Source organism: Chanos chanos, chromosome 2, assembly GCF_902362185.1.
Source record: "Chanos chanos chromosome 2, fChaCha1.1, whole genome shotgun sequence".
NCBI classification, from domain to species: domain Eukaryota; kingdom Metazoa; phylum Chordata; class Actinopteri; order Gonorynchiformes; family Chanidae; genus Chanos; species Chanos chanos.
This window is the reverse complement of record NC_044496.1, coordinates 30529229-30601317: the sequence shown is the minus strand read 5'-3', so window position 1 is coordinate 30601317 and position 72089 is coordinate 30529229. Positions and strand designations below refer to the sequence as shown.

Genomic DNA, 72089 nt, shown 5'->3' with positions numbered 1-72089 from the left:
TCAACGCCCAACGTTAATTTAGTTCAAAAATCAGGGAGCAAAGACTGATCATTTCACCTCTCCTGGTATGACAAAGTGAACTGGCTGACTGGAAGTGCTTTGACTCAGAAAATGTACTGTTGGCCATTGAGAGGAAACTAGTCAAGTCTCCGGAGAAGAATCTGACAGGAATGATAGGGTAACAGGCTATTTCCTAGAAAAAGAAAGGAGGGCAGAATCCGCATATAAACAACAACAAATGTAATAATTGACTAATTTTATGACGAAGGCCTAAACTGTGCTTCCCCTATTTCAAAGACCATCAGCCGCCACTGCCGTAGAATCACTTGAGCCAAGCTCCTCTGGGTCACTTAGCAGAAAATCAAGGTGGCGCCTCTTCGCATGCCCCCTCTTTCGAGTGGCCTTCTTTTGGGGGGACCTAACATTTAGCAGTCTTCTGTACAGTTGCCTGTAAACAGTGACCTGTGACAAGACAAAGTGAAATAGATACTTCAAATTTCCCTACTAAAAAAAGACAATCTTGAAACACATAGCCATCAACTGACTGCATTAAAAAAATTTGGACTACTCTGCCGAACAACACCTACCCATGTATTCTTGTTGTTCATATCTCCATCCTGCAGCATGGGGTAGTACTGTACTGTTCTCTTTGCCATAGCAGTAACTTCTGGCTTTGAAGGGTATCTGTCGGATTGTCCATCCCCTGTTGCCCTCAGGATTGAGATCATACTCATCATTGTGTTCCGGATCAGTCTGCGTCACAGATCTTTTGACATTTTGCAGTCTTGCTGTTTGCCTTCTATTGCCAACTCAAAGTACTTGCGGACATGCTCCAGCTCTGTGTCAGTGTAGAGAACATACTCAGGGCAGGATAACTTCACAACTTTTTCAGGGGGTGTGTTCTGCTCAGGACTTCTTCTCACGGGGGTGGATGTCTGAGGCAGGGGTGACACATTTGTGGAAGTAGAACTACTCACAATAGGATCTGTTGGTTTTGAGTCTTCTCGGCCAGATTGCTGTAAAATAAAAGAAAGTAATTAACTTCTGGAGAAGCAACATGACATGTTTACTGTGTTAACACAAACTGTAATACAGCATCAACCACACAGTTCTGCACTAAGTATAACTATAATTTGAAATCACTCATCTTCAATTGAAAATTGAATCTCTTCAACTAACTAAATGCCCATCAATAAGTCTCTAAACCAGTATTTATTTTCTGAAAGAGAAATGACCATTATTCATTACAGCTTTAAACATGTTGAATAATCTTTATAAAAATTCCAGCATCACAAAAGCTAAAGCATGCAATAAAACAGCATGCACACACCCTCTTCATTCATGGGTTATTCATCTCTGTCCCAATGTGAATGATTATATAAGCTACGATAACTGATTACAAGCGTAAAAGTGACGTCAGCAATCACTGGCTACGGTTACATGCGCACTTTTCTTTCTGAATGAATGAATCCATTCCAATTTAACTGTTTATATGTGCCCTAAAATAGGTGGTTCAATCACGCTCTTATTTACATGTACAAAGCAGGTAATCAGAAATAAGTTGTTTTTGACATGAGTAAAAGGATCTCGTTGCTACTGTTACAAATAAAATGACAGACATGCAATCTGTGCTGTAGCCTACACACTATTTGCCCTCGTACTATTTCTTAAAGTTAGGCAGGCTCAGCATGACTCATTCTTCCCACAATTGCTAAGCTAGAGAAGAGCATGGAAGATGAAGTATGCCGCAATCCCAGCATAAAATTACTAACTCTACCCTTGGAACCCATATCTCCCCACTTGAACGAGCATTACGCAGTTCTAATGCTAAGCTAAATCCACACTCTTATGCTAGGCACCATTACGTTATGTCATGGGAAACTGACCTCAGGATGGAATGGTAACCAGATAGATTTTCTTCGTATGAAGTTTTCTGGGCCCGGGAAGAGATTCCTCAAGTCATCTCGAGACAGGGTGCCCAGCATCTGGTCACTGATGTTTGCAGCTGTGGAAAAATTGCAAGACACCCGTGGCATGGCAATTCATGAGTGCCCTATATGACAGCCAAAATTAATGAAACTGATAGATATCGTTGCTTCATTCAAGCTAGCTAGCCTTAGCTAATTTTAATGCATTAATGTACTATTAGTTAAGAATATTCGCATACGCTACCCCTTAAAATGGCGGCAGCCACATCATCCAATTTTTCCATGCTGTGTAGATCTCCATTCAGCTGCTAAAGTGTTCAGAAAGCCACATCACCATTAAAACATGGATGACATTGAAAACATAAGTAATTTCTACCACACAAATGAAATATTGACTATACTTACAGTGAAACAGGGACAGATTTGAAATTCTTGGTCACGGTAGGCAGCTCCAACAGCCAGTATCCAGAAAAAGACCGCAAAATAACTTCCCCTCTCCCAGCTGACCTATGGGTATCTACCATTTCAATAAAAGTGGGTGACGTTTCGTAAATTAATGTATGAGAAAATGTAATATAGTGAATATTTTCGATACTATATATGGGAAATACTGGCTACACTATTGAGGATTGCAGTGAAATAATTTGGAAATACATGACACCCTCAGAGAGAACTTTTATTGCATACTCCCGTATTTAAAAGTGTTGAGCTCAATTTGAGTAGCTGGAATGGCTCACTGTTCGCATTGCCTCACAACGTAATCATAATATTGACCTTTTCCAGGATGATTTGGCATTGTTTTATATGCTATATTTTTGTGGCATCGACTCTGAAAAAACTACTGAGTCACATTAACTCTTTTCACAGTCGCACCCCTGACTTTTGCATGGTGTGTGGGGTTGATGGCTGTCCAAATGAGTACAGGATGTACAACTCTTACTACTATCACATAAAGCGGACACACACTCATCTTCTCCAAGTCGAAGGGCCGGAGGAGGACGGATCAACACTTCGTGGCTCACCAGGAATGTGTGAGAGGACATCCACAGACAACCAAACTAATGTGAATAGCCATGTTACTGAAATTGTCTGTGCAACGCAGGAGCATCCCTCAGAAACTGAAGGTTCAAGCATTGTCACTTTAGCATTATTTTTGCTATTGTTACCTAGCATTTTGAAGACCATTAAGTGAATGGCATTATAGGTGGCGTTCGCTGTTGAGAGTGCAAGTAGCCAGGTAGTGTCAGATTGTCTGGTGGTGCTAACTAGCTGTTTAATGTCAAATCTTACCCTGACATAATAAAGATGTCTGATGTTAATCTGTCTCAGAGTGGACTTCTGGAAGATCGACCTAACCCTAGTAATGCTGGCACTGAAGTTTTCAAACATGCAGCAGCTTTTGTGCTTCAAGCGAGAGAAACTCATCGACTCATACAGATATGCCAACGCTTTCCTATGAAGAGTATTACATTGTTAGTAGAGGGTAATAAATTTAAGTGAAGTATGGCTTTCATTACCATTCAGTGACACATTTTTATTCATTCACGAGGTGTGCTCATAGTAATCAAAAGTCATTTGTTTTTAATATAGCAGCACAGGCCATTATTAATTTGTGAAAGCAGTTACATACTGATAACACACTAATGCAATATCGTACGTTCCTGCCATTGCATTATATATATATAAGATAATGTTTTGCCAAACTGAAATAAACATTGGAACAATGTTGAAATTAACATTCTGTATGATGAATTAAGATGAAATATGTTGGCCTCTTAGATGCATGTCTTAAATGCATTTTTGTATGAGGTACATAATGTGATCTTGTTTTCAATTTTGTTTGTTTTTGTTTGTTTGTGACTACACTCAAATGCTGCTTGAGCATTTCAAAATAGAGTCAAAATACTGTTTTCACCCATTATTGCTCTCAACTCTTGAAAGGCTGAAGCTTTTAATAGAGCACCATTTGAAACATTTCAAACAACTGTTTCCAGATACACATATCATACCTAAACAGCATTACCTTTTGCATCTTCCTTCTCAGATTAAGAGACTTGGTCCAGCAGTGAGGCATATGTGTATGCGCTTTGAGTCAAAGCGTTGCTTTTTCAAGCAGTGGGCTTTGAAAAGTAATTTTAAGAATATCTGTAAATCTCTTGTGAAGCACAATCAACTATATGAATGTAGTCAGACTGTACATGATAAACATCCAATTGTTTCAAATGAGGTAGAAATGGGCCCACTCTCTGAGGTGAAACAATTTAATTATGTAACAGAAAAGATGAAAGCCTTCTTTGGAATAGAGCAAGTTAAATATGCAGTTTCTATACAGTGGATTGTGCTATGTGGAAATAAATATACATGTGGGAAATCACTGATTATTTCTAATGACATCAATAATACACCAGAGTTTGGACTTGTGAAAAAACATTTATATTGTAAATGCATTAGTTTATTGTTTTGAATGCCAGCCTCTCTGTACACTTAAGTGGAAGGATGATTATTTGGCTTATGAGGTAGTGTCAGGCGTGAAGTGGTGCAGGACCCAAGCGCAAGACACAATGATGGTGGCGACAAAAAACTTACGTACTACTTACAAAATGTTGATAAATAAACAGGTGCAAACAGGAACAAAAACTGGATATAAATGGTGCAGCCAAACACAAACAACGATAGACAAGGAACAGGTCAAACACAAGGGCTTAAATACAAGAGGAGAACTAAACAGGACAAACATGATTGGTTCAAATTAACAAGGGGAAAACGAGGTTAATAAATGGAACAAACAGGATCAGGTGAGGGGCGGAGACAGACACAGAACAGGAGCACAAGACATATCAAAACAAAAGTCCAAAATGAGGTGCAGGCTGTGACAGGTAGAAGTTCCCTACCTAGCTCAAGCCACTGTTTTTGTGAATGCTGAAAATCTTGTTGATTATACATCATACTACTATTTGACCTTCAACAATAACAAGTACATGCCGGTGAAGTATGATCTCACAGATATCATTGCATATCACTCACTTCATACAAATATTTGAGTCTGAGTAGAATGTAATATTTTCATATGTAATGTAAAATAATAATGATCTATTGTCATGGTGCCAGAACATAAAAGACTGGGCAGTTAGATTGTGTATGTATGATGAGTTGGATAGAGGTTTTTTTTGTTTGTTGGAATGCATTCGGGGCGGCACAGTTACGCAGTGGGTAGCACTGTCACCTCACAGCAAGAAGGTCTCTGGGTCAATTCCCAGCCAGGCGGCCAGAGTCCTTTCTGTGTGAAGTTTGCATGTTCTCCCTGTGTCTGCATGGGTTTCCTCCAGGAGCTGCGGTTTCCTCCCACAGTCCAAAGACATGCAGGTTAGGCAAACTGGAGACACTAAATTGCCCGTATGAATGTGTGTGTTTGTGTGTCTGCCATGCGATGGACTGGTGACCTGTCCAGGGTGTTTCCCTGCCTTTTGCCCTATGAGCGCTGGGATAAGCTCCAGCACCCCTGCAACCCTAAGCGGCCAAGATAATGTGTCAGTGAGTGAGGAATGTATTCAGGACTTCATCTTATAACTGTTGACCGTTCAATTTTCCATTAAAACTGGTTTATTCCTAAATCAAGCAAATGCCTTTCTTGAAACAAGATGATGAATCTTTTACAAATAACATAGCAGCTTAAAAACTTTCTGACTTGTGAAAAAAGCTTGTTTAAATTGAGATACTACTTAAAATAAGATATTTTTAAGACTCTTTCACCAAACAAGATATTCAAGATGTTCTAAAAACAAGTCCTTGTAGTTCAAGAAAAGTTTGCTTGTTGGGTGACTGTGTCTTACATTAAGTGTAATAAGATTTTTGAATCGAAAAGACAAATGTGCTTAGTGAGATTTGGATATTTGCAGTATGACATGCGTCGTTAAAGACACACATGAGAGAAGGGACATGCAATTGCTATATTAGTGACTAATGACAGTGAAGGTCCATGGGATCCTGCTTGTGCAACTCAATCAGGAAGTTAGCCAGAGAACCGAGTTGGCCTAATGCACGTGGTGGTGTTGACAGGGAGGAAATGGCACAGTGCAGCCAGGTAATCTGAATACAGTAAAATCTGAGAGCTTTCAGCAATCTACCATGCTCTGTATATCGCAGGAGTCATTTTGTGATCACTTTAGTTTATGTGTTCTTACTATCCAGCAACCAATTAAGTGGAGCATTTTTCATCAGATAGTCCCCTCTGTTTTTGATGATATTTCATTGCGTCCTGGTTTTAAAGCGGTGATACTTAATGCTCTGTCCTTCAAGATCGGTTTTCATTGCACTCTATATTGTCCATCACAGTTTGTTCTCTGGTGTCCCCTGGTGTTTCTGACATGTGGAGAGATAAGCTAACTAGCTTTTTTAAGCAGGTTGAATATGTATACAAAATTAAAGCCATGAACTACTTATATTACCATTTAACAACTCAATTTACCACTTTAGGGCAGTGGAACACGCTGTGAGAACAACACTAACATGTCGCTAACATAACAATTGCCTATTACAAAAGCATGTACACTATACAGTAAAGAAGAAAGAATCTATGACCTCAGCTACGACTCATGATGCATTTATATCCCCAGGCCCATATCTATGTGCAATACTATCACAAATACTATATTTTATTGGCACAAACACACTTTCTTTGAAACTAGTAGAAAAATATGAGGTGCAATCAATAAGCTCATGCACTAGTTCTGCTGCCTGGGTAAGAATGAGCACTGCCACTTCATACACCAACAGATCTTTATCGAAATTCAAAGTTTCATAACGCTAATACTCAAAAGCAATGAAGGAAGAATCTATCACAAAGATATCCTTTCAGTCGAAACACAGGTAAAGTATAGTCTAAATCCGAGATAATCATAGACTTCCCACTGATGTACTTATTACCATTGAGGATCAGCCATTTCACAGAGACAACAGATTGTATGACATCTCTGCCAAAAAACTCTCTGACTTTAGCCTTAACATAATCAGTATTTGTCACCTCTGAGACAGGTCCCAATTCTCTCTCATTTGCAAAAATGGGATGCTCAATGCCTATTTCATTCTGACAACATTAAAGTAACTGATTATGTTTTGCTAGTGATTTACAAACATTTTTAAAATTTAACTTAGAAGCCCACTGCTTAAAATAACTGTGCTTTGCCTCAAATCGCATGCACATACTCCTTATTAAAGGACAAAGAGATTCGATTTGACTGGGAAGATGCTGTTAGGGTATTACATTGGTTTCAGGGAAAAGTTGTTTAAACTGATACAGGTGTTGCTCATTCATACTTTTGAGCCGTAATACGGTTTGTAAAGAAATAATGGGAGCAAGAATTATCTGAACTATCTCAATCAACTTAATAATAAATTTAACATACTCATTGTCCACATCATTCAAAAGAAAAGGTAGTATTTTTAAAAGTATTAACGTTTGCCCACAAGACTGCTTCAATTTGTTGTCATTAGCTGCCAAAGTGCTGACACTAACAGGACAAGACTTAAGGAAAGGAAAACTCTGAGTGGCTGAATTGAACACTAATTCTATCTGTCCTGACAGAATAAGGCGTTTTAATACAAGCTTAAGTTCCATTGGTGCAATACCTTCAAAAATGATATGCATGTCCTGTGGAGTTTGTCTGATTAGGTCAAATGCAGGAACATCAACTAGTCTGCTTCCTCTGTTAATTCCATAAGTGGTTTTGAGGGAAGCCTTTAGTGTATCTGTGCTTGCTTTGTCTATTTCAAGACACTGCCCAATTTGCTTCTCTAGAGTTCTTCTAACAAACTTATTCTCTTCAAAATGTCTTTGCATATCCTCAAAGGTGCATTCACACCGTCTACACTTGCTATAGGCAAAACCAACACCTTCTTTGAAGCCAGCAAGCTCGTATTGGGCAAGTGTCTCCACACAAGGCTATCACAGCACCGAACAAGTCCATTTCACTAATCTTAACACGATTATATAGCAGAATTAGATCCTCTTTTTAAAACAACACCCCACTGAGAAACATCCTTAGCCTTTGCAATAGCAAGGAGTCGTATCGCAGCTAACTTTGACCTAAACTTTGGATCAGTATTTCCTAAACTATAATAAACCATTTACAATTTATTTGCAGAAGCATGTGACCCTAGGAGTTTGCATATCTCGATTTCATCTGTGTTCAAAATTATTTGCAATGCATTAGGCCTTATAGAATATAAAGGATGAGATTTAAAAAGGGCCCCATCAGTAAAGTCATACAAGAATCTCTCTCTGCTTCTTTGTGGCACAGTGTTCAACATGGTGAAGATCCTTGAGTTGGATAATAACTGCTTTAGACTTTCAATGAGTGGTACATAGAAAACACTTTTGTTTCTTATGGCCATGACCTTTGAACAACCTTGCTTCATCCGACAAATCTTCTGAGACACTACTACTTCTTCTGGGTTGACTGGACTGAACAGTTCACGAACAGTTCTATTCTGTCCATATGCAGTGGTGGAGAAAGAATCTACGAAAGCATCAAACGTACTCAGTGCCTCATCTTGAAGCTGAGTGGTCATCTCGGGATGTTCTTCAAACACTCCTCTAATTCTGTCCCTCAACATATCCAGGAGAGCAGCTAGGTACTGTTGCACCCCCAAGATGATATCGTTGACCGTGCTCTGTGAAAAATTTAAAGTTTATTTCAGTTAACATTACATGGAGATCCACAATATTCATGCATTAAAACTAACAAATTCCAAGGTATTACCATTACCAACAAACGGGCTATCAATTGTATAATTTATTGACCCATCTGGCAAATCTTACCTGTGACAAGTGACACTGTTCCCTGACACTGATTGCAAAAGCCGCCACAGATCTGGCAATATCAGGTCTGGTTACGGATATTCGAACACCAGCTTCCTCCTTGAGTAATGATTACGAAAAGCAAGAATATTTCATGTTATCTGTTTATATTATATTTTTAATAATATATATCAAGGCTCAAGGCTTTGAACAGGTTCAAGAAAAGATCGATATTTCGTTAGGAAGAGTGAAACCAGAAACTTTATAGAGACAGTAAAATGTCTATCAATAGACATTTTTATACCGTCTGAAAGACACATATTGTCATGTCACACAGCCCCACAAGGAATGTTATTAACCAGTATTTCATTTAGTTCTAACCGATTGAAAAAAAATTCTGTGGGGTATTCCAGACAGCGGGTTTAGTGAAAACTCAGAGTTAGTCAACTCAGAGTAAGTAGTAAACCTCCTAAAAGAGGAGCGCTATGGCTTCAATCTCCTAGCAAAACAAGGCCATTCTGCTCTTCTATTAGGTTTACTACTTACTCTGAGTAAACTAACTCAGAGTTTTCAGTAAACTGGAACAACCCCCTGGTTTGAAGCCCTGATATAATTAAATAAATAAGTATGTATGTATGTGTCTGTGTGTGTGTGTAGAATTATATATAACTAATATATAATTGAAACTTACCAGATCAGAAGAGTGGGCCTCAGGCAGCTGTGTTTGAAGTAGAGTGACATGTGGCGTTGCTTCCACAGAGCTGGCCATTGCAAGAGAGGCACACTCAGAAAAAAATGATGCACCGAAGTTTTCCGAACCTAGTACAGCTGGTGTAGGTGTCATTCCCCATCCACTTGGTGGGTACCCAGTCGTCAAATACACAGGGTGTGTCTGTGTAATGTGGCGAAAGAATGAGCTGAAAACTCATTCAACTCTTGTTCACAACCATCAACTCCACAGAAAACCCAAAAATCCGGACTACGACCGTGTTATAATGTGGCTAAGGAGCGACTTTAGACTTAAAACAACAAAAACGAAACAGATCATACACTGCTACGCTGTCATGATGCACCTTCTCAATTGTCATCTGCTGCCTTTGGACTTGAGGGGGGAGGGGTATGTGATGATGGGATTTTCTAGCCATTATTTTTTTCCGCTGCAGTTTTTGGAAGACCCGCCACTCTACCTCTACACTCATGCCTAAACCTAACCAATCAGAGGCAGAGTAGGGGCGTGTCTTCCAAAAAATGCAATGGGGGAAAAAATAACTCTTATTTATAAAACATCACCATTTAACAGTCAAAATGAAAGACGTTTTATAATGACATCAATTAGTGCACTTCTGTCACTAAATATATATATATATATATATATTTTTTTTTTTTTTTTTGCCTGCGCCCCCCTCACGTTTGTCACATCACGATCACATCAATCATCTTATCTGAAATGATTTCCCACCTTGTCAACTTGAGAAAGCAGCATTTTTGAAGAAACCAGAACGGAATGCAATTCAAGGTCAGTAGCGAGCTAGAATTATAATTGCTAAAATCATATTTTACGACCATGCTGTTTTTCAGACATAGCCTATTCCATTTTTTCACCTGCCCTCCACTCAAATAGAGGGCTGCTACCTAGCAAGCTAGCTAACCTTGGCCGTGTTTAACATCGTAGCTGGTGTCATTTGGTATCATTAGTACAACTATCAAGACTCAATTTGTGGATTCAGCTAATAGCTAATTGGCAAGTAGTTAGCATGTCGGGAATCTTTGGATGATGCAACGTTAAGGGAGCCGGATGTTTCCAAAGCAAGATGATGACAGAGAGGCGCCAGTAGGGGGTCTCTTTATCTATAGCAGAGAGTCTCCCCTACAGGTGCAGCATTGCGTCTGGCAGTTCTGGGAAAAATGATGCTGGAGTTGTCACTTCAATACAGCTTTTCTAGCTATACAATTCTCATAAAAATGTTTGGATGGAAACAGAGTAGCTTGGCTACGAATAGCTTAGTGCGTAGTGCGAGCGTAGCGTATGGTCGAAAGAGAGACAGTGACAGTGGCTGAGCTTAGAGCAGACAGGTGTTCGTGACGGAGCAGAGAAGAAATTAACAGTAAAGATGTGTAGAAGTAGTAAATATGCAGTTTAAGTTTCAGTTGCATGTGAATAAATGCTGCAGCTCCTTAGGACCCGATACAGATGCCATGTCTTGCTTCCCTGCTGCTGGGTAAAGGGAGGGAAGTTACCCACGATGAGCATCAACTTTGGCCCTTGAGGCTAAACAAAGTCTCCGCTGTGCTTCCTGACCATGGCCTGGAAGCTGAAGCGGGAACGGTTAACAAAAGCTTTTTGTTTCCCGTTGTACATTAACTTCTGAAAATAATATCAAGTGTCTTTCTACATTAATTTACTGTCTCAAGCCACTACACAACAGTTTTAGAACAAGTTATTTAAAATACATATCTGAGCAGCAGAGCAAGAGATGAAACTGTTTCAGAAACTATTTGAACATTGAAAGATATACACAACTTACTAGTGAAAATCTTGTTTCCAAAAACAAAAGTTTCGAGTGTTTTTGAAGGCTGACATTGGGGGCAGTCAGAAGCAGCAACTTTTTGCCTTGGGCAGTTACATTTAATAGGAGACAACCTTCTTCTGTCTTGGACTATATTGTGCTGGAATCCAGAGAAAAAAAGAATGCTTACACTTTGTATTAGGAGAAGCTTGAAAATCTGGTTTAATGTGAAGCTGATATCCATCTTGCTAATTTTACAGCCACAAATACTGATGAGAGGGTTTTGAAAATCCTCACCTCGGATGACCTGAAGGATCTCTTTCCTGGCCCTGAGAATTTTCTCAGGAGGAAGAAGCTATGGGATGTCATCAGTCCAAAGGTAAATGTGCTACATTTCGGAATAGGTAATGTGATTGATGTCGTCAGACGTGTCCCAAGTTTTATTTATTTATTTATTTTTATCCCCCACAATTGCAATAGTATGAGAATCGTACTGACCAAGATGCCAACAGTTGTAGTGGAAGTGAGATTATACCATCGGCCAGTGCCATGCCACTATGCCAGCCTCAGAGCTCCCCCATACACGAAACCACAGCCAAAACAATGAAGTTGGCGGACCAACCAGAGTATGTGGTGTACACAGATTCAGAGTTAGACATGGTGCACAGCCAGTACTTTGCATTGCTCCGCATTGGAAAGGAAAAGGATTGCAAGATGTAAAAGTAGCTAAGTTGCAGACTTATAAGAAACACAATTACCAACATGGTTGCAATACTGCATGCTGGTCCCCTGGGAAAAGAAGTGACATACCCCTCCAAACACGAACTGAGAGTAATGTCACAGAAGATCGTCAACTATTATCCTATGTTACAGGATGCTGCAGATCTGCCATATGTAAATTTTTGTTTTCCTTTTAAAACCTAAAACTGTGACAAACAACAAGAAAAACAACTTATCAAACATCCCTTTACCGCAGCTGACCATCTACTCCAAAATGTACAAGCGACTCCAAAATATGAAGTCCCCTAAGGAAGAGGCAGGGCCCCGTGCCACAACCAGGGGTGGCAAAGAGGTCTCTCTTTGATACAAGCACAGAAGATGAGACTGATGGTGACACAAGTGCTTCAACCGCTTCAACTGTTATTCTTCCAAGCAACAGTGACCTCAGCGACGACAACCTCAGTCCAGGTATGTGCGTAAAGTGGGAAAATGAAAGTGTGCTGTCATAGTACTAATTTTCTATACATCTAGCTTACCTGTATTCTGACTACAAATTGTCTCCGTCTTATGCACCAGAGTACATTGCTAGGGACGTACAGTATTGGATTTTTGCCGGTATACAATGTTTTCCTGTCATTTGGCTGATATCAATATTTTAGAAATTATTCAGTTGTCCTAATGTTCTTACTGCAGTTGATTTGACCCATCATCCCAGGATCTCGCATCTAAAGTGTGCATTTGGCCTAAAAGTAACGGAATTCATTATTTACCAAATTAAACATTTGCCTACTGAAATGGAGTTAGTAATCAGCCATTTCTTATCTATCAATTGACATCCAGCAAAAGGATGTACAGAACAGCAGACTACCACATTTCTAAAACTCCATTAAAATGTCACTGCTTTGCTTCAGCTTTTACTGTCTTTAAGACTGTAAACAGACAGACTGTGAAAAAGTGTTGCACCTTACTTCTGAATACTTCTGGGAGGGTGATATGTGTACCCTACACTCTTAATTCTAATAAGCACTATAAACTCCAAAATTTTTACAGCTGCTTTCTGATTCTGACAGAAAACCAAGTCAGTGAGGTAGCTATGCAAAGTTTCATCTCTAAGCCAGTATTGGCCACTATGATGACTTGTTCATATAATTGTGCATTCCTAAACATTGCATATTGTAATCATATGTATGATGTTTCTCTTATACGTGTAATTTCTCTTCCCTGCTTCTGGTGCAAAAGTGTTTACATTGAAATGGCTGGCCCTGACTCTCCTGTTGTATCTGTTGTAGCAGGCCAGGACAGTCCGAAGATGCAGGCAAGGCATTACAAAACACTCATCAACATGTACAACAAAGCCAACCCAACCAAAGCAATGCTGCTCAAATTTTGGACAAAGCCACAAAAATCTTTGAGGCATATCCTTGCTTCAGACACTCGAAATGTAAGTTTCTTAACTTGCCTCTCTGGAACTCTTGGGTGCCTGTTTCTTTGCATGCTGTGTTGTATCAAGTCTGCACAGTGGTTGAGTAACTGTATGCACAATTTTGTCCTAGGCAATAGATGAGCAGCGTCGCATCCTAGGTGGCGCCAACTGCAAATACATAGAAGAAACAAAGGGAAGATGGAAAGACTTCTATGCCAAGGTGCAGTTCTATGGCCTGTGGAAGAAGGCCCTGAAACCCCCTTTCCCCCTGAGTCTATGTGGAGGTAAATTGCTGTTCCATATACCAAATCCACTGTAATCTGTCAGTTCTCAATCCTGCTCCTGGAGGATTACTGGATTGCACATTTTATAAGCAGTTTCCACTGCACTGTGTTTCAGTATGTTAATGCCAATAAAAGTTCACTGATTTGAAATTTAAATCAGATAATCATGCCGCCCTTGATTAGTTGAATGAGGTGTGGGGTTATCATATAAGTAGGCTGAACACACCTAGGGTAATGAGGGCCTTTGATGATTTCAAGCATTTGTGTTAGAACAGGAAGACCTGAAACATATGTAGGGCAGTGGTCCTCCAAGAGCAAGATTGGGAAATACTGGTGTATGTGGCCAGCTGACAGATTTATTTTAAGTAGGCCTATTCTTGTCATTTCTTTGTCCCATAGTGGATTTCATCATCGTCCTCCTGACAGCACTCCTGTCACTTTTCCCCTCACCAACTCCACCACCAAAGCAGCTTGGGAATGCCAGTGAAGCACTGCTTCATGTCCTTCAGGTGAGAATTGTTATGTTGGTCCTCTATCAGTGTAGCCACTGTAATGTGTCCTTACATTTACTTCCTTACTGCTGTTCTCTTGAAACTCTTCTAATCCACATTGAATTGCTTGTCCTTATCATTCAGTTCTAGCCAGGATCCATTGCTTTACTTGGAGAAGTGGTCTCTCTCCAGCTCTGTGTAACTCTTCAATGGAATGGCAGGCATCCTCACCATGGGAAATATACCTGCGAGGACCTTACCAAAGGAGGATTTCTTTGATGGAATGTTAATCTTAATGGCGTACTACTACACCTTGCACCTAACGTACCCAAAATGTGTTGCAATCCTCCTCTCAGTCATTCAAACAGAGGTACTAGGTGATGTCATCCACGATCGAGATGCCACAAGCGCATATGAGAAAGCAATCACTGAGAAATAGAGTACATACGAGTGCAAAAGCATAGAATATCGGGTCTGTTATTAATGTGCTTATCTTTCTATTTGCACTGTCTTTCAGTCATTTGTTGTCGTGTATCTGACTTGGCTAGCTAGGACTTTCAGTTTTTCTTCAGTTTCCTCTGCTGAGGTTCTTTCATTCCCTGTTATCGGGTACAGTTTTATTTTATTCAGAAATATTTTCCTCTCAGGTGTTCAAACGGTATAACCTTTTTTTGTTCTTCAGTGGTCCAATGCCATCTCTCTCTTTCTCTTGTTCTCTCTCTCACTCTGTGTCTCTCTCTTGTTCTCTCTCTATCTGTAGCCCTTTCTCTTGCTCGCACATGAGGTCACAACCATCATGAGTTAGATGTGGTCTGAATATTCTGTGATCCACTGCACTGCTTGTCCTGCAAGGCTGCTCAGCTGGTTCGGCACTGTAACACCTTCCCAACAGACTGTTTTTTAACAGGAAAAGTGGTTTGGTTGGGTCATTGTCAACACTATCTCTCAATTCAGAATGTGAAAAACAATGTGAGGTGTTTGGAAGTGACTGTGCGTCTAAGAGTCTGCTGCCATATTCATCATCTGCCTTGTGGTGCCTGAAGTTAATGTCTCTGAGACGTTTTGGTTCTAGGTTTCTCAGTGTCCCTGCATTCCACCTGCGCTGTTCATCAGCGCATGCTATCCCTGTCTTTCTGGTGGTCACTGCATTCTGTACCAGTAATTGACACATTCCCCTATACAGTAACCTACGCTATTGCTAATCCTGCTTCAGGATATGTCGCAAGCTAATAAACATATTACAATGTGAAAAAAACACAATCAACAAAAACTCATGTTAAAATTACTCATGTTAACTTTATTTATGATTCACAGAAAAACAAGATACATGGGTATTTCTTCCTACCTTCCACAATACAGCTGCTGCATGGCTGCAGGACCTTCCTAATCTGGCAACACATGAACACTTAGCGGTTTCTACTACTCCACTTTGCTGAAGCATAACCCAAGCAATATGCCTGGGCTGGCTAACGTTTGACTGCACTCTACCTCAGCTTTTAAAAATGCGTACTGTCCATGTTTACACAATACAACGTGGCCAACTTTGTTGCTGTGGAAATAATTGTAAGCGTCTGTGCTTTTATAATTTCGAAGCTCCTCGCCTATTTATACTAACTATTATAAAAAAGTTATAAAAACTATTCATACTATATGTACTTATTGTTAGGGTTTGGACTCTTAGAACTGGGTTCGTTGATAATTGACCACTACAGGGCTCCGGTCAGAGAGCACAGAGTCATCCGTTTATTAAAGCCCTTTAATGATAGAGGAACTGTAGGTCGAACTGTATCACGTGGTGCATTACAGTTTAGCATTAATGACTCATGCACCAGTAGCGGCAACCAAGACATATCAGAACGAAAAGGAAGAGGATGCGGCAGAAAGCGCTATTTCAAAATAAAAGTCCCAGTTTCGAATAAAGTCTCTAAACATGAAGAATTCACAACAGCCGCCCCCACATTTGAGCAGCAAATGTGCAATAACGGGAATTCTTCAGGTGTCTTCGATATCATCCTCAAGGGCAGGGAGCTGGATCAGGCGAGCAACTGGTCTTATGTAAACTTTACCTTTTGCCAGAACGTCTGCGGTCCTGATGCATCCGTCCTGACTCTTGATTGTCTTAACAACCCTCCCGACAGGCCACTGAGCTCTCGGGAGCGATGAGTCAATGATCAGTACGACTGACCCCACAGCTATGTTACCTGAGGACTTCTGCCACTTATGCCGTGTTTGAAGAGCAGGCAAGTAATTCCGTATGAACTGGGCCCAAAACTGGTCCACAAGAGTCTGACAGTGGCACCATCTCCGCCGCCCTATGCCCACTGGGATGTACGACACTTGAGGCAGTACCACATCCCGCCGCCCCATGAGAAGGATGTTAGGCGTGATGGGGTCAGGGTCGGCAATGTCAGCTGACACATACCCTAGTGGTTTCGAGTTCAAAATCCCCTCGACTTCTACTAAGGTTGTGTATAGGACGTCTTCAGACACTGCTTGGCTCCCCACCGTGACTTGAAGACCAGCCTTAATAGAACGAACTTCCCTCTCCCATGCTCCACCGAAGTGGGGAGCATTCGGTGGGTTAAACTTGAACTGTATTTGATACTCCGTCAGCTGCTCTTTCAGTTGTGGTTCCATAGCTGCAAAAGCTTCGCGGAGTTCCCGCTCAGTGCCACGGAAGTTGGTACCACAGTCCGATATTATTTCCTTTGGTCGGCCTCGTCTTGAGATGAACCGACGAAGAGCGAGGAGGAAGGCGTCCACATCCACAGAGTTGAGGAGCTCGATGTGAACAGCACGGGTCGTGAGGCACTTGAAGATAATGCCCCAGCGCTTCTCTGTCCTCCTGCCCATCTTGACCAGGTAAGGTCCAAAGCAATCAACACCTGCTGAGTAGAAGGGTGGACAGAGAAGTCTGAGTCGCTGCAGTGGCGGGTCCGCCATCTGCGGGACCTTTGGTTGAGCTCTCCATCGCTGGTATGATGGGCAGTTAAGTTGATGATGTCTGACGGCCTGCCGTCCTCGCAAGATCCAATACTGCCTCCGTATTTCTGCATACACCTGCTCTGTGCCTGGGTGCAGCAGGCGCTCGTCTATGTCTTTGATGAGGAGCTTCGTGGCTGGGTGCCTTGGGTCTGGCACAATGGGATGGATCTCTCCCATGTTTGGATTCTGTAGTCTTCGCAACCTCCCTCCCACTCGGACCAAGCAAGTAAAGGAGTCCCACTCTGGAGCAGGGCTGGCCAGGCGACTGTGGTTTGGCACAGGTTTCTGCGCTTTGAGGGCAGCAACTTCTTCAGGGAAACTATCTGCTTGACACCCCCTCAATAGTAAGATCTCCGCATCTCGGTGACTAATGGGTTGGTTGTGTACCAGGTCCACTGCCGCCCCTTGAGCACCCTGATGTACCTGTCGAGTTGCTTCCACCAACTCTTTCCAGGTACTGAATTGTGAGGCATCAGGGATACTGATGTTGAGTTCTACTGCCGTGAAGCAGCAAAAGGTGATGCCTTTCAATTCTGATGAGCCCACTGCTGCCGCGTGCTCAGGCTTCATTGGCCAGTGTTCGGCACTCTGCTGGAGGAACGGGGGTCCTTGACTCCAACGGCTATGATCCACAAGAGCCAGGAGTGGCTTACCCCTTATTATGTCGTCGGCTGGATTGTTGTGGGTATCCACATACCGCCAAGCCTGTCGATCAGTCAGCTCCTGTATTTCTGACACGCGGGTTCCAACAAACACTTTACATCTACAAGAGTCTGATTGGAGCCACTCCAGTACTGTGGTGGAGTCAGACCACAGGGTTGTCTGCCGGATGGTAAGCGTCAGCTCGGTCTCTACAAGCTTGGCCAGTTGAGCTCCACCCAATGTGGCACAGAGCTCCAGGCGGGGCATAGATTGTTGTCTCTTGGGAGCAACTCTTGACCTAGCCATAACGAACGAGGTATGAGTGGCATCTCCTACGGATACGGTGAGGTAGGCTACTGCTCCATATGCCCGTTCGGAGGCATCACAAAAGACATGGAGTTCGTACTCTGAGTCTGCGCCTTCTACAGAGATTGGTAAGTAGCAGCGGGGAATGGATACTCTGTTGAGGTGTTGAAGCTGACTTTCCCAGGTTTCCCAGGCATGTCGGAGGACAGCAGGTAGGTCAGGATCGTCCCTGCCCCTCTGTTTGGACCAGAGCTGCTGGATGAGCACCTTGGCGCGTGTTGTGAATGGCACGAGGAACCCCAAAGGGTCATACTGACTTGCCAGTACTTGATATGCCATTCTCATTGTCAGTGCTGCATGCTTGATGGGCCAGTACTGGTAGCCAAGGGCATCAGCAGCACAGTTCCATCTAAGGCCTAAGGCGGGCTCCAGTGGATCGGTCCGGTTCTGACTTAGCCACTGCTCTGTAGCTGAAGATCTTGCATCAGCGGGAAGATGGGCTACCACAGTTGGTTGATTACTTGCCCACTGTCGGAGATCAAACCCTCCTTCAGCCAACAAGGTACGCAGTTGGTTTACTCTTCGTGTGGCTGCAGGTATGGTGGGAAAGCTCTCAAGGTAATTGTCCACGTAGAAGCTCCGCTGAACTGACTGTAGCGTATCCGGATGGCTGTCTTGGTGATTACGAGCGTGATGCTGCAAAGCAGAGATAGCACAGCATGGGCTACTTGTTGTGCCAAATGGCAGCACTTGCCATTCATACATGTCAGGTGGGTCATCACAGCGCAGGTCTCTCCAGATGAACCGAAGTAGCAGTCTGTCCTCAGGCAGAAGATGGACCTGATGAAACATTGAGCGGATGTCTCCACTCACAGCGACTTGGTGTTGTCTGAATCTTAAGAGGACACCTAACAGCGATGGGCCCAGCGTGGGTCCAGGTAAGAGTTGGTCATTCATTGAGACCCCCTGGTGCCTGAATGAACAGTTGAAGACCAGTCATGATTTATTGTTGTGGTACACAAGGTGATGGGGGAGATACCACGCCTCGGCAGACTGTTCCACCTCCTCATTCAGAAGCTTCTTGACATACCCTGCCTGGATGAGTTTACCAATCTCAGTTGAGTAGATAGCTGCCTTGTCCGGATCTTTCTTGAGCTGCTTCTCTGTGGCCCTCAGGTGAGCCATGACAGATTGTGTGGAACTACTGAGCTTAGGTGCACCTGTCTTCCTCAAGAGGGGGGTAAGTCTGCTCCTGGGTAAGTCTGCACTGGCTGCACTGGGTAAGTCTGCTCCACCAGGTCTAGACCTGGAGCCATAAATGTTCCCTGCACTTTGTAGCGCCTCCGCGGGTTACCTTTGGGAGAAATTTCAAAGCTGACCTTTGACCCCCGGAGGTGTGTTAGGTCTGTCCGCACAGTGCGTAAGGCAAGAATCTCACACTCTCCATTCAGCTCGAGCTGCTCGGCAGCAGCTGGTAGAATCATCGTCCGTTGTGCTCCGTCATCCAGAACAGCGAAAGTCTCCATTGACTTAGAATTGTTGTGCAGCAGGACTGGGACCACCTTCAGGAGCACTTTGCTTGATGCAATGCTGGGTGTCAGGTAGACTCAACTTTCTGAGGCCCTTGACTGTGGGTCGATGGAGTGACGTTGGGCTACATCATGGAGGACTTGGAGGTGAACGCCACCGCAGTCGCCGCAGGGTTTCTTGAGGTTGCATGACTCAGGCGCATGTGCACGTGCACACTTCCAGCAGCGCCTTCCTTCTGCTATCCACTTCTCCAGGTCTGCCGCTGACTGCTCCTTAATATTGCTGCAGCGGCTGATGTAGTGCTCTTTGCTGTCGCAGAAGAGACAATGTAATTTGAATGGTTTCTTATTCTTGGATGGTGGGGGATTACTGGACGCACTCAGTGGTGTGGCCTCTGCACCATGATATACAGCTACACTCTGACCTTTGCCTTTAGACAGGGTCTTCTCTTTCCCATTACTGGGAGGTTTCTCTAATTGGTAGCGCTGTACCAATCTGTTGGACAGGCGCTGCTGCTGGGCTTTAACTTGAAGCCATCCATTAAAATCCTGTAGATTGTAAGGGTTAAGGCTTGTGCTGTTCAGTTTGCCCTGCAACTGCAGATATTCGATAAACCCATCTCGGTGATACTTGGGTAGCTTACTGAGTAGACAGTCAACATGGGAGCAGCAGTTGAGCTCCATACCTCGGGGTCCCTCTAAGGAGAGCAGCATACTCACCAAGAGGTGGACCCGTAGGGCGAAGCTCTGGAAGGTACGGGCATCACCGGGCTTCACGTCGGGTGTAGTTAGGATGGCTGCAATTTCACTTTGCGCCAGCTGGTGCGGCTGGCCATACTGGAACTGCAGAGCTTGCATGGCTGCTGAGTATGGGTATGGGTGGTGGCGGCAGGACTGGCCAATCATCTGAGCTTCAGGCAGCTTGAGGTGTTCGAGTAACACATGATATTTGTATTTCTCGGTCAGCTCCGGGTGAGGCTCAAGCAGACTGTCTAAAGCCAGCTTCAAGTTAGCAAACTCCCTTTCACTATCGGTGGAGAAGTCTGGGATTTTGGGTTTCGGCACACCGTATACCGAGCGATGTGGCAGGCCAAAGCTGAATGGGGCCACCTTCTGGTTTGATGGTGGCTGTAACTGAGCAGCTAGAGGCAAATCACTCCCTACTGGAGCAGATAATGGATACTGAGGCGGCGGCATTGATGAAGGCACAGGAGTACAGTAAGGTGGGCCATAATTTAATGTGGCCTGAGGCGTTACTTGTGGTAAATGATAGGGCGAAGCGGCAGGATAGCTGTAAGATGCAGCCGTGGGCTCATAGGCAGAGGCTGTAGTAGCTAACTGCTGTTGTACCTGAAGCTGGAGGTCTTGTCCAGGATGATCATAGTGGCGAGGTAGCCCTGTGGCCTGCCGTTGCAGAGGGTCTGGCTTAGTGGGGTGTTGCCGGCCTAGTGTTGGTGTTACCATGCCAGACGAGATGTTAGAATAGGGGGAGCATGGGCACTTTGAAGATGCTGGGTGTATTGGTGTGAACGCAGAGCTTGCTCTCTCGCTTCCGAATACAGGAGTGTTGTCTCTCACCTTACCCCCACTCTCTGGTCCCAAAGATACGCACACTGTTGTGTGTCCGCCAGCTTGGGGCTCCATGTTGTGTGTCTGCTTCAGTGGTGAAGGAGGAGAATGGCTGGGGAAGACGAGAGGCGTATGTGGGCGAAGCACTGAGGATGATCATGCTGGTGGGGGTGTACCACTCTTCCAGCTGGGATGATTCTCTTCCCCGTCTTCTTCCATTAGAAACGATGTGATGTGTTCCAAAAGCTCCTGACGGCGACGCTGCCGGATTTCATACTGATGGAGTTTGTTAGTCAGCTGGGCCACTTCAGCATTCTCTTCCCTCTCTCTCTTGGAGATGGATTCAATGAGTTTCCGGAGTGAAGTAGTGCTCAACAGGTCACCTGAGTTTAGGCTGTGTGAAGCTACGCGTCTGTCCAGATGGGAGGCTGCATCCACTTGGCTACTGTCAGCTGCGGCCGCTGCTCCTCTCTGCTCCTCTGGCTCTCTCTCGGTAGGGCGGGAGGAAAGGGCAGGTTGCTGAGGATTGTAGGCAAGGATGTAGTCTTCAAGATGTCTGGGGGTGCGATGACGCCTCGCATGGCACTGTTGAGCATCAGGATGAGGCAGAGAAGCTGATTTATCTTCTGATGACATCTTCTGCAGCAGCCAATATGTCCGGCTCGAAGGACCTTTGTTAGGGTTTGGACCCTTAGAACTGGGTTCGTGGATAATTGACCACTACAGGGCTCTGGTCAGAGAGCACAGAGTCATCCGTTTTATTAAAGCCCTTTAATGATAGAGGAACTGTAGGTCGAACTGTATCACGTGGTGCATTACAGTTTAGCATTAATGACTCATGCACCAGTAGCGGCAACCGAGACATATCAGAACGAAAAGGGAGAGGATGCGGCAGAAAGCGCTATTTCAAAATAAAAGTCTCAGTTTCGAATAAAGTCTCTGAACATGAAGAATTCACAACACTTATATTTATACTACTTATATTTTACTACTTATATATATACTTATATATTTATAAAAAGACCGTTAAATCACTACAACACTATACACGCTAGGCTAACAACACTCCAACCGGAAACCAACAACTGGCAACCGTTACTGATGCACTATGAATCATGGGAAATATCTCCGATCAGGAATAAGGTGGATAGCTAGACTATATTCACTCGAATCACAATGCACTCCGAACTGAACATCCTGTAACAAATATGTGCCCCAGATAGCAAACAATCATTGAAATAATGTTAAATCAACATTCCGCTGTCAACGTTAAGTTCATTGAATCAACGTTGAACTCCGATATTGATTCTTCATCACTTGCACCCTCGGTTTAAATTGAGACAATGCTGAAATCATTACTAAAGATCATCGGGACTTCAGTGGTATTTCAACTGATATTAAACCATGGCAAATTATTATTACTACTTTAAATATTGTGAAAAAATATGTCCTGCTTTATCTACAGCCAGGATGTTATTATCTATAGCCCTATATTATTAAACAATAGGTTTTATCTGTATGTAAATGACAATGGACATCTTTACATCAGTTAAAAAAAACAAGTTTATTTTAATTTCATTCTTTGCGAATTCCCTTCTGCGCTGTCTGGCGTCCAGCCCCACCCACCCGGTCTGGAGTCAGGGTGTCTAAAACAGAAAACAGAGAAACAAAAAAATAAAGTTATCAATTTCAGTTACTGTACAAAATGTGTGATTACCAAAATAATTCAATAGTATTGATAATATAAGTGTTGGATACCATTTTATACTGACTTTAATAGCACAATATCCAAGCTCCATCAGTAACCTTAATGGGATAATTTCGCTATCATAAGAGCAGAATGCTAACTTTGTGGTCAGAAGAAATAATCCTGCTTTGAGGAGTGTAATTCATGAACACAGCATGTATTTTATCTTATTTCATATTTTAGGTTGTCTACAAAATATATGCATGCCTCTCTCTTCCTCTTCCTAGCTAACGTTATCGTCAACTAATGCTAACTTTAAAGTTATCAGTTGCGTTAGTGAGCTAATTTAACACATCTGTATCTCTCAGTCTTGACATTTTGACATTAAAACATCTCAAATATTTAATATAATTTATAGCCACCACGAATATAAAAAATCCTACAGTAAGCTAAGTTTAGCTAACAGACTTAATTAACTTAATGTAAGTGTTTGTGAAGCTGTAGGGTGAACTGTCGAGTCTAAATCTGACTACAGATGCTAACGTTTCAATGACATTTAAAAGTGTCTAAATTGTAATAATGACCATTGTGACAGGCACGAATGTATGACGGAATATAATGTTAGACAATGTAAATAAGCTATAAATGTTTACGAATATTCAATTTGGTACAATTCATTCAAACATTAGATACATAAATACATGCTTGCCTGATATGGATTCACAAATGAGATGTGTGAGGTGCCGTTGGTCTTCCACAAGATGGTCTCCCAGTCAACTATAAATCGATGACTTCTCGATCATATTGGTCAACCAGAAATCGATGGCTTTTCAATGTCATATCATCATTTCCCCGTCAACTATAAATCGATGACTTTTCAACATCATTGTCGTTACGTGGTCAACTACAAATCAATGCTCAATCATTCATAATCATGACAACTATAAATCAATGTTATTCCAACGTCACTGTCATCAACATTACTATACTGTCAGGTTTCATCAGTATTGTAATGGTGATCCAACATTTATTTAGCATTGAGATTTCAATTTCAGCCATAATGATGATTCAAATGGAAAATCAATATTGTTTCAATGTCGTCTTGCTATCTGGGGCACCATTACACCCCTAACACAAAATATACAGCTTGATGTAACTTTAAATAGAATATTAATCTCACGATTTAGATTTGTTACAGTGTTAGCTGTGAAATGAAAAATTAGTTTTGTTACATTAGTGAGAGGCTGCACCTGCAGTGGTTGACAGCGAGTTGGGTTAGAGGGTGGAGGGGATGCTTGGATCACGGTTCCATATTCCAGAACCGCCACATGAGACTGAGGACGCTTGCATCGCGATTTCGGTCTCAGTTTCAGACCGTTACACCCTTACCAGCAACCAACAAAACCGGCGAGAAGTCTTGATATTTATGATAATATGGTGCTGATGTCCCAAAACATTACATATTTTGTTGTGAAACTACTGCTGTATCCTTGTTACACTGTGAACTACAGAAACAGACATTGGGGGGCAAGAAAAGATAGAAAGCATAGGGGGGAACAAGAAGCAAGAGAGAGATGTGCCATGCTGAAAAAAGAAAATACATAGGATAATAAGGACGCTGAATTAATAAGCACTGTATAGGGGATTAAATGCCATAAAAATTTGTAGTTATTGACAACAGGTCGTCAAGTTTTCTAATTCAACCAAAGTAATTTGCATATGAACCAAATACATAAAAATGCCCTGGATTTATTTTTATGTCAACATTTTGTGCATTGTAGTTTCATTTAAGACTCAGCGTATCTTGACACTTACCCATCTTGCTCTCCACCACATGCCCTCGCAGTTCAATTCCCTCCCCTGTCCCTGGCACCAATTAGCCACTTTGACACCGCTTTTTCAGCCTCTTTTCCCGTAATGTGGTTTCTTAGAGCATTTTTTCCAAGTTGCCTGTGAATAACACATACATAAAGAGCATAAAGGTGAGACTAAATTCCATATTTGAGCCCTTGCAACAAAGAAGCAGTTATCTCCATTTTGACATTTTTTCAGGGAATAGATTTTTTTCATTGTCAAACCATATATAGCTTAACGTGCAAGGGGATTTTACATTTTAAAGTAACCATAATGGTATCGAATGTAACATTCTGTCATACACAAACAGTTTTCTTAACTTCTGATTCCTAGCATTTTTTTTGTGATGGTATGGTAAATGGTATGCCCATTTCTAGCCAATGTATGTTCATCTGGGTTGCCCATTTGGACCCCAACACCAACCCGCTTAAAAGCCTACTCTGAGCCCATGCCCAGTTGAAGCCCACCTAACCCAGGTAAAGCCCATGTGGGCCCCACTTGGACGTGTTTGCTGTGACGTTGACAGCGCAATGTTGATTTAACATAGTTTCAATGATTGTTTGCTGTCTGGGTTGCCGACAGTATTTGTATTCCTAAACTCATGAAACAACACAGGAGAAGTGAAAACACTGTTTATTTTCCTGCAAGTTTGTCAAAATGGAACCAGACAAGGAGTTAAGTAGCAGTAATCTTGGTTTTTACCAAAAACAGCGGGTGAACAGATGCCGTCAAGTGTCGGTTTCAACATATTAAGAGACAAATGACGTCAAATGAATGAATAATTAAACACAGGGGTTTGGTTGCAGTATAAGCACAAACCGCAAGGTCAGCATTCTTCGAATTACGCGATGAGGAAATTTCTGTACCGCAGCAGCCCTAATAAGCACCTATACATTCAACTATTATAAATAAGAGTTATTTCTTCTTGCTAACAAGGGTTATCTCTGGCAATGTGTCATGTTGACCTAAGTGATGCACGATCCAATATTGGATTTTATCAAAATGTTTAAAAATTTTCACAGGCCACAACGTTTGCCCAAACTTCTTCAAACATGCCATAAATGATCTTCAGACAAAGCCTCACAGAACTTATCAGATGGATTTTTGATTCTCCAAACAGTTTGTCACCGCCAGACAAATCAACGTCAAAGCACAAAACAGGAAGTGAGCACATATCTCAGCAATGCTTTGATGTAACAACACCAAACTTTCTATATGAACTCAGGACACTCTCCTGAGGATGTGCAAAACATTCAGTGTCATTTGACCACTGGGGAGCATTGCAATCAGCAAACGACTTTTTGCCTCAGAAGCGTTGTGTTTTTCTCATTTGCAAAGATTGATTATCTTTGCTGAACTGAAATGAAACTTACTATCAGTGCCTACAGCCACACTTTTAACATGATCAGGGGGGTATTCCAGAAAGCAGGTTTAACAAACTCTGAGTCTAATCCTGAACTTGGAGTTGATGAACCCTGAAATGATTTTTGCAAATTATGTCTCGGACGGCTCCTCCATCCGGGACATCTGTAGGGTGGATGGGACTGTCTTCCTGAGGGTCGTTCATTTGTGCAGCAGGCTGCTGCTCTCCTCTAATTGTGGCAATATTATGGAGAACAACACATAGCAAAATAGTGTCGCATGCCTATTGTCATCTCGACCTAGGCTCTAGTCCTGCAGTGGGCCACACTGGAATGTTGTTGGGGGCCCAGTTCAGGGTCAGGGTAAGGGCTCAACAGAGAGGACTGGCATGGGTACTCTCTGTCACCCAGGAGGTGGCCATCAAACTCTCCTGTAATTATATAGTGGATACATTTTAAGGGTGTTAAAAGAGGGAGACAAGGGAATGATATTTGTGCAAAGCTTTACTTACCATGTGCAAATCTGTTGCTCAGGGTCCACTAATGATACATTCGTGAATCATGCACAGAGCCGGGCCACTTGGCTTCAACATTTGTGATAAAGTGCACTGCATCACATATGATCTTGACAGTGCAGAGAATGAGATATATTAGTTGCAGTATATTGTGATGTATAGTCTTCGTTATTGTAAGACAATAGTCAGTGTACCTGCACATTAATGCTGTGGAAAGACTTCCTGTGAGGGTTTGACGGACCAAGACCCAATCGCAGACCCACTGGGTAAAATAAGATTTATTCAAAAAACAAAAATCAATCTCAGAAACAGTGTCCAGTCCAAGGTCAGATCCAGATGTGCAGAGAGCAAACAATTCCAAGACGTAAGGCAAAAGATTGGTCAAAAACAGAGTACAAACAGGGTCAAAGCCAGAGATCCACAGGGCAACCAAATCCGAAACGTCGAGCAGAAACAGGTCCAGGTAAACACAGTAAAACTTTCAAATCACAGGGGGCAGAACTCACACAGGCAGGAACAGACAGAAAACGGTCACAATCTGACAGAGAACAGATACCAGCACAGACTTAAATACACAGAACCATTGACTTCAAGGACAGGTGATTGGTGGAAGCAAATGAGGCAATAATAGAGATCAGGTGAGGGGCGGGGACAGGAGAACACAGGAACAAACAGAAGCACATGGCAATACACAAACAAAGGCACATGGCAACACAATACCCAGAATGGCCAGTAGGGCGGCCAAAAGACAAAGTCCTGACAGGAGTACTGACACTTCCTATTCACCTATTCTGCTTCATTAACTGAAGAAGCAGTGATAGGGATCTGTGTGCCATCGATGCAGCCCATGACACTGGGAAACGCTGCAACATAAAAACTAACGACTGATCCCAGTCTGAGGTCGCAGCAGAATGTCATGAACACGATATAATTTAAAATATCATTACCTTTAACTGAATTATTCTACATCAGTCGCCTGCAATCCTGTGTAATTCCTCGTTGATGGTCCTTAGAGGTCTGACACTAGCAAAAATGTGGAGTAGCCGTTTAAGTGCAAGGGACACTTTTTTACGGCTCTACAAACAGTTGCTTTCCCGATATCGGCGTCGCCAGTGTTATAAAGGAAACTCCCGTCGGCAAAAAAAATGAAGAGCAAAGAATTTGCTCCGATCTGAGAGCAAGAAGTCCACGGTGTCTAATAGAGATGTAGGCCGGAGTTGTTCGGATAAACGATAAACTGTGATGAAAAACGGTAACGCTCGATTACGTAATCATCAGGGAATGATAATACATCTAATCGGAGTCTCATAAACCTCTCCCGACATAAGGCTATGCGAATTAATTTGGCTTCAACACCGATCGTGTTAGCGACGAAGGGAGATGCCATGTTTGACAGCTGCTTCAGGTTCAGCCGGAGGGAGGAGTTAGGGAGAAACTCAGGGTTTGTTGAAGAAAACCTGCCAGCGAGCAGGTTAGGTTCACAGAGTCAGTTACCACGGTAACTAAACCAGATTTTGAGTTACCTCGCTTTCTGGAACGGAAAACCCAGAGTTTCCTGCATCTCAGGGTTAACACTAGAAGCGCCGAGCGCCGGTCATTTGACCGCTGTGACGTCTTACTAGAAGCGCCGTGCTGGTTTGACCTACTTATACCTAGAATCACCGAGCGCCAGTCATTTGACCGCAGTGACCCAAAAAAAAATTAAATCTTTGCACTCGGTCAAATTTCAGGACCATCCTTCCATGACTTTCCCTAGATTTGTGCATTTTATCACCCAGTATCCTTAAATTTTCAAAATCACCCCGGTACAAGCTAATTTAAAGCTATTTTGCTTCTAATTCTGTGAACCTGCTGTCAGCCTCGCGTTCGGCCATATTGTTTCCTGCGATTCTCTTTTCTCGCAGCAGATGGCGCAAGGGTTCGCTCGTACTAGTTTTCTGTCTTTATATAGATATATATTTATTAATATATATAAAAGCCTGAGATATATATATATATATATATATATCTGGAGAGTTATAAGAGTCATAAATTAATATTACATAATGTGCAAAAATGACGACAATTTAATAACTATGAAGCGCATTTTTGTTTCATTGGGCGTATCAATTGTTACTGATTTTTGCACTAGCCTACTTGAACCGTGCGTAATTAGCCATCATATGACTGATAGTTCGTGTGTAAACTATGGTAAGCTTTATTCTCATGTCATGACATTACATTATTTTAGAGCTGCAAAAATAATTTACAGTATTAAAATGCAAATGTTTTGTAAAGCGGATAAACGTATAATAAACGCATTTTTGTTTCACGTACAGGGGCGTAACTAATTATTATATGACCTAGATAGTGAGCAGGAATTTTGCGAATGCTAATTCATTCAATATAATAACACCCTACGCAAGAGACGGCACGGTATGGGTTGAACAAACTGCTGGCGCGAGAGTGCAATATCATGAGAGAAATCCCAGGGCCCACATGTTATGCCAAGGACGATATTACAAGTCCACTGGGCAGTTTAGTGTGTTTGACTGACACAGAAATGTGGTGAAAGACTCAGAAATACTCTGAAGCAGAAACTGATCGAAGTGATGATCGAAAATAAGTTCAAACTGCAGGTCTCCTTTATTTGGGAGATATTATGGGCGGTAAAATCATAAACCCGGACGACTACTGGTCTGCTAACTTGGGAAATCCCATTTTCAGAGACGGAAATCCCATTATCGAGATTCCACGATATCATGCGCTATCTGCGCTTTGATGACAAGAATGCAAGGGCTGCCCATCTTGTGACAGATAAATTAGATTTTCGATAAAGTATTGCTTCTTACACACCTAGTGAGAACATAACTGTAGATGAACAACTGTTCAATATCAAGTTGTTACTGTGTCGTTTCACACAGAACATAGCCATTAAACTAATTTGCTATTAAATTCTGGGTGGCCGATGACGTTGAAACAAAATACATGTTGAACGCAATTCTCTGTCTAGGGAAAGAGGACAGTAGGCCGGCAGTGGGCCGAAAATTTCTTCACCTCGTTGGAACTAGCAAACAATCTTTTGGTCTACGTTGAAGGGAACTTCTGAGTTGGTTGACCAAGTGATTCATGACGCGGTCGTTAAGAGAGGATTGGGATCACACCTAGGCTATTGTTCTAGGCTGTCGGTCGAATATCTCTCCACTTGAATTGAGAACACAAAACATCGAGGTACAACATTCGCTACTTGGACAGGCTGTGTAATAGTGTTTACAGCATCCCGACACACAGGATACTAAATAGCTCGAAAAGTACTCTGTTTATTTATTTAGTGCATTTCACTGTATACACTATCTCGTGTATCTATCGTGTGTAATGTATATTTAATTCTTTCTTAAGTATTTACTGTAAATAAACTACACAGCTGTCGATTTACCAAAAAGAAGGGCTTTTTTCGTGCTGTAATTTAGTTTCAATAAATGGTAAAAATTCGACCATCTTATGCTACGTTATTTACTCTAAAAACCTACACACCTGACACAGCTTTGTTTACGAAAATCCATTGCGACATACATATTTTGTAAAAACAACATCCATGCATATTTATTCATTTTCAAGCGGTGCCTACATTTTCTATTACATGTGTGGAATTAGATTTAGCTGAGACTCATGATAGATGGTGGTAGGCTACTTGTGGTATGAACTACTTTTGGCCAAATCATTCTAGTGCGGGAGACTAACAATAGACTATAGGCGCTTTCGCACCGAACAGTTCTAGGGTCTAATTCGATAGGAACTACCCCCTGTGGAGCTTCCCCTAGAACTACATTCGTTCTAGGGCCTTTTTTCTGTTTGCTTTCGCACCGCCAGTAGGAACGCTGAAGTGACGTAAGCCGGCCGACGGTATAGCAGCTAAGAGCTGTTGTTTACGACTAACCAGGATAGCTGCCCATTTTGAAGTACAAATAACAATGACTTTTAAGACCTTTCAAATACTTCCAAAAGGAAAAAAAGAACCATTACTGCGGCAAAAGAAATCGACAAACTAGATTACAGTATACGCACTGAGTTTTATTGAATTTGAATGACAGAAATATTGATTGCACATTAGATAACCTATAACTGCCTTCTCATTAACGAAAATAAAACTGTATGACGATAGACCCAGTCCAATGGAGAAAATAATTTCCCAATGCATTTATGCATTTACCACCACAGTAGCAGTGAATGACTTGATGGGCATAGTACTTTTCGGGTGCTAGCATAGCGCTTGTGTCTGACCCTTGCTCGCGGCATCGTGTTTTTTTTTTCCCCGCCGCAGCCCTAAAATCGTAAGCTGGATAAACACATTCTTATTTTAGGTTAAAATGCGGATCACAGCCACACAAGCGGACACACAAGCACCTACCGAAGCGGAGTGTACGCTACCACTTCAATGTACAAATATACATTGGACGTTGCAAAATGGTCATTGTTGGGGGATATAACATACCGGTAAAATAAAACATAAAAACTATGTGCCCCCTCCTACAATTCCAGACATTTTGAGACATGAATATCAAAAGCTAAATGAAATACGTTCTAAGACTTTATATTTTGCACGGATCTTTAAAAATGGCGGTTGCAATCATCGTATACCTGCGTCTGGACCAATGGCTGTACACCTACGTCACAAGGTTCCTATTGTGCTGCAAAAGTACCTACCCTGGAGTAGGGGCTAAAAAAGCCCCTCAAAACGGCGTTCTTAGAACTAAAATCGTTCTAAGTTCCTGCGGTGCGAACACGCCAAAAAGGGGGTACTTTCTCCAACAGTTCTAAGAACTATGAAAAGTTCCTCCGGTGCGAAAGCGCCTTATGGCACTTTATTGGGAGGGGGTTGGGAGGTGTTACTCGTAGGTTACTTGGCAGGCTAGATGTTAGGCTTCTCATAGCCCACTGAGTGCCTTGAAAAGTCGTAGTGTTTGCTTCTATCATGGCATAGAATGATCTGTTAGTTGTGGTAGATAATTAATTTATTAAAATGCAAGTGTAAAGCTTGATATGCTCGGCTGGGCTTATTATGTGGTATAAGCGATCATTTCACGGAGACAGACGAGTTCAGAACTGAAACGCTTTAGTCTACTCCTCCAGCGCCACCCAAAGCAGTCTCACACTCTAAACTTCCACAAGTTTTGATTTACACGCATTGTAATTCTCAACCAATTATTGCCTGTCTTGTCACTCCGATAGGTTGTTCTATTGAGTAAGCATAGTCCAGTTTATAGCTTACTCCGCCACCCGACATGCCCAACAATTAGAATGTTCAAATCTGTAATCGCTCCCTACAGTAGTTAATTTACATTCACAATTGTCTCTGATTTTTGCACTACCTGGACCGTGCCCTTACAATAAATTAATCACTAGGGGCAACGACGTGATCATTGTCAGTCGACAACTGAATGTTGATACAGTCGGGCTACGCATTTACAGACCAACCGCAGTCTAACTCGCAACGTGTGTGACATCCCGTATAATAAACTAATTCTCCAAGGTACAAGATTAAATGTTGAAACACAAATACTATGAAAAAGTTGCCTGAACTAGTCTTGTTCAGATTGGTTTTCTCAGTCGAATTTGATCAAGATTTCCTCCGGAATTTATGCCTTTGAAAACACGGTTGCCACAAATAAATAATCAAAACATTATGTTGAATGATGGAAGGGCTGGACAACAAACGTTCTAATGAAATAATAATCGACTGCTAACACTGAAGTGAATAATACATTGGCCGAACGCGATCTTGTAAGCAAACTATTTGCTTCGTGCAAGAAGCGCCATCTAGCGATCATTATGTGTCAGTAACAGTGTCTTTGTCTAATGACTCGGCGGTCATTTGACCGCATTGCCGCGCTTTAAGTAGGTAAAACCAGCACGGCGCTCCTAGTAGGTAGTCACAGCGGTCAAATGACCGGCACTCGGCGCTTCTAGGTATAAGTAGGTCAAACCGGCGCTGCGCTTCTAGTGTTAACAAACGCAGAGTTTTCACTAAACCCACTTTCTGAAATACCCCCCAGGTCAAGTTGCTGTGATGACTCTACCCTGCTGGACTGCTTAGCCCCCAAATCACTGCTTGCAGCTATATTTGGGGGCCAAGCAGCATAAGCTGCGTAGGCACTCATTGTGTTTCTACCTTTTCTCCATCTTCATCTTTTTCTTATTGGGGGCCAAGCAGCATAGCTGCATAGGCACCCATTGTGATTCTACCTTTTCTTATTATTAGGGGCCAAGCAGCGAAGCTGCTGGAACCCTATTGTAATTGTAAGAATTTTTCACTATAACTATTAGGGGCCAAGCAGCAGAGCTGCAGGCACCTCCAGAGCTACGGACATCACATGGCTCTTTTGTATCCACCACCATGTTGGCAGAAAAAGCATGAGCAAAAATGAATGGGCCAGCACAGATTTCAAGCCATTACAGTTCACCACACACTTTACTGATAAGGACATTGAGCGCTATATTGCAAAACTTTGTAGATTAAATATTACTGACCCTTATGATGCCCCCGGAGTGCTTTTCAGTGGTATTGAAAAAAAGCATCGGCTAAAAATTGCTTTGCCGTCACTGAAAGGGTAAGTGGCACTTCATTTTAGTTAGCGTTAGCATGAGCAATGGGCAGTGTAATGTAACTGGTGTGGTAAATCGACCATACAGACTAGTTTAATACTACTGTTGGAGAAATATTACTCTCCTTTAAGATAACCATTGTAGCAACCATGATAAACAATGTAACAATAATGTATTCATTATTGTAGGGGTGAGTCAATGTAATCGTTTATATTAACAGTTATAACTATACAATCCTCTGTATTGTAAGAAATGTCAAGTTCTCTTTGTTCAAAAAGAAGAGGCCTGTGAGGCCCTTTAGGGGGCTGCATGTGAGATAAGGACAGCACCTCTGTCTGAGTGCTGTGGTCAGTCATAATATATGGAGAGGGTGAAACGTTCCAAGTTTCATGATATATCTTACTCCACTACTTAGCAGGGCAGTAAATATTGGTGACAACATATGCTAAATGTAAAGGAAATAAACAATAATGAAGTAACGTAAACCAGTGATGAGAGGGGTCTGTGAAGGTGGGCCGGCAGAGGCGCCCCACATACAGAGAGATGAGGTAATGTGTATCTTTTTTTTTTGAGAAAACGTGTATAAAAGTCGGTGCTTTGTGAGAAGGTGTTAGTCACTCCCCGGGACCTGACTCAGTTTGTTGTATGCCTTTTGAACTATACAATAAACTTACACTGCATCTGACTCAATGTTAGACTCCTATTGTTTTGTCTGAGAACAGGAATCATGTGGTGTTGGGACTCATTTGGCCCGGGCTGAGAATTTCACCCACACTACATACAAGCTGGCTAATGTAATCGGTGTGCCAACTTGTATGTAGCGTTAAGCTAATTTGTATCTTCGATTTACCACACTGATTAGCTACATTACACTGCCCATTGCTTATGCTAATGTCACCCTTCCGGTGACTACAAAGTAATTTTTAGCTGGTAGACTCCGAAGCTGAATATTCATCGCGAATCCAGATTGCATTCATTTGTACTTATCCAGGCTTCTGTAGGCTTTCAAAGACTCTCCAGTGTAGGACGAGAGAAAGTTGATCACGTAATTGTAAATATCTGGATACTTCAGGTCTGGAACGTTGTCCACTCCAGCTGTTTCAATACTCGTGAAAAACACCTCGGGGGCATTATTGTTATAGTATATAGTAGGCTATAGTGTATTAGTATATTGTTATAGTTACAGTAATGTTTAATGTTTTGCAATGTAGCCTTCAATGTTCTTGGAACTAAAGTGTGCAGTGAACTCCAACGGCTTGAAGGTTCATTTAGAGCCCAATATCACTGTTTACAGTCTCAAAAGGCTTTACATGCCACAACAATCAAAATCAAAACAGGACAGCACCCCTGACTTAATCCTCATGGCAGGCAAGAAAAAACTCCCCAAAATCCAAAATGGGAGAAATCTTGAGAAAGACCACAGAGGGAGGAGACCCCTTCTTGGCAGGTGTGCAATAGGTGCTGACCCAGCGGGCAATTACAATTTCAAGTAAATACAGAACACAAACAATGGGGACGGCAATGCTAACAGGAGGCTGACAGGGAGATGAAAGATGTTAACACCAGGATGGATCGGTCCAGAGGGCAGGAGGAGTCAAAATCAGTGGTATCTCAGGAGTAGCATGCGTGGCTCGACAGAGAGAGAGAGCGAGAGAGAGAACGAGAGAGGGAGAGAGACATTGTTAGATATGTTCATTTCCACATAATGGTTAAGGGACAATGTACATCGTGTGTGGAATGCAGGTAGGGACTCCGACAGCATCCAAACATCCCAGTTCACCAAACACTGCCCGAGAACCCTCCAGATCTGCTCCTTTACCTAGTAAAAGGCTGTTAGTAAAAGGCTTGGCTAAACAGATAAGTTTTCAGCCTTGACTTAAACATAGAGACTGTGTCTGAGTCTCGAACACTAATTGGGAGGCAATTCCATAACTGTGGGGCTCTGTAAGAGAAGGCTCTGCCCTCTGCTGTCGCTGTCACAATTCGAGGTACCAACAAATGGCCTGCACAATTTCTTATTTTGTTAATATTTCTAAGATGAAAGAAGGCTATCCTAGTACTATTATCTACATGAGCTTCAAATGAAAGACTGGAGTCAATAATTACACCAAGGTCTTTTACTGCCGCACATGATGAAAAAGAAAAGCCATCCAGACTTACTATGTGATCGGAAAGCTTACTCCTAGCTGCATGTGGTCCTAGTACAAGTACTTCTGTCTTTTCAGAGTTAAGTAAGAGGAAGTTAGTAAGCATCCAGTGCCTAATATCCTTTACACATTCCTCAATTTTATTAAGCTGGTGTCTCTCGTCTGGCTTCGCCAAGACATACAACTGTGTGTCATCAGCATAGCAGTGGAAGCTAATACCGTGTTCACGAATAATATTACCTAGAGGCAGCATATATAAAGAAAGAAGCAGTGGGCATGAAACAGAACCTTGCGGAACTCCAAACCTTACCTCAGTATGTCTAGAGAAGTCACCATTTACATCAACAAACTGATAACGATCAGTCAAGTAGGACCTAAGCCATAAGAGGGCCGTTCCCTTAACTCCAACAACATTTTCTAGTCTATCAAGGAGAACAGTATGATCGACGGTGTCAAAGGCTGCACTGAGGTCAAGAAACACAAGCAAGGAGACATAACCCTGATCAGAGGCCAGTAATACGTCATTTACAACTTTAACCAGTGCTGTCTCTGTGCTATGATGAGGCCTAAATCCTGACTGATACATTTCATGAATGTTGTTCCTATGTAGGTATGAGCATAACTGCTGTGCTACAGCTTTTTCTAGAATCTTGGAGATAAAGGGGAGGTTAGATATTGGCCTGTAGTTGGACAACAAACAGGTCATGGTCATGGTCAGGTTTTTTAATTAGGGGTTTGATAACTGCTAGTTTAAAGGATTTAGGTATGTAGCCAGTGCTAAGGGAGGAACTGATTATTTTTAGAGGAGGTTCAATGACTACTGGTAGTACCTGTTTGAGGTGACATGTAGGTAAGGGATCTAATACACAAGTTGATGATTTTGATGAAGAAATTAGTGTGGTTAATTTGGTCACTTGAAGCCGGGTAAAACATTCTAATCACTAATTATATTGTTATCTACAGTGTTATTATCTACAGGGTTTTAAATTTATAGTCTGAATTGTTTGCTTGATATTTTCAATTTTGCTATTAAAAAAATCATGAAGTCGTCACCACTGTATATTGATGGTGTGCATGTTTCCGAGGTGCTCTTATTCCTAGTTAGTTTTGATACAATATTAAATAAGAATCTAGGATTGTTTTTGTTACCTTATATTAAGGTGGAAAGCTCTCCTTCCATGCTAACTGGAATACTACCAATTTAGTTTGGCAAATTTTCCGTTCTGATTTTCAAGTAGTACGTTTTAAGGTGCGTGTGTGCTCATTATACCAGGGAGCTAGTTTTTTCTCTCTGATTATTTTACTTTTAAGTGGGGCCACATTATCTGAGGTGTTGCGGAACATTGATCCTAAGGATTCAGTTGCCTGATCAAGTTCTGTGGGGTGTGACAGTGATCCAATCAAAGTTGATAACTCTGGAAGATTATTAATAAAGTTCTGCGTAGTAGTTGACATAAACATATGTTTATTATGATATCGTGGCGAGGTGCATATATTATTACTAAGAAACATTTTGAATGAGATAAGATAATGATCTGAGACTGTGTGTGACGGATCAACCCTCCGTCACGTATGGACTGTTTGCAGGCACGAACTGTTCATATACATTCACCGCACAAACATACACATTCACCACATTACACAGACTGAGTTCAAGTTAAATATTTATTGATTGTTGTTATTGTGATTTCGTTGTGTGCGTGTGATGTCCAACGTCTTCATTTATTTATCTGTAAATAATAGAGGAAGAGAGACTAACGTTAGCATTCTATAGCATTCCGTAACATTTCCGATAAAGTTGGCCAACGAATCCATTCGCATATTTCACTATTCTCAAAATTACCGTTAAAAATGCTACGTTAGGTTATGTTTTCTATGTGTAAATGTTGATTGATTGTTAATTGTAAGAGCTGTCGCTTACCTGTGTGATGCTTCCCGAAGGTGAGATTTGCGGCAGTGACGTCAAAGAAACCGGTACGTCACAGCTTCAGGTATTTTAAAAGAAAAGTCCCGCGAACTCCACAGGAGGTCCGCGTGCGTCACATCCTGTTTTAAACTACAAAAGCCCTCCATTTCGTTTTAGACAGGGTGGGATGTTGTTGGTTGGTTGTTGTGGAAGTTTGTAGGAGTGTTTAGTGAGAGAAAGTATTATTGAAAAGTCTGGCAGAATTTATGTCTTGTTTGTTTTCCGGCAAGAACAGTGTAAATAGTGTAAATAGTGTGAATACGTTATTGTTTTGGTTTGTTTGTTTTTTTGGGGGTTTTTTTCCTTTTTTTTCCTCAAAAAATTGGCACAAAAATAAATCCACCGGGTGTTTGGCCACAAACCACAATCTTGACTCCTGCTGCCTCCTTGCCTAAGACGGCTCCGTCACACTGTGGAAATGTGAAAATACTTCCTATATTTAAGTGTTAGTATAAGATCAAGGGTGTGACCACCATTATGAGTGGGCCCTATGACTGTCTGATTAATCCCTACCGAATCTAGAATGGACACGAACACTATTCTCAGAGGATCTTCTGGGTTATCAAAATGAAGGTTAAAACCTCGGACAATGAGAGCTTTGTCTAAAGAAATGACGAGGTTTGAGATGAAACCTGCAAATTCACAAAAGAATTCAGAGTACGGCCCGGAGGAGTCAATAAATAATAATTAGTGTGATAGACTTGGTAGACTTATTTTTTGTGGCTACATATGTTGTGTTTGTATAAAGAACTTGGGATGGGGCCAGAGCATTTACTGCATCGGACATCACCTTCACTAATTTACACACCTGTACGATATTATTTTTAATAATCCCTGATTGATGAAGGCGTTTATCATTAGCTCCTACATGAAAAACTCTTTGAAAACCTATGCTTAGTTAACACCTTAAGATTACTTGCTATGTCCAGCGCCCTGGCTCCGAGTATACAGCTAACTAAGGCTGCTGGTGCCCCTAAAGGTCTAGCTAATTTCACGTGCCGTAAAATGGAATCTCCTATAACCAGAGCTCTTTCAGGTTTCTCAGCGGGGGTTTAACTGAGGAGGGCAAACCTGTTTGACACGTGAAGCGGGGAGGGGTGTTTCTCCCATGGGCTAGCCTTAGCATTAGCTTTACACTTATGCTGCCGAGTCGTCACCCATTCGCCCCACTGTGAGGGCTCTAGTGCCGGATTCAGGGAGTAACTCTACCTGAGCCATCCAGATTTTCCTTTACAGGAACTAGGCTATTCTCACTCTCACTAAGCCTTTCTAGCGTCTGGATGCACATCTGTAATGCTACAATCTTCTCCGTCAGGAAGCTAACTAATGTATATTTAGCACAAAAAGAGCTGTTACTAATGACGGAGGAAGAATGGCTAAACATCCTGCACTCGACACACTGAACAAGCTGAGTATTTGCCATAGTGAGTGATTAACGTACCTTAGTCAGAGATTTGATTGGTATTAAATTAGGCATTCGTATTTAAATTAGGCAGTTCACTCATAGAGCAGCAGCAGAGTCGCACAGCTTTTCCTGCCAATATGGCAGTGTTTTGATTTCGACCATTCAATGCCGGATTGCGTGACGTCAGCTACCAGAGCTCCATAATAATTGTTAGTAAGTTCCACTATTATTATTATACTTCGTCACATGCGAGCCTATGGCAGCCCTTAGAATCATATGGTAAAAAGCTGTGAAATTTGGCACATTGATAGAGGACAGTTCAAGGTATCCAGGACCCAAATTTGGGGTCAATCCCTGCAGCCCTGTAGCGCCACCAACTGGCCAAATTTCAAGGTACAGTTTTGACTATAACTTTTGAACCCTCCTAGAGTTGTGATCTTTTTCTCCCTGAATCTTTGGGTCATGATGAATTGAATGCATCCACTGACGTCAATTTCCGCCTAATTAGATTTTCTGCCATTTTGAATTTTTTGAAAAAACTACTTCTCCTAGACCATTGATCCTATCACAACCAAACTTGGTACATATCATCTACATTGGAATCTGACCAGTAGTTGTATAAAGAATTTTGCTAGGGTGAATGATATGGCCGCTGTCGTCCAATGAGTTTTGATGACGAAGGCTCCAAACAGGAAGTGAGCCATATCTCAGCAATGCTTGGATGGATCGATGCCAAACTTGGCACACTTCATTGAGAGGGAGAATACTGGGTCCCCACCAAGTTTCATTATATTTGGCCACATGGTGGTGTTATACCAGAAAAACACATAAAAATGTATTAAAATACCCATAACTCCAGGACAAAATTAGATATTTCAACAAAACTTCTTGTGCATCATCACAGTAAAGAACCCTATTTTGTTTGTCGGCCATCTTGGAAAAAGCCATTTTCTAGAGCAGTCCATGGACGCCCTTGATGGATCCTGGTAAAATTTGGCACATTGATAGAGGACTGCCCAAGGTATGCAGAACCCAAATTTGGTATCATTCCATCATTGCCTCTACTGCCACCAACAGGCCAAACTTCATAAACATTTTTGCTTATAACTTTTGAACTGATTGTTATAGAGTTGTGATCCTTATTTGCTTTAAATTTCTGTTTCATGATGACTCCAATACACCCATTTAATCAAAATTCACCAAATTGGTATTTCTGCCACATTGAATGTTCCAAAAAACCCACTTTTACAAACTGGTCCTAGACCGTTGATTCTATCACCGCCAAATTTGGTATGTATCATCTAGACAGGGGTCTGACCAAAAGTTATCAAAGAATATTGCTAGGACAAAAGATATGGCTGCTATCATCCAATGAATTTCAATGGCAAAGACTCCAAAACAGGAAGTAGCCATATGTCAGCAACGCTTGGTTGGATTGATGCCAAACGTGATATGCTTCATTGCTAGGGGAATTACTAAGTATCCACCAAGTTTCATGAAAGTTGGCCACATGGGGGTGCTATACTAGAAAAAAAGTAAAATATGTAGTAAAATACCCATTACTTCAGAAAAAAAACAGATATTTTATCCAAAATTCTTGTGAATTATCATGGTAAAGGACCCTAGTTGGGAAATTATGAACCCTCTGTCTTGTCCATTTTGTTTTGTGGCCATCTTCGTATTATCCTTTTTTCTGTGGTTTTCTATGGCAGGCCATAGGAGTGCTATGTATAATTCTTGGCAGCTCCAATAGCTGTAAGAGTGGGTGTCAATGTGTCTGTTCACCCTGTGATGGACTGGAGTCTTGTTCAAGAATCGTTCTAATTACTTGACTACCTGGTGCCTATGAGCTGCTTGGCCCCGGCATTGCTGCTTGCAGCTACATTTATTACATTTTCTCCTCTGGAAGTCTATGGCAGCCCATAGAACCACTTGGTGGATCTTGATGAAATCTGGCACATTGATAGAGGACAGTCCAAAGTATCCAGGTCCCAAATTTGGGGTCAATCCATGCAGCCCTCTAGAGCCACCAACAGGCCAAATGTCAAGGTACCTTTTCAGACTATAACTTTTGAGCCATTTATTCTAGAGTTGTGATCTTTTTTTCCACTGAATCCTTGGGTCATGATGAGTTGAATGCACCCAGTGTCATCAATTTTAACCTAATTAGAGTTTCCGCCATTTTGAAGTTTTTGAAAAACATACTTTTGCGAACTAGTCCTAGACCACTGATCTAATCACCACCAAATTCAGTACACATCATCTACAGACCAGTCTGACCAAAAGTTGTATAAAGAATCTTGTTAGGCCAAGCGGTATTGCTTCTGTCGTCCAATGAATTTCAATAGCAATGGCTCCAAACAGGAATTGAGCATATCTCAGCAATGCTTGGATGGATTGATGCCAAACTCGGCACACTTCATTGAGAGGGAGAATACTGGGTCCCCACCAAGTTGGATTGATGCATGGTGGTGCTATACCAGAAAAACACAAAAATTAATTAAAATACCCATAACTCCAAAACAAAAGCAGATATTTCACTGAAACTTATTGTGCATCATCGCAGTATCAAGCCCTAACTGGAATATTATGACCCCTAGCCGTCGGCCATTTTGTTTGTCAGCCATCTTGGTTTTGACAAATTTCAGTTGTTTTCAATGGGAGCCCATAGAAGCCCTTAATAGATCCTGCTGAAATTTGGCACCCTCACAGAGCACAGCCCTAGGTATCCAGCCGCCAAATTTGGTGTCGTTTCATTAGTGACTCTTGCGCCACCAACAGGTCAAATATCAGAGTACATTTTTGCTAGTAACTTTTGAACCATGATGTATCAAAACCAGACTTGGTACATGGACTCAGGACCCTATTCTAAGGCAGCATAAAAAATGTTACGTCATTTGACCACTGGGGGGGTGCTGCAGTAATAAAAAAAATGCATTTTGGTCAATAACTGTTGATGTGTTTACCTTAAACTAATTCACATGTCTGGTGATACTGTGGGAGGTCACAAGGTTGAGACATAGCAGCTTGTCATGTCAACCTCATTGATGCGGCCGCCATATTGAATTTTATGGAAAAAATGTAAAAAATTAATAAAAAAATTTTCACAGGCCACAAGGTTTGTCCAATCTTCACCAAAATCGGCACAGATGATCTTCAGAGCAAGCCTCACAAAATGTATTTGTTGACTCTTCGATTGGCGAAAGCATTTACCCAATACAGCCGTTCAAAATGAGTAGCAAAGCCACTAAACAGGATGTAAGGGCATATCTCAGCAATGCTTTTATGTACTAGCACCAAACTTGGTATGGGGACTCGGGACACCTTCCTGAGGATGTGCAAAAAATATTGTGTCATTTGACTACTGGGGGGCGCTACAATAACCAAAAATGTCTTTTTGCATCTTAAGCGTTTCTCTTAGCAAAAGTTGTCATAAAACTTGCTATCAGTGCTTAAAGCCACGCTTTCAATGTCATCAGATTAAGTTGCCATGTCGACTTTGCCTTGCTGGGCTGCTTGGCTTCCACATCGCTGCTTGCAGCTATATTTTCATTGGTTGTTTCATCATAACGTCAGTTTGTTTTGTTTAAGACATTTCTTTTTTACATTTGTGATACTGTTTTATTTTATTTTGGTTATGTTTCAAGCCATTTGTGGCTAACATTTCTGACAAAAAATCATTCAGTAGAGGAATTTCACAGTCACTGTAATGTAGAACAGTTGATAACATTTTTCATTTTTCAGTTGATAACATTTTTTACAGCTAAACCTCATTCATATTTCAAGAATCTGCGGTCCTGTGGAGGGAACTTATACGTCAGTTGCACAAAATCCTACAATTTGCGACATTTTGTATGTAAAGGTATCTGCTATTCAGTGTGGTAATTCCACTTTAGTACATCATATGATTTATTGCAAAACCACACGACAGGGTGAATGGGATCTAGCTGAATATGACAGAAATGCCAAAGAACAGCGATCTTTCTCGTCCCAGATCTAATCTGTGTAACCAGACAGTGGAGAATAGCCAAACCAAAGCCTTGTTTGCCAGCACCTGCAACACAGATTGGAATATCGGAAACAGTTTGGAATAATTAGAGTAGTACAATCCATGTATTACTACGAGTTTTAAAAAGAGCATTTCTTAGCATGGATCCACTGATGCTTGTTACTTTGAGAATAGAAAAAAGCTTAACATCAAGTGTGTGCTTGTAGTGCCAATGCAACAAACTCAGTATGTGTATTACTCATTTTCTTGTATTGAGATGACAGTAGTGTGCTGCCCTGCATGTGTTAAGGGAGAATGGTGCAAATAGTTTTGATTCAGAGGAATGAGGGCTTGTTGCACTTTGCATGGACAGGTTGAAGAATGAGAAAGCTGTCAAAGGCATCTATTTCCTAGCATCTGTGCTCCCTGTGCAGGTGTGTGTGAGAAGAATTTTGGCGTGAGCATAGGGGCCAAGACGTCAGTGCCGGTGAATCGCTCACTGGAATTATAACTCTGGACGGTCTTTTCTGACTCTTGCAGTAAAGTGCAGTTGCCACACGCACAGAGGTAGGATCTAAACCAGCCACACAGACAAGGCTTGAGTAATTGAAACATGTACAAGGGAAATGTGAGGGATGCACAGTGAAGGTAGTCACATGTGCCATTTCTTTGCATGCCTGCACTGGATGCCGTATGATCTCTTAGGTGTGGGTTTAACTCTCTCATATTACCAAAAATGGGAACGTACATAGTCAGCGTCTCAAGGCCACAGGTCTGTCTGAGACTACACAGTCTACAGTAACGCCAAGCCCGTTCATAATGCATGTAACTGCTGTTAAACTAGGGGTTGCACAGAGTACTCGAGCATTCGAGTACTCGAGCAGTTACATCAATTCTCGAGTTTCTACATTATCGTTGAGTACTCGCTAATTGCGTGATGCTAGATCTCGCATCCACTCAGTTTCAAGTGAGAGCCCTTGGTAAACAAGAGGAACGATGGCGACAGCATAAATGGGTGTATTGATTGTTTTTTTGCTTAATTGTTGTATTTCACTTGCCAAATTTTCTTTCCCAACTGTTATTGTGATGAAATAAACGTGCAACATTTGTGAGTTGTGGACAGACTTCTCAAGGATGGCTCTAACATTGAATCTTTCACGTAATAAACTAGGCTACTAACGCAGCTAAACAAATGAATGTTGTTAAAAGACAGATGCAAGCAAATATTACTAATTTCATTTTTTAAGTCGGTTAGGCTTACTAATGATGACCAAGCAAAAAAACATCCGCTATATCTAAAGACAATAAGAGCATTTAACAGAGAAATAATTGTGCGTTTTCAATTTTACCCGGGTTTGACCCACTATAGTGTGCACAACATGCTTTGTTGACTGAGCTTTCTATTTTGGGCTACCGTAGAATGCTGGTAACAATAATGTTAAAATATCATCAGTATCATCCATACTTCACCATTGCGTAAGGTAAGACCAAGTGTTATCTTCATGTCATATCGTTAATTTTATGCTTTGCCCTATGCGCTGAGACCAACCGCATTATTGTTGCATAGTCTTAATTGATGCAGCAGCATCCCCCCACACCAAGTACTCAAGTTTTTCAGGAAACGAGTTGTACAATTGTGTACTCGCGCAACCGCTGTATTATACTAATTAACATTTATGTTATGTAGTTTATCATTTCTGTCATTGTTGGTTCTCTTTTTAATACAACAATTTGTAGGCAAGGTTGGTGAAAATTATACTTGTTTGATGTAAACAAGGTATGCAGGTCAACTCTTGAGTTATAAGACTTATCATTGAGCACGCCTACCAGCAGATGGCAAGATTGGCTCTGTTTTGGGGTTTCTGTTTATGGGCTGATATGGTAAATTAAAAGATCTGTTTCTGTTTCAGTTATGTTCAAACTTTAAAATGCTGCTCAAAAGTTCAACATAAGCACTGTGGACGTTCCTGTTACATAACAGGCACATTTGTGTTGTGACCTAAGGAAAGGAGAACAGGCACTCCTCAGTGATGTACCGCTCATTGCCAAGAGAATGTGTAGCATGACAGACAGGATACAAACACTAAGAAGTTTGACCTGGCAATGTTTGTGTCAGCACTAACACAACACTAACTACTGGTGCAGGGATAAAACAGTCATTCCCCCAAAATTTATTTATTTTTCCCCACTACACGTCTGCCTGCTTTTGATCCAGGAAATGTGGGAAGGTCATAGATCAGTAAATCCATAGTGTTTTTCCGCACAATAACTCTCTGCTGTCTGTGGAAACACTATCATCTCTCTTCTTGTAATCTATCTTTCGCTCACTCCTTTGTAGCTTTACTGTCATCTGTCTTAGGCCCTGTTCACACCTTGCATTAAGATCCGATTTTGGTGATCCGATCACAAGTGGACAGCTCAAAAGTTCAGGTGTAAACGCATCCAATGCGCATTGACCAGACCACATTCTTATCACAGTGTAAACGCGAATGCGAACTCGAACACATTGAACAACCGCCTACTCAACTGACAGTATGGAAGTATGAACTCATCCGCCTATGTACACATTCGCTCAGCAACGGCGTCATATTTAATTGCGACAACAGGCAAAATGGATATTGTTTTGATTTCTTCTTCTTTTTCTTCTTCTTCTTCAGCTTTTAATTTTCAACAGACTAGGCATGGGAAGTGCATTGATGCTTCCCGCCGATTAAAAACAACATTTAACGTGAAAAAGCTTAACGTGGCTTAATGTTCCAAAACTGATCACTGATCACCGAATTTCTCTCGGACATCTCTTTTCAGAAACGCCTCCTCCTGTCAAAAAATCAAAATCGAAATCCTAGGAGTATGGTCGTTATTTCACGTTAAGCGTGTTCATCTCCATTGACGCCCATTATAAGAAAACAGCTTAATGTCCCAAAACAGCGATCAGTGATCATCAAATATGTCTGACATCTCAAATGTCATAAGCACTATCTCCAATCAAAAAAGCAAAACTGAAATTCAATGAAAGGTGTAACCTGTTGTTTGAAATGATTTATGTGCTTATTTGCATATAGAGCGGGGAAGTGAGATCGGATCTCAGGTGGTCGCTCGAGACACAGATTCTAAAACCAGGTGTAAACGGACGTACTTAGAGCTGTCCACTTGTGATCGGATCACCAAAATCAGATCTTAATGCAAGGTGTAAACAGGGCCTTACACTCCCCCAGGTATTGGCGAAGGTGAGGGTGAGAAAAAACAGGCCTACCCGAAGCAGACAGTGATCCTGTCTCAGTGGAGGGATGAAGAGGTGGATGAACATGGAAAAAAAATGCAAAGGAGAACATTTTAATCTTATCATAAAGAAATACAGTCCAAAATCCCCCTGACTGCCTCAGTGTCTCTTCTTTGTGGTCAGTTCTGTGACAGCACAGACAGGTAGCCAGAGAGCTGGTCTCTGAGGAGAAAGAGACTTTGTCTGGAGTGAAAGTTGTGAGAAATGTGTCCTCCCACCCGCTTTGTAAAGTTGTTGTGACGATGGGAAAAGTGTTAAATTACCATGCAGATGCTGTCACACTGCCACTGTGCTCTCACAGAGGAGACTCGGAGTGGGCAAACTGGCTTCTGTATCAATGTGTATCTATTTGTGTGTTCAGAGTGTCACAGTAAGTATGCATGTTTTGTGTTTCTCAATAAGCTGGGATGTGTGCGTGGGAGGGGGGGGGGGGCAACATTCTTGAGAGATCACCAAGTAAAGGAACCTCACAGCTGCATAGTCCTCACAGTACTAATCATGAGAAGGTAAAGGGAGAGGCTCTCTCTGTCACACACACACACACACACATAAACACTCACACACCTTCATCAGAAACAGAAGCATAGCACAGAAAGGCAACCAAGGAACCTGCACACTCTGCTACTGAAACCATGAGAGAAGAGAGAAAGGAAAGTCAGATTGTGTAATAGGACAGGAAAACACTGTGTTGTCCACACAGAGAAATGAAAACTGAAGCATGGTGGCAGTTCCCAAGCAAAAAAAAAAGAAAGAAAGAAATGAAAGTTGGACAGAAGCTGGTCTTCTCTGCCCTACAGCAGACCTCAGAGAGATGTAAATGACCCACCCTGCCTGAGATATGCAAACACACGTGTACTCCAGACTGCATTTTTCTCCTTTTCCCTTTTTAAAAACTGTGTTTGTGAAATCTACTGCTTGTGTTATCAGCCTCATAGTCGTGTAAAGAGGTGATCATTTGGCTGTCAGGTACTCAGGCAATGCACAGTCAAGTGATTTCACTTTCATTTCTTGAATGAGTATAGCTGAGAGTTTGCTCTTATTTCTTTAAAAGACTGGTGAAGGCCACTTAAACTCCTCTTTTCCTTCCCTCTTCACCTCCTCGCTCTTTCACTCCTGTCTTTGGTATCTGTGGCATTTGTGAGGGACCATAAACTTGCCTGACGGGTTTAAGTGGGGTCATTAAAATTCCTGCTCTCTCTCTCTCTCTCTCTCGTCATTAACTGCTACATGTTGGCTCCTGTCCACCCTTCCCTCCACACTCACCTCTCCTTTTCTTCAAAAATCCCTTTTCTTCCCTGCTTGACTGCTCTCATGCCTCTGGAGAATAGCGGGTAAAAATGTTGTCATTCAAATTAGACCGACAGTTCCAGTTCTTTTTCATCTTGTTTCACGATCACAGAAATGGACTGTTCCATAACTCACATATTTAAGGACATAATCTTATGGCTTGGGGGGGGGGGGGGGGGGGGGGTGTTAGGTTGTTCTAAGGGTAAAAATGGAAAGATAGCTTTGGCTTTGAAGATTTTGGTGTGACCTTTTGTCCTCCATGTTTACTCAATCTTTTTCCTGAATGCTGCCAACAGGAGCTGTAGCTTTGATCAGCCCATTGTGAGAGTATCCTGGGCACCCTGGTCATGTGTAGATGAGAGGGAGTGGAGCTGGGGGCATGAGTGACAGTTGGGGCTGGGGGGTGGTGGTGGTGAAGGGGCAAAGAGATGAAAACAGGGGAGCTCCAGGATGAAAGCTGGGGAGCATTGTTCCCTGTTTCCTGTGTTCTTTGGGTGCATGGGTACAACCAAAAGCAGCCCCTGCACCCACTGAGGGACCCTCAGATATCTCTCTCCACAGATACTTGTTTGTGAGTGATTATAAGTTCACAGGAATCCCTGCAGGCTTGTCACTGTATGTAAATGTGCCCTCACAGCCATCTTGGATCTGCATGTGTGTGACCTTCTATTGAAGATTAACTGACCCTGTTTGTGTGATGGGTGGTTTGCAATGCTATCAGCAACACTTGCAAGCCACTGCTGTTCACACAGGACCTGTTCATTTCTAGGTAAAGAAAGACTTTACTTATTTGCCTTTCCTAAACGAAACACTTAAATATAAGCTAATTGTAGGAAATAAAATTATATGATCACATGAGTACTTTAGTTTATATAATTTCATAGTAGCTTCACATAAAATATCACAAGATAAACTATACTTTTCATCAAAATATAGGGAGAATATTTGTCTGTTCCTGCATAAGCGTTACAGTTAACTGACACAGGGCTGAGAGCTCTCGGAGAGAGACGTGAACAGACGTCATCGGACTGCTTTAGAGAATCCCGAGAAGAATTCGCACTAGCAGGTCCCAACACGACAATAGGACGTTACGTACTTCGGTCGGACTGGAATGTTTAAGCCGCATAGATGTGCTAACCAGCAATTATGCATTCACGTCAGCTTTCCTCGCTGTGTGGCAGTTATAATTCCACGATTTATATTTGCGGATTTGGTTACATCATCGCACGTGAGTCCGATACAATTTATGATATGTATATTAGTTTGAACCGATGTGTGACACCGATCTCTGTATAATCGGTCAAATGGTGGCGTGGCCTGCGGTGTAAACAAGGCTTGTATACTAAAGCGTTCGCACGCATCACATCGTCAGAGCGGCGCATAACCTTTGGCCCCGTTTTGTTTCTGCTTACCAGAAACTAGCAAGAGAACTCGTGGACATATTTTGAGAGCTAAGGACATGCACGGAATTGTTTCTCCTCCACTATATTAATTATTAAGGACTGCACATAACGTAAACCGACACCAATCAGGTGGAGTTGTTGTCCGCTGATAACAATAAGCTGCGTCAGTTACTGAAATGGCTTTGTCGTGACGCATCTAGCTCTTAAGGTTATACCCCACCAGCTCCTCCGGTTTCTTTTACTGTAAAGTGCTTACGAAGACCTGGCTATGCAAACTAACTCGCTCGAATCTGCACCACACTGAATCAGTCGTTTTTTTTACGACACCTGATGATCCCTCGGAGTGATAAACCATTGGCGTGAGTAGCTCAGTGCGGCATATAATGGTGTCGACGACATCCAACAACTTCCTGTTTTTTTCTGGTCTCCTCTCTCCTATCAGATTCCAAGGCCCGCCTCTTTACTGGAGCCGTAGCGTCATGAGTGGGCGAGAGAGAGAGAGAGAGCTCTAGCACACTCAGTATTCTGCAACAGCTGCTAGCCGGTCCCACAACAGGAGCTGAAAGAGCTTCTCTCTGTGGATGAGAGCTTTGTCACGCATTCCCTAGTCCTGTAGAAGAGAGCGCCGTTTTCTCCGGGACGTCCTATACCAACGATCGATGATCAGTGTCGGGACAAACACGGAGAAAAGGAGGGCGGTTGTAAACCTACTGGTATGATCTCTACAGTGAACTTTAAGTGTCAAGCTTTTTAATGAAAGCAGGAGCGGAAGCTCAGCAGTAAGAGAATCTGTCAAATATTTTCAGATCGTTAATCCGATCAGGAGTAAATCAGTAATGGTTAACAGAATACGATTTTAATCGCTCACTGTCTTCCGTTTCCTCTAGATGTGTAAGAATTAATTGTTAAAAGTCTCTTTGTTAGACACCGCAGTGGCCCGTGCGATCGTACAGCCAAGATAGCTTTAACAGGGGCTGTACGTGCAAAGTTGCTCGAGCAGCGATTTGTAACTGGCACGTACGCTTCGAACCCAGAGTGTCGTACTGCAGTCATCAAAATGCTCCGTAGAAATGCTTCGCAATCATTGTGCCACAGGGAATACCTTAATCACATCATGCCGTGAAATAAAAAGCACAGAGAACCCAGACGATTTCCAAATCATCCTGTTGCTTTTCGTTTGGCTTCTTTTTAATCTTTCTTGAATTAGGTGTATTGGCTCTCTGTTCCAACAGAGGCACCACTTATATTTCCCTCCTTACGTTCTCATGACAAAGACAGTGTCCTGCGGTGTGGTCAAGCGTAACAGCAACATCACAGGTTATGAATTTGTGTCAAAGGGTGACTAAAAAGTAAGCAATTTTGGAACACGTGACGCTTTCGTTTCTTGTGTAATACAATGAGTAATACAAGGTGTTCTCCTCGATATTCAACCCTCTTCTTCTTCTCATTCTTTCGATTAGGTTTTAGTTCGGCCTTGGCCATGGAGCAAAGTTTGCATATAATTCAGAAGCCAACTGGAACTACTGACGACAAAGTTCTAGATGATCCTGTGTTGAGCTTAGCCATGGGAAATGGAGAGTATCCGGAACAAACAATAGCACTCGACAAGATACGGTTAGTGAAACCCTATCTTAAAAAGAAGCATGCACAGAGAAAACTGGACGCTAAGTGTTTGCGAGCACTGAAGGATCCTATTTTGACCACGTTATTGAACACAGACGCACTTGTAGCCGGAGACGATGTGTTTATCCCCAGAAGGGAACAAACACAAGAGAGCCACCAGAGAAACTTATGTACTGCTGCCGTGGAGAAACAGCCCCGGATCGGCCAGGTGTGCCTGAAAGACGAAGGCGCAGTGTCGGGGCTGATTGCAGGCGAAGCTGCAACTGAGACGGCCGAACAAGCTGTGGAGCTGGTTGAGAATGAGCAGAAGGTGACGAATATTCAGCGGGTGACAATGGACGCTAATGAGCACAGTTTCCAGCCCCAGGGGCGCGACGTGGCGGCGCCCACCCTGGTCGCTTCCACATGCGAGGGGGATAAGATGAGTGACATCTACACTTCTGAGAGCTTACTGGGAGCAAATTGCCTTTCTATAAAAGACCACTCGCGCCAGGGCGAGATCTTTCAGGATAAAAGCGAAGAGGCATCTTTGAATCTAGTGTTTGAACTCCTCACTCAGCTACAGTATCACACACATCAAGGCGACGGGATATCGATCTGCGTGGATTTTCTCCAGGGCGTCTGCGAATACGGCAGTGACTGTGCGCAGCACCACACTGTGTTACCATATCACTGGCAAATCCGTAGGGTAGACACACAGATTTGGCAAAGTATATCGGATGACTCACAGGAACAACTGGAACGGCTCTATTGCAATCCGGACAATGAGCAAGTCAGGCTTAAATTCATGTAAGTTTCTCTTCTATTCATTTAGCGTGTATTGCTGTTTGGTGCTGGGAAGTAAAAAAAAAATGAAACTGAAAACAGATTGGTTATTCCTCTGAAAGGGCTGCCGAGCAGTTATGAGATTCATTTCTTTGTACAAGTTAGCGAATGAGAGAAGTATAGTGTTTAGACTGTATATTTTGAGAAGTCTAAGTGCTTTGTGATCTGGTAAAGTGGTTAAGTGGACGTTAAACTGACGGGAAGTTTGAGTGTCCTCCTATCTCGGAGTGTGTCGTGAGTTAAGTGGTTTGGCTTAGCTGTGGGTTCACTCTGCTGTGGGGAAGTGCACTGCCGGCAAGCTGTTCTCTGTGAACTTGCATGACCCGTTTGTAGTCTTACATACACGCAGGCACACACACTGTGGCTGGCGTACACACGCTCTCACGCACAGCCTGTGCAAACAGACGCTCACACGCACTGCATCTTGCAGGCACGCGGATGAACGAGAGACACACAGACATTTTCATGCTTTCACACACCCCTGCTCTGAAAGCTTATGCAAATTTTGGGATAGTAGAGGAAGGTAGGGAGCGTGCAACCCATTCACTTAACCGCACACACGTACACACACACACGCACGCATGCACACACATTCAGAGACAGTGAGAATGTGATGCCAAGCTGGGCCTGTCTTGGGAAGAACTTTCTTGAAACGGAGCAGGTTTGGATCAAACACTTGATGTTGTTTCCCCTTTAAAGGACCAGTAGTTCACTCTGACTCAGCAGACTCCAGGCAGTGTGCTTACCCAACAAACCTCCCACAAACTCCACACCAGATCAGCCACCTCACGCACCAGAGAGACATAGCCTACTTAAGTGTACGTTTGGAACTGAAATATGAAAGAGAACACACCAAAAATAAAACCTTGAAACCAGTGTGATTTTCAAGAAACTTATGGCAAGTATTTATTCCTAAGATATGCATGTATGTATTTATTTATTCTTTCTTGAAGGACTAAATAGGGATATAACACAGTAGTTACATATTCACAAACACACCCTTTTAATCTAGCCCTGTGCCATGGAAGTTGTCCACACAGTATTTCAGCTGCAATGTTGAAACTTACCTTGCTTTACTACTAATTACTACTAATTTACATGTGCAGTCTGTAGCACACATACACACACACACACTCAACTCACTCAGAGTAGATATTGTCTTTACCTCCTCATCACCACACACACTCTCTGGTGTCCATGATGACCACGCAGCAGATAAAGGCGGTTGACATGCAAACACATCTGGTGTGACTGGAGCGGCAGCGTTTAATTAGCTGCTGGTATATTTGGAGTGGGCATTGATGTGGGTAGGGGTGTCAAGCTGTTTCTGCATAGCCTAAGTTTTCACTCTGCACGTCATTAGCATTTTTTTTTAAAAATAAACTGTTATATGAACACAGCGACCTTTGGACCTGTGGTTTGGCGTGCGTGGGAACAGTAGTGAATGAATGAGGACTAACTGACATGTAGACTCTGAGGTGTACAAGGGCACAATGACCTGAAATCAAGGTGTGGGAATGTGTGTGTGTGTGTGTGTGTGTGTGTGTGTGTATGAAAGAGAGAGAGAGAGGCGATAATGTGTCAGACAGACCATAAAATGATTCACTTGGGTGAGGTCTCTTTGCCTTCTCATTACTCACTGTCTGTTTTAACTCTTCATGTTCCCCTTATTTCCCTCTCTCTCTGTATCTCTCTCCCTTTCTCTCTCTGTCTCTCTTTCTGTGTGTGCGTGTGTGGCCTCAGGCTGACCTTGACCTTTGAACCAGTGTTATTTCCTCTCTCTTTCCTTTGTCAGTTATTCTCTCAGTGTTTAACTCTCTCATCCTTACCCCAAATAGCTGAATTTCTCTCTCTTTTTGTCTGTGTCAATTTATTGAGGGGACTTCAACCATTCACTCTCCCTCAGTTTCTGGAAGTGTGCCACACAATATATGCTCCCCCAGTCTCTGGAACTTCTCTGCTCTCTCTCTCTCTGCTCTGTGTGTGTGTGTGTGTGTTTTTTGAGAGTCCTCCCTCCTCAAATAGTCTTCAAATAGTCCAGCACCAAAAAGAGAAAAGAGAGACAGGGAAAAAGCATTGAAGAGAGAGAGAGTTTTAATCCTTTAACTCTCCTGAAGAGGAAGAGAAGAAAACAAACAACAAAAAAGAATGACGAAAATAATAACTATTATTTATAAATCTGATTCTTAAATGTAGTGGGCCAGTGGGTCATGTACCGTGCGTGTCTGTATTTGTGTGTCTGTGTGTGTGTGTGTGAGAGAGAGAGAGAAATAGAGAGAATGAGAGAGAGAGAGAGAGAGAGTGAAGAACTTAGGGCTGGCTTTGTGATGATAATAATAATAATTATTGAAGGGCAGTAGACAGTAGAAATATGATCGTTCTCTCTTGCTCTCACTCTGTCTCTCACTTGAATTAGACAAATTGCAGCTAGCTCAGAAAAGCTTTTCAACAGTGTGTGTATGTGCGTGTGTGTGTATGTAGTGTGTATATGTTTGAATGTGTGTGCGTGTGTGTGTCTTTGGGAATTGAGAAGGGAGACCAGTTAGTCCCAGTGTCCTTGGGTATGAGTCGCAGCTATGCGCCGCGTCTGTCTCATACATGAAAGGGAAGAAATACCCATACTACTGGAAAGGACCAAAATGACAAGAAACTGCAGTATGTCTCTATACAATAATACAGTGCCGTTGTAAAGGCTGTGCAGTATTTCACTATAAAATGATACAGTGCAGTTGTACAGGCTGTGCTTTGGAATGGAGAAAAGCAGAACCAACCCGGCCTAAGATCACTGGACCCGGGTCAGCTCAGGTCAAACTGAGTCCAAACAGGTCTGCTTCATCTGTGGAGTTAAGGATTCAAAGAGCTCCAAAAACCTCACCTACCACCCAGTAACCACTAGTACAAAAATAAACCCAAATCAAAACTGAAACTACAAAAATATTACTCACTGTGTCTGTTTATATGCATTTACACATAGTGTAAATGTTAAATCACTAATGATAAATAAATGGCATAAACAAATACCATAAATAACATATTTGAGTACAATAAATGATATAAGTAAATCACAAATATTGAATGACCGCATTCATCAGTGTGTCAATATGCTACTTAATACATCCTTTTGGCCATGTACACACTGCTGCACACACATACGCACACGCGCGCTCACATGCACATGCTTACACACACACACACACACATGTGCACTCACTAACTCTGTCTACACCATGTTGATCATTTCAGTGAAGTCTCTGAAAGGTTAGGGGGTCTGTAAAGACAAGCCTGTGGAATGTAAAGGTCGTACAGTTTTATAGGTCTTATTATAGTATGCACAGGCTCTCCAGCCCTGCCTGAGGTTCTGGTGATTTTGGACATGTCACCCACAGCTCACCCCCCTCCAAACTGATCTGCCCATTTCTCTCTGTTATAAAATGAAGGGACACCGCCTCTGAGCTCCACGTCATGTTTCATTCTCATTGCACTGGATTTATTACAGTGTAGGAGAATGTCTGACTCTGCTCTTACTTCTCTCTTTCTGTCTCCCTCTCTCTCTTTCCCCCTCTCTCACTCTCCCTCTCAGTGTTCATACAACCCTTTTGTGTGCTGCTAATCCTATACCTTTTAGGTGTGTGTGTGTGTGTGTGTGTGTGTGTGTGTGTGTGTGAGCTATGAGACACAACTGATCTCAGCACCTGATACCACCAAGTCATGAGCAGGCGGTGACAGGTCACGGTAACCGTGGCAATGGAGAGGGAGCTGTGTGATTGGTGGTTGTGGCCTTAGCTGGCTGAGTGTGAGCAGAGTTCTGATAGGTTGTTCCCACGTGACAGTACTGTACAAGGCCTTTTCACTCTTTTTCTGGTTCTCTCTCCCACAGATCAGTTATCAGTACTCTGATACACACTCTCCTCCTCTCCTCTCCTTTCAGTGAGGGGTGTGTGTGTCTGTGTGTGACAGGCAGAAGAGACCTGTCTTAAAGCTATGACTGACAGCAAGAGAATGGGGTTTGCTTTGTAATTTAACAAATAAAATGTTCCTTTTTTTAGAAGCATTCATCTAGGCCTCGGAGTTGTGTGTGTAATAAACGTAACTTTTGTGATATAGATTAAGTGTGTGAGAGATATAGAATAGAAAAGAAAAGAAAAGAAAAGAAAAGGCAGATGAGGAGGGAAAATGACACAGAGAGAGAACTGAGTTTACTCTTCAATGCCTGATTTTTGTTATTTTAATGTTACCACAGTGTTGTCCTTAGTACTCTCCAAACACACACACACACACACACACACACCGTGTGTTCACCAAACCAGAGTCCCATCCGCTTTTCAGCTATCCCTGTTCTCTCTCAGTTTTTGTGCTGAATGCGAAACAGAGAGTCTTCAGGACAGGGTGAGCAAGTGAGCACACAGAGAAATGGAGCAAGAGAGAGAGAGGCCAAAATGGCAGACGAGAACACACTCTTCCTCCTGAGCACAGAACCTCTTAAACCATTTCACAGTGCACTCTCTCTATTCTCTCACTTTGTTAAAGAGTGCAATCTCTCTCCCTCCCTCTCTCTCTCTCTCTCTCTCTCTCTCTCTCTGTTCTTATCCTTCCGTTTTTTATTGTCTCCTTCCTATGTTTTGTGGAACTCAAGGAACATAGCCTAACACATTTATCTCTTCTCTGGTGCTTCTGATGCAAGCACAAACAGAGGAAATAGTAACACTTCACTCTAGTTTTGGTTCTTTAGATCAGGCGTACTGTGTGTGTGTGTGTGTGTGTGTGTGTGTGTGTTGGGAGAGGGGCTTTGGACTTTTTGTGTGTGCGTGTGTGTTTGTGTGTGTGTGTGTGTTGGGAGGAAGAGTTTGGAGTTTGTGTGTGTGTGTGTGTGTGTATGTGTGTGTGTGTGTGTGTGTGTGTTGGGAGGAAAGGTCTGGAGTGTGTGTGTGTGTGTGTGTGTGTGTGTGTGTGTGTGTGTGTGTGTGTGTGAGTGCGTGTGTGAGTGTGTTGGGATGAAAGGTTTGGAGTGTGTGTGTGTGTTGGGAGAAGGGGTTTGGGGGTGTGTGTGTTGGGAAGAGGGGTTGTGGAGTGTGTGTGTGTGTGTGTGTATTGGGAGAAGAGGTTTGGACTGTTTGTGTTTTGTGTGTGTGTGTGTGTGTGGTGGGAGAAGGGGTCTGGAGTGTGTGTGTGTGTGTGTGTGTGCGTTGGGAGGGAGGGTTTGGAGTGTGCGTGTGTGTGTGTGTGTGTGTTGGGAGAAGGGGTCTGGAGTGTGTGTGTGTGTGTGTGTGTGTGTGTGTGTGTGTGTGTGTGTGTGTGTGTGTTGGGAGAAGGGGTCTGGAGTGTGTGTGTGTGTGTGTGTGTGTGTGTGTGTGTGTGTGTGTGTGTGTGTTGGGAGGGAGGGTTTGGAGTGGCCTAGCGTAACTCATCAGTTTTCAGCAGTGAGAACAGTGACTGGGCAGCTTTTGACCAGGGAATGATTTGAGTTGTGAAACTCATGACGTGGCTTTTTTGTGAAAGGAAATTAGATACAGACCAAGAGAGTTTCACTTCTCTTTACTGTTTTCTGAGACATTTTATGTGTTGTATGCATGTGTGTGGATTGTGCCTGTGTGATAGTTTCCAAGAAATTTTTTCCATATCATAAGTAATGTTTATCTTTAGCTCAAAGGTTCATACACAGACACAGAGCACTGGCACTGCTGTGTTGGTTGCATGGCCTGGTGAGGTGATTGCCTCCTCTCCCCTGGTGCTGGGGTGCAGCCTGCTTTGCTTGTGTTTGGGCTAATGTGCCCTGAGCTGTGCTCTTGTATCAGAGCACTGGTTTGGTCTGACAGACCAGCATGAGCCTGGAGCCATCCGTGCATGTCATCCTGAAAAGGTACAGAATCATCTCACTGGCTTTTCAAAACACTGATTCACTGTTTTCACTGGGTGGCCCTTACACAGGAACTGGAATTAGAAGAAAACATCAAGGGAACAGAAATTAACTTAAATACTGAGACTAGAAACACATGACATTAAGCTGAATTCAGTGGAATTCTGCTTTTGGGGGAGTTAGACACTGAACATAGTTTTACTTGAAATGGTTGAGCGAAGACAGAGAAGAGACTTTCGCAAACATTTGAATAGAGTTCACACAGCTCAACTTCTAAAACGCAAATTGAAAAAGTAACATAAACACAATTTTTATTGCAAGAAGTTGTGTCCTTGTAAACTTTGAAAACTTTTGATGTACTAACCAAATTGTTGAGTAAAAGCAATCTAGACATACTGAGTTAAATGTATTTCATTTTATTTATAGGTTTATTTTGGAAGGTAACACCTCTGAATTGAATGTACTTTTCTCAAAATAAATTGAGTTATTTAGTTTCCTGTGTCCTCAAAATCATGTCCAGTTCCGTGAACAGTTCTTGCTTGTAGGCAGGTGTGAGTCACTCTGTCCTCCCCCCTCCCCCAACACACACACGCACGCACACAGTGTCGTTTGGATGTGTTTCTGAGGTTTGGTCCAGTGTGTGCCTTTTCCCTGCCCTGGACTGAGTCAGACACAGAGTGTCCTGGACATTCTGAGCAGTGGTCCAGTGTGTTCCAGTCAGGGGACAGTGTGTGTCTGCGTGTTTTGAAAAGCAGGGGCAGAGCTAGTCCAGGATTTTAGGGGGATTTTAGGGAGGTTTCTTGGGACTGAACTGGTTTGGTACACAGATCCTAATATTTGGATGTTGTGAATTTTCTGAAGTAGCAGTGTGTGTGTGTGTGTGTGTGTGTGTGTGGATTTGCTTACTTGTTGGTTCTTTGCTCTTTATTCTGTAGGTCTGCAGTGAAGCACAAAGATTTTGTCTCTGATTTTGTCTCTCTCTCTCTCTCACACACACACACACACACACACACACATGCACACAGATGTAGAAGCTTGTCTACTTATTCTTTGTTGTATGTGTCATTTTCTAAGATCAGATTTTATTCCCTTTACGGACAAGATGTGACTGATATGATTTCTTTAAGTCTTGGGTGGTAGTCTCACTTCTGGTTTTGGTCTTCATTTTGGCAGTTGATAATCAGCCCATTACATTTGCAAATATCTTTGTCTCTCTCGCTCTCTGTTCTCGTTTTGGTCTGAGTTATTGTATTACTGTTTATGCAACAAAGTTTTCACATCCGACTAAATGGTATTTAGCTTCTAGCTTCACATTTACTCGAAGAGACTGAATCGTTGCTGAGTAAGAATTGCTTTTGGAAAAAAACCCTCAAATGATCAGGTTGTTATATGATGTCCCAAAGTTATGGAGTCATGGGTTATTGTCTGTGGTGTGGTTTGTTTTCCCAACTGGCTGTTAATTTTGTTCCCTCCAGCAGATTTTAGTGCTTCTCCGTGTTGTTCAGACCCCTTGCTTTAACTTGTTCACCCAGGCGATGTTAGAGTATGTGTCCCTGCTTAACACCACAGCAGCGCAGAGAACGTCTGTCAGCGTTTGTTTGGTGGTTCAGTGAACAGTTCTAATTTTTTTCTTTTAGTTTTGGCTTGCTTAGCTAGTGAATTGGGCATTTTGCTTTACCCAAAGTGTTCTCTGTCTTGGCGTGCAACAGTTGATGTTTGTTACTCGGTCCAGGAAAAGACCAGGCAGTCAGCTGATTGACCCCGAATCCAGCTGTGTAAAGGAGGCGTCATATGGCCCTGTTTACACCTTGCATCAGAATCCGATTTTGGTGATCCGATCACAAGTGGACAGCTCAAAAGCACAGGTGTAAACGCATCCAATGCGCATTGAGGTTGCATCGAGATCCGATCACTCAGACCACATTCAGAGGTAGTCTGGACCGCATATGACCACATTCTTATCGCAGTGTAAACGTGAATGCGAACTCGACCACATTGAACGACCGCCTACTCAACTGATGTCCTCTGCTTATGCGGAAGTATGAACTCATCCACCTATGTACACATTCGCTCGGCAACGGCGTCATATTAATTTGTGACAACAGGCAACAACAACAACAACAATAACAACTACAGGCAAAATAGATATTGTTTTGATTTCTTCTTCTTCTTCTTCTTTTTCTTCTTCTTCTTCTTCTTTTAATTTCTGACAGACGAGAAGTGTATTGATGCCTCCCGCCGATTCAAAACAACGTTTAACGTGAAAACGTGGCTTAATGTTCCAAAACTGTGATCAATGATCACCAAATTTCTCTCGGACATCTCTTTTCAGAAACGCCTCCTCCTGTCAAAAAATCAAAATCGAAATCCTAGGAGTATGGTCGTTATCTCATGTTAAGCATTTTCATCTACATTGACGCGCATTATAAGAAAACAGCTTAATGTGCCTTAATGTTCCAAAACCGCGATCAGTGTTCACCAGAAATGTCTGACATCTCAAATGTCATAAGCACTATCTCCAGTCAAAAAAGAAAAAAACTGACATTCAATGAGAGGGGTAACGTGTTGTTTGAAATGATTTACGTGCTTATCTAAAGCCAGGTGTAAACTGACATTCTTAAAGCTGTCCACTTGTGATCAGATCACCAAAATCGGATCTTAATGCAAGGTGTAAACAGGGCCTAAGTGTCCGATCCATGCCGGTACAGGTATAAGTGCCCGATCCATCCCAGCTGCCCGATCTGTTCTGCACAGTAGTGGCGTGTCGGTCGAGAACGAGTCGGCTCTCATCGTTCACGTAAAAGAGCCGATTTCTTTTTTTCTTTCTCTTTTTTTTTGTTATTAATACAAGACAGAATAACAGGATGACCTTTTCGCCACGCTGCTCGGCCACGGGATCACCATGCACTGGCTGAATGTTGTGTTGATTTGCATGTCATGCGACCAACAATCACGTGTGATGGCAGGCAAGGATCATACCATCAGGTGAAGGGGCGGGGGGCACAGAGCACAGAGATGACAGGAATGCGCGAACAGCAAAAAAAGAAGATGAGTGACAGTTGCAAATGAAGTAGCATTTAGATGCCAGATGCTAATTTACAACGTTTAGTATAAATACAATGTTCAATACACATGTGTAATAATGTTTTATGTTTTTACATTAATGTTTTTATAGCAAACATAATGTAAAATAATGATGTTTTGGAAATTATAAGGTTTGGTATAGTTACATTGAATAATTTAAGTGACATATGTGCACACATACCAGTTATAGTTCAAAACATTGCTAAATTTGGCTGAATTATAAAATCCTGGCATGGTACTAAATGAAGAGCTGTTTGGGAGCTGAAAGAGCTGGCTGTTATTGCTGAACTGAGCCAAATGACCTTGCTCACTAAAAAGAGCTGAAATTCCCATCACTACTGCACAGGCACTTACAAGGGGGTTTGGATAAGGTGCTGACCTAGACATGGCCCTGTTGTATGGTTATCTGACTGTTCATTGGCTCTTCATGTGGGATGATCAGTATTCAATCTGTGTCGCAAATAATATGTATGATGAATTGCTCTTAGTTTTATTTTTACAAATCTCAGCGTAATTGGCCGCTTGCAAATTCAGATTTCCTCTCAGATTTTCAAACCTCTGATTTCATTTAGTTTTTTAAAAAATACTGATTCTACTCGCCATTTTCGTTTTTGGTATTAGACTGTACCACTAGCGTAATGGAGCTAAATCTAGTCTGAAATAATGACTCTTTGTAGTGAGCGTAATTTGCTCATGGTGCATGGCCCAGTGGAAAATGTCATTTTTGCGTGGCATTATATGTGTTATGCTGTGTTCCGGGATTGTTTGTAATATCAAAAGTTAGTCCAGAGGACAGATATACCATCGTGGTACTGATGTAAACACAACGCCCACAAAGGACGTTTTGAGGGTTTTGTTTCATATTGAGTAATGTGGCAAAATGATATCTCAATACTTTATTTTTGTGTGACTGTGAACTTTCAAAACTTTTACCACAGGCCTTTGGGGGGGGGGGACATATTTACAAATTTTCCAGTGTCTAGAAACTATTGCAATATTATCCTTGTCACTCTAAGTGATAATTAGTCTCATTACTCTCTAACACTACCTGATAGAAAGACCCCTCTCTCCCTTTCTGTCTCTCTGTCTCTCTCTCTCTCTGCACCTCATCCATTTTTGTACAAATCAATGACCTAGAACAGCATGAATAAAACAGTAAGTGGAGATTTATGTGTGTGTTTGTGACAGTGAATGTTTGAATGGCATTGTCCAGTCATTGGACTTATTGGCTGAGGCCAGAAATGACATTTGACCCTTGAGTTGAATCCTCTTATAGGTGAGAGTGAGTGTGATTGGTTCATTCTGACAGTGACCTGAAAAAGCAAAGTGGGCTTAAACATCACACACACACACACACACACACGCTCCATAGACCACGAAGGCTTCAGATTCTTCACTGACTACATAGAGAATGTGACTAAAGTCAGCAGATTAGAGCGGGTTTACCTATGTTAAGCTTCCCATTATAAAGAAAAGGTCTGTAAAGTGGCTGTGTAAATTACTCTTTTTAAAGAAGTTGTTGAAAAACTCCTCTCACTATGTGTTGGTCGATGACTGATCTCTTTCCTAGAGGAGTTTTCTTCCCCAGAGAGCTGTAAGCAGTGGTGGTGTCGGTACACTATTACTGCAGTGATGGTGTCGATACACTGGTACTGCCGTGATGCTGACGGTACACTGGTACTACAGTGATGGTGTCGACACACTGGCACTGCAGTGATAGTGTTGATACACTGGTGCTACAGTGATGGTGTCGACACACTGGCACTGCAGTGATAGTGTTGATACACTGGTGCTACAGTGATGGTGACGGTACACTGGTACTGCTGTGATGGTGACGGTACACTGGTACTACAGTGATGGTGTTGATACAATGGTGCTGCCACGATGGTGATAGTACACTGGTACAACTGTGATGCTAAAGGTACACTGGTACTGCTGTGATAGTGACAGTACACTGGTCCTGCCGTGATGGTGACAGTACACTGGTCCTGCCGTGATGGTGACAGTACACTGGTACTGCAGTTATGGTGATGATACACTGCAGTGAGAGGGTGGGACTGTGTGTGGGTTACTGATGGCCTGATTCTCCTTAATACACACAGGGGTCGAGTCTTCACACTAGACTTCAGCGTCATGCAAGTGTGTGACCTGGAGTTCGACCTGGTCCGAAGACTGTCCACACCTACGGCATCCACAGCCACATCCTCAAATGGAAACCACACTTCGAACTGCCAGACAGTGTGGAAGTACTATTGCCGAGACAACTTTGGCTGGAGGGAGTACTCTGAGGTTAGAGACACACACACACACACACACAAAAACACACTCTAACACACATACACACACACTCAGACACACATACACACACAAATACACTCAGACACACATGCAGTAGGCTCTGCTTGTGTTTGGCCAGTGCTCCCATAGAAAAGAAGCTGTCTGTTGGAGCACACATACATAAGCACAGAGTAATGAATGTTTTCCCCTGCTACAGACATGTAGCTTAGAGCTCTGGAGACACACACATATTATAAGTAGCAATGGAATGGAGCATTCCAAAGCTGTCAAACTGTGTTCTGACGGTGCCTACAGTATACAGATAAAACGGAATCGAACTGAATAGCTTAAGACTTTCTCTCTAAGTGTACTTGTGCATGCATGTGTTTGTGTGTGTGTATGTGTGTATATGAGTGCGAGTGTGCGTGTGTGTTTGTGTGTGTGTCTGTCTTTAACACAGCTGTATGTGTGTGTGCTGCAGAGAGCAGTACAGCTATATGAATATATGAGGGAAAAGTTTTTTCTGACTCTGTCTCTCTGTCTTTCTCTCTTTGTTGTTGTTGCAATGACCAGCCAGTGGTGAGGTTAATAGAAGAGGCAAGTGGGCGTGGTCTGAAGGAAGTGCGCTTTATCACACTGCAGAACCAGTACATCTTAAATATCCGAGAGGGCTTCCAGCAGAACGCCATTTTTGGTTTTCGACGGCAAATCAAGAAAAGGCCCCTCTTCATGTCGGCCATCCTGCTCACACCACACCTCCAGTGAGTATCCATGACAACGCTTGCCCTTATATCCTAGTGTAAGACACACTGTGTTGTGATAAAGGTATTGGGGGAAAAGAAAAAAAGTTTGGTTACTGTTGGTCACTATAGTAGCTGCTGTCCACCCACACCCTAAACCATCACAAAATATCCCATAATAGTCTGTGAGGTATTTTGAGGCTTATGTAGGAGGACTTAACAAAAAGGGAACACAGTAGCAGTGAGTAGCCATGGCAACTGGCCGATTAGCCCACTCAAATACTGATTGGACATGTCATAGTATCAAATGTGATGGTAAAAGTGTAGAAACTGAAAATAATTTAAATATAGACAAACTCACTCCTGGTACTCAAGGCTCCAGTAGCATGTGAAGGGATGAGATTTGTCTTAAACACGGGCTTTTCGTCTGCTAGCATACTGCTACAACACAGCACCCTGTTCCTCTGCTAGCATGTTGCTAAAACACAGCACACTGTTCCTTTAGAGCACATCATCCTCTTTCCCTCCACCAGGCTCCATCTAAAGACCATTAGGCTCAGTATTCAGAGGGGGAGGAAGGAGATGGTAAAGGGAAGGAACAGAGAGAGTGAATTGGAGAGAATGAAAAGGAGGTCTGAATGGTTCCAGACCAGACGTGGCCTGTGAAAAACGTGACTGTTTGGCAGAAGGAATGCAGGCAGAGGAGTTTTGTCCAGGGGACATTTTTTCTGCTCTGTCCTGTCACTTTCTGTGTCTCTTTCTGTCAGTCTTTTGTTCTTTTTAGCCTCTCTCTCTCTCTCGCTCTCTCTCTCTCTCTCTGTCTGGTTTTCTCTCCAACATAGTTTTCATTTATTTTGTTTCTGAATCATCTAGAAATAAAGAGTACAGCTTTTTCCTGAGGCTGGTTTGAGCAATGCTATGGAATGTGATGGAAAAATGTGCAGTTATCAACATGTACAGCATTCTCCCCATATGAAGATAATGGAAGAACTGTCTCCCCATAGTTTTCAGTTAGGGGCCCCTCTCTCTCTCTCTCTCTCTCTCTCTCTCTCTCACTATGACACCAAAGCTAGAAAACTGCATACTGTAAGGAGAGGGATTTTGACAAGTGAAGTAATGGATCAGTGGAAATGGTAGCCAGCCATCTGTATGATGAATCTCAGCTCTGGGCTGTTTGCAGTGTTCCTGACATGTCTGTTAGTCAGTGTGCATGTCACACTGTTGGGTAGAGGAACATCCAGTCTTTGGTGGAAGTCAGAGTACATGCACCTCCCTGACATGTGGCTCCTGTTGAGGGAGTAGAGGAGCAAGACTGATGCTCCTTCATGTGGATCACACTGTCCTCAGAGTGTAGTCACCACACTCACTGACAGTTTGAACACACCATCACAGCTAATGATCAGAGCAGCATAAATCAATACCACACACACACACACACACACACACACACACACACACATATATATATATATATACACACACTCACTCTACACATACATACACACAGGCCCTGTTTACACCTTGCATTATATCCGATTTTGGTGATCCAATCACGCGTCCAATGTGTCTTTGCAGCTTGCAATGCGCATAAGGCCGCGTCACTCTCTCCTCCTACAGACAACTTACAACTACGCGGGCCGTCTTAATTGTATGAGCATTATTACTGGACATTTTGACCGGCAAGTTTTTAATTCATTGGTTTTTTTTAAATGTGTATATAAATTTTACCAATTCAAAGCTGGTAATTACCAGCTAACGGAAACCCTGGTTGGGGGTCAAGTGCCTTGCCCAAGGGCACTCCAGCCTTGGATGTTTTCCTGCCGGTCCTGAGAATAGAACTGATGACCTTTCAGTCACAAGCCTGCTTTTCTAACCCTTAGGCCATGGACTGCAGACACCACAGATACCAGACATACACAGACTCTACACATACACAGTCACCACACATACACTAACACTCTACTCATAGACACAGACACTTTACACATACACACACACACACACTCTACATATACACACAGACTCCTAAATACACTCACATACAGGGACAGGTCTATCAAACAGCATCCCTGCCTGTGCATCTCTTTCTGTGACACTTTTGCTGTATTTTCTCTCTTCCTCCCCTTTCTCTCCCTCTCAATTTTTTTGCTGTCTTTATTCATCCTTCCTTGAGGCCTGACATATGGGAAGTAAGTCTTTGCGATTCTAGGAATGAAGAGAGAGAGAGATGGCTCAGTGAAACAAAGCGAGGAGGTAACTGAGGGGCCAGTCATGCTGACTGAATGAATTGCGCCTTCCTGTCAGGCTTCTGTAGAGACACACTGAGAGCAAGTGACTAGTAGCCCTGTCTCACCCGTCAATCATGCGACTTTTCAAATCCGGAATTTTTATGAGTTTAACTTCAAACTGCTAAGTTTTGGCAACATGTTTTTTCCCCTTTCCATAAGACTTTGTTTCTTGTGAATTACAATGTGTACAGCAGTGCTTTACTCTGTGTGTGTGTGTGTCTGTGTTTGTGTGTGTGTATGTGGTTGTGTATGTGTGTGTGATTGCGTGCATGCTTGTGTTTAGGTATGATTGTATGTGTGTGCCTGTGTGTGTGTGTGGTGTCTGTGTATACTTAGTCATGTGTTGTCCTCATGCTCTCTGACCCTCTCCTTTTCCATGTCTGTCTGTGTCAGGACCCTGGGCGGTCTGCCCTCAGCATTCCTGTCCTCACTGGAAATGACCTTCCTGTCAACCATGGAGACGTCCACACCTCCTCCACCCCTCTCCTCTGCCAGCCCCACGCCGTCACGAGCCTTCCCCGAGACCTGGCTACCCATGGACCACACTCAGGATTTCCTCCAGGTGCCCATGTCCCGGGATGACCGCAGCTACCGCACTGTCTACAGCCTCTTCCACAAAACCGTCTCCGAGACCAAGTTCCGCATCCTAAAGATCCTCCGGGTCCAGAACCCCTTCCTTTGGGAGAAGTACCAAAGGTGAGGCGACCTCAGAATCATTGGGTAGTTCTTAGCCAGTGTAGATATGGTTCCTCTGTTTGCCTTTTGATTGGTCTATGTGGTGTTGCCAAAACTCACAATGCTTGTTAATTTTATGGAAGTGGATGCTTCGGTTTGAACTTTGGTTCTGAGCACTCTGGATGTTGTCATTCAGCCTGTTGTGGTTGCCTAGAGAATGTTGTTTTGGTTTGGTTTAGTGTTGGTTTGGCATTGTTACGTAGTTAGTGATGTGGTCTCACTGGGTTTAGAGAGATCATCAACTGTCTGCTGCTTTGGCTTTGTTCTCACTGCTGTCTGTGGGGCTTCAGCATGATGCTGGAAACAGGTGCTCTGTGGGTCTGTTTGTGTCTGTGTCTGTGTCTGTGGTATGTGTTTTGCAAGCCTGATAGTCTCAGCAGACATTTAGGTTGGTTTTGGAACAGGACAATCGCAGAAAGTCCCTGTTTGAGAACTAATCATATTAGATTTGTTTTTATCTCCCGTTGCGCTACCACATATACACTCAGATCAAAGACACAGAAAACAGCTTTTACACTGTGTATAGGTCCATGGCAGACTGTAATCCTTCAGTGTACGGTGTTCTGAGGTGCTGCGATTTGATAAAGGTAAGGTGAACTGTAAGTGTGGCTGTGATTGGCAAGAATATGAAAGATGTGGTGTGTGTTATCTTTATTGTGCAAATGAAAGAAAAGAGAAAAGGAGAGACAGTACAGAGTTATAGTGTGGTTCTGTGCTTTTGAGAACAAGCAGAGGAGAAGCTGCTCTTTTGGGTTTTCTTCTTTGTAGAAATGCTATCACATAGAAAGAAAAAAGATGATTATTAGATGTGCAAAACAAAGAGTATCAAATAAAAGAGAAAATGGACAAAGCAATCAGGATGATGAACATAGACGGCACAAAAAAGGGGCAGAAGATGCTGAATGAAAGAGAGAGAGAGAGAGAGAGAGAGCACAGAGTGTGGTACTGGACCATAAGCCAGAGGCAAATGTACAGAATCATCCAGCAGGTCCAGCTAGATTAACCGCATCCCGACTTCCTGTCTGTGTGTGTGTGCGCGCAAGTGTGCATACACGTGTGTGTGTGTGTGTGTGTGAGAGTGAGTCTGAGTGGCAGAGACCCAAGCTGCTGTGACAGGTTGGTTCTGGCTACTAGTCAGTGGGGTGAGAGGAGATCAATGGCGGTGTGGTCAGACCGAGTCATAGCTGAGTGCTTGGGGCAAGCAGTAATAGACATTTTGCTCAGCTCCGTTCAGCTCAGGGCAGCTGGGCCAACCCACAGCATGACTCTTCTCAACTGCCCCTCGTCTACGCAGCCAACCCACTGACCGCAGTCAAACCACCTCCTATTTACTGTCTGCTGACAAGACACAAGCTCCAGCTCTCAGGCAGAGCAGGGACTCTGCCTCCATAAGGAAACATCTCACTCATAAGTTCTCATTCTGTTTTTTCCCTCTATGGAAAACTGGGGGAAAGAGTCTGAGTGTTAGAGAACATTGTGTAGTTTAGCACGTGCTCCTCCATTCTGTGTGTGTGATGTCTTTTTAGAGAACTGTAGAGGTTTTGAGTCCTGACATAGAGGGATTTGTTTTTCTGCATTTTATAAATGCAAACTTGGCCTGAGTTCTTCCTAGGTTTGGTGTCTACTAATTAAGGACTAACCAATGCCCGATTGGCCTAGGACCCAATACACTCACATACACACACGTGTGTCCACCTGGCCGAAACAAGTCCTTAGGCGCTTTCGCACCGAACAGTTCTAGGGTCTAATTCGATAGGAACTACCCCCTGTGGAGCTTCCCCTAGAACTACATTCGTTCTAGGGCCTTTTTCTGTTTGCTTTCGCACCGCCAGTAGGAACGCTGAAGTGACGTAAGCCGGCCGACGGTATAGCAGCTAAGAGCTGTTGTTTATGACTAACCAGGATAGCTGGTCTTTTAAGACCTTTTAAATACCTCCAAAAGGAAAAAAGAACCATTACTGCGGCAAAAGAAATCGACAAACTAGACTACAGTATACGCAATGAGTTTTATTGAATTTGAATGACAGAAATATTGATTGCACATTAGATAACCTATAACTGCCTTCTCATTAACGAAAATAAAACTGTATGGCAATAGACCCAGTCCAATGGAGAAAATAATTTCCCAATGCATTTATGCATTTACCACCGCAGTAGCAGTGAACGACTTGATGGGCATAGTACTTTTCGGGTGCTAGCATAGCGCTTGTGTCTGACCCTTGCTCGCGGCATCGTGTTTTTTTTTCCCCGCCGCAGCCCTAAAATCGTAAGCTGGATAAACACATTCTTATTTTAGGTTAAAATGCGGATCACAGCCACACAAGCGGACACACAAGCACCTACCGAAGCGGAGTGTACGCTACCACTTCAATGTACAAATATACATTGGACGTTGCAAAATGGTCATTGTTGGGGGATATAACATACCGGTAAAATAAAACATAAAAACTATGTGCCCCCTCCTACAATTCCAGACATTTTGAGACATGAATATCAAAAGCTAAATGAAATACGTTCTAAGACTTTATATTTTGCACGGATCTTTAAAAATGGCGGTTGCAATCATCGTATACCTGTGTCTGGACCAATGGCTGTACACCTACGTCACAAGGTTCCTATTGTGCTGCAAAAGTACCTACCCTGGAGTAGGGGCTAAAAAAGCCCCTCAAAACGGCGTTCTTAGAACTAAAATCGTTCTAAGTTCCTGCGGTGCGAACACGCCAAAAAGGGGGTACTTTGTCCAACAGTTCTAAGAACTATGAAAAGTTCCTCCGGTGCGAAAGCGCCTCTTGTTCAGGCTGTTGCTGGACCTCTGAGTGGCTCTCTACTCTCTGAGTGGTCCTCTACTCTCTGAACACAAAGTCTATGGGATTGTAAGTCCCAGCTGTGCCACATATGTCATTAGCGGCCAGGTGGTCTTGTTCAGGCCTGTCCCCTAGTGCCAAAACCAACAGCATTTTGGCCCTCTAGAACCGGACCTGTGCTCCCCAAATTACAGTACTGCCAAAATCAAGTGCTCCACATCTAGATTCTGATAAACGTATTTCTTTTGTCTTTTAGTCTTTGTACTTTTGTGCTTGACCTGTCTGACCTCGTTCTCCTTCGTCTTTTCCTCACAGGAAGAGAGAGTATATGGGCCGTCGCATGTCTGAGTCGGAGAGACTTCTGAACGAACGCCACCTCTTCCACGGTACATCACAGGACGTTGTGGATGGCATCTGCAAACATAACTTTGACCCACGTGTTTGTGGCAAGCATGCCACCATGTTCGGACAGGGCAGCTACTTCGCACGCAAGGCTGTCTACTCACACAACTTCTCCAAGCGATCACCCAGGGGCATCCACTACATGTTCCTTGCCAAGGTACTGACGGGCAAGTTTACAGTGGGCAACCCATCCATGCGCAGACCCCCTCCATTCAGCCCCCGCGACCCCTCTAGTGACCTGTTCGACTCCTGTGTGGATAACTGGATGGACCCCCAAATCTTTGTCATCTTCAACGACGACCAAAGTTACCCATATTTCATCATTCAATATGAGGAAGTGCCTACCACAGTGACCATCTGAGACACACACACACGCCCTGCTTTAGGAACGGGGCTCTTTCCCATACTAGAGTACTGCAGTGTGAGCCAGGTCACTTTGTCTTCTAGGAACAGTGAGCTGAGTGGAATTGAAGAAAAAAACATGTCACAGAGGGCCATATGTTTGTTTGTGACAAACAAACACCCACCTGTTCCCTCCTCTCTGGTGTGTGCGTGTGTATGTGTTACAGTGGATGAGTGTGTGACTGTTCAGTGCTGGTCTCCTCATACTTTGTCGGGTACTTAGGAGAAGAGAGTATGAACATTTGTGTGTGTGTGTGTGTGTGTGTGTGTCTGTGTCTGTGTCTGTGTGTCAGTCACCTGATGTACTTGGCTCCTCAGTGCTGCACTTGCTGGAGTTAGCCAGCAATAACAGTCTGTGTGTTTCTGTTTGTATGTGTGTGTGTGTGTGGATCAGTGTTTCTGTATTTGTGAGGGGCCTATCTGTTAGGAGATCTGTTGTAGACTCTGGGGGTCTCCTCACTCAGACGTGATGCTGATGTTGCGGCTTAATGCTCTTCCTCATCTGCCTCTTCTGTTTTTTTTTTTTTAAAGACTCCTCCCACGCGTCTGTAGCCATTTGCTTTTCCTGACATCCAGTTGAGAGAGAAGCTGTGCATATGTTCTCCCTGTTTATAATTCAACTGTGTGCCTTTTGTTCAGAAATACAACTGTTTATTTATGGTAGTTAATGTAACATTGAAAAAATAAAATAAAAAAAAAAAACTTTTAAGTGAAGTTTGAAGCGGCGTGTCAGTTTGTTTGTGTCAGATACCAGGAGCAGAAGGGCTGTCCTTGAACAGTCCTGTTTTTGGATCTGGGGCCATAATTAAAATTGGGGGTACATCTCACCACAGACTCTAGCCATGGTTCACCTCCTCTGGCATTCATATGATCACCATGGTGATGGATTGCTCTTAGCTCCCTCCTCTATTTTCACAGAGATGGCCTTCTGCTGTCTACCAACAACCTTCAGTCTCCCTGGAGACCCCTTTGCTCATCCCTAGTCAAAGTGGTCTTGGTCACCATGGTAACAAAATGCTTTATGTTCCTTGAGAGGCAAGCTGGTGAAAAAAACTAGCCACTGAGCTGCTAGGCATCTTACTTGACATGAATTTAACATGGAAGTAACTTAAAAGTTTGCCCTGGTCCTCTGCTTTAAAACACTAGAGAAGTTTTCTGACTGAAGCAGGAGAATGTTATTTGAACTTAGACTGAGGTACCATCTCAGCTGCAGATTTACTGATTCTTTAAGGAAAGAGTGAGGAGAGACATGATTAGACACATTATAGTAAAAAGAAGCCCTTCCCACCCAGCCCCACCCTGTCCATAGCTTTTCTCTCCCTTTCACACCCAACTCCCATCCCTGTCTGTCCCTTTCTCCACCCCCTGGGCCTAGAATCTCTGAACACCACATTTAATTGGTCCCAGAGCTCAAGAGATGGGGGCAGCAGGGGGAACGCCCTCCCTCTACTAAAGCCCTGCAGCTAGGGAGGCGATAACCAGCCCCTGCCACACAACTCACCCCCCACTCTTTTTTCTCTCTTTCATCCGCTTGTCCGTCACGCTTCGTCATTCTTTGGTGTTACTGATCTTTGCAGGGTCACTTTGTGGGATCACTTTCAAGAGTTGAGAATGTGTGTGTGTGTGTGTGTGTGTGTGTATGGCCTGTTTCTGTGGATGAGTTATTTTGCCTCAGTGATTGTTTTTGATGGTGCGTGTTAGTCCATATTCCTTATGTGAATGTAAGACAATGCAGGTATGTGTGTGTGTGTGTGTGTCATTTGAATGCATTTGGAGAGACTACAGTGGGCGGGAGAGGTTGGTTTGCCTGACTGGCCCTGTGGAATTGTCACTGGCAGACAGCCTCTCTGCTTCATGAGCCCTGGGGTCTGGAAGAACAGAAGAGAGGAGAAGAGACTAAAGGAAAAGAGAGGAGAGAACAAGAAAGAAGGTCTTCACAACTAACCTGCTGAGGGGTGTGAAGCACAGGAACAACTCTTTCCTGCTCATACTCTCACTTTTCCCTGTCCTCCACCTGAACACTCACACGACGCACTCAGTGAAGGGAGCTTCAGCCCCATTGTCTGTGTGTGTGTGTGTGTGAGTGTATAAGAAAGAATGGGAGGATTCGAGGTCTTTGCACATGGCTTAAAACACGGTTTTAAATAAATTAACAGAGTCAGCACTGGGAGGAGGGTGTAAAGAGTGAAACCGGGATTAGAAGGGTGCCCACATCCAGCCCTGGGAAGCTTAAATCCCCATATTTCCTGCTTAGCTGGTCTCCACACTGAGCCCAGCCATGCCCAGCTGTAACCAATGAACATTCCAGCCAAGCTCTCTCCCTCTCTCTACCCCTCTCCTCCTCTATCTCTCCCTCCCCGCCTCTTTCTCTTTCTCTCCTGGTCTCTCTATCTCTCCCTC

At 42.8% G+C, this 72089-nt stretch overlaps 1 protein-coding gene across 1 annotated transcript; it reads left to right on the top strand.

Moving 5' to 3' along the window:
• The first annotated feature begins 49229 nt into the window (after positions 1-49229).
• On the top strand, positions 49230-69782 carry tiparp (TCDD-inducible poly(ADP-ribose) polymerase). Its single transcript, XM_030766612.1, has 6 exons — positions 49230-49368; positions 50116-51067; positions 62144-62330; positions 62892-63079; positions 65740-66042; positions 69201-69782. The coding sequence occupies exons 2-6, from the start codon at positions 50136-50138 to the stop codon at positions 69646-69648; spliced, it is 2058 nt and encodes a 685-aa protein (XP_030622472.1). The 5' UTR covers positions 49230-49368; positions 50116-50135; the 3' UTR covers positions 69649-69782.
• Positions 69783-72089: the final 2307 nt, after the last annotated feature.

Bases quoted from the DNA above. Each gene is read 5' to 3' on its own strand.
- tiparp (XM_030766612.1), top strand. From the start codon at position 50,136: ATGGAGCAAAGTTTGCATATAATTCAGAAGCCAACTGGAACTACTGAC. The intron at 51,068-62,143 runs GTAAGTTTCTCT...TAATACACACAG, and splicing joins CAAGTCAGGCTTAAATTCAT to GGGTCGAGTCTTCACACTAG. The intron at 66,043-69,200 runs GTGAGGCGACCT...TTTTCCTCACAG, and splicing joins CTTTGGGAGAAGTACCAAAG to GAAGAGAGAGTATATGGGCC.